Raw genomic sequence first — 62088 nt, 5'->3', positions numbered from 1 at the left:
CCTGCCTGCTGAGGGACCCTGGACCCTGCAGAAGGTGCCACCGTCCCCGCGGGCTCGGGGTGATGCAGCCCCGGGTCCCGTGAGCCCCCAGCGGGGCTGTGGCGGTTCCCTCAGGAGGGGAGGGCTGCCCAGCCAGAACCACCGGAACCACCGCCCTGGTTCAATTCCCATTTTTCCCGTCTTTTTCCCAGGACGCAGCCGGTGCCAGCCCCAGCCTCCACCTTCAAACTTGACCTGCTGCCTGCTGGAACCGCTGGCCCCGGGAACGGCGTTTCATCCCCCCGGGGAGGTTAAAGCTGCGGCTGAGGACCCTCCATTGGGGCATCGCGGGGGATCTGGTGCCCCACGGCCCCCCCAGGCTTCTCGGGTGTGAGGGGGCCGGGGGGGGGCTCACCGGGGAGGGGTATGAGAGGCTGCAGCCCCTTTGCCGAGCACTGAAATGGTTAAGATGAAACGGCCGCAGCATCATCGGCCTCGCTGGCCCTTTTAAAAGCATCTGCTTGTTGCTGTTTCCCTGTGTAAATTAAATCGATCAGCTGCGCTCTGCCCCCCTCTTCCCCCCCCCCAAATTAAGTAGAGCTTTTAATCAAGTGATTTATGTTGAATTCACAGGCTGAGATTAAACTCGCAGCCCAGGCAGCCGGCAGCGGGGGGAGCGGGGCTGGGGGTCTCCATAAATCACCGCTCTCCCCGGGACCGACTTGGCAAGGCGGCGGGGAGAGCTGGAGCTCGTGTTTACATCATCAGAAACTGCTGCTATCACAATCTTCTGCTCATTTCCTGGGGTTACCGGGAGGGCAATTAAATATGATAATAAGCAGAGCAGCTCCAGCAGCGCGGCTAGCGCGGGGCTGGGGAAGGGGTGGGCAGGCACAGCCGGGTGCCCTCTGCATCCCCCCGGGGCACGGGGGGTCCCTCCCGCAGAGCCCTGGGGACGCTGCGCTGCCCTTCGTCAAGCCGAAGCCCCGGGGGTCCGCAGGGACGGTGCTGCCCGGACGCTGGCCCCACAGCAGGGAGATGTGGATCCTCGTCTGCTCTTCCCGGTACGGCATCCTCTTCACGTGGGCAGCTGCAGGAGATGGAGACCCCCCCAGCGCCGGTGTCAGCCCCCGTCACTGGCAGAGCCAGCGCCCAGGTGGCCCCCGCGTGGAGCAGGACCCCGAGCCATCAGCCCTGAGGGTGGCAGCAAGCCCAGGGCACGGCGGCAGGAGCTTGTCCTGCAGCCCCTGTGCGGGACACCCTGGCAGGGCTCGGGGCTGCGCGGGGACCGGCGGGACCAACGCCATCCCCACCACCCAGCGCCACTGAGTCCCTGCCCAGGGGGGGCCCACGGACCCCCCCAGCGCTGCCCGGCACTGGACCCTCCCCAGCAATTGAAGTTAGGAGGTGGGTGGGACGGGGTCCCTCAGGAAAAGACCCCCAAAACAACAGGGGATATGGAGTCGCTGCCTGCCAGGAGTCCCCCGAGCAGGTGGCCGGGGGCTTTGGGCACTGGTGGCCGCCGAGCGCTCGGCCCACAACGGCGTGTTTGGCTCTCACAGCATCCTTTGTCTCTTCCACTCCTCGCCTTCCTCTTTCTCTCCTTTTAAAGCCCTCCGGCTGTGCAGGACCGAGACAATCTCTTGGCCGCGGCCCAGGACCTGGCTGCTCCGCTCGGGGCTGAGCTGGGCTTTGTCCGGCTGCCAGCCATGGCAGGAAACCTGCTTTGTGATTCCACCTTGACGGGGGATCCCACGGCCCGGATCCCGGAGCAGGGCTCAGCGGGCACCCTGGGAGCATCCCCCCACCCAGGGCCATGACACCCCTCTGCCCCACGTGTCCCACCCAGCTGTGGGGTCAGCAGGACCCAGGGGTCCGGCTCCAGCCCCCCCCCGGCCACCCACAGCTGAGCGAAGATGGAGCCAGATGTGCGCAGCTGCGGCGGAGGCAACCTGCGAGGGGGCACGGGGCTCCCCCCAAAACCCTCAGAGCTGCAGCGGCCCGGCAGAACCCGCTCTGCACCATGCGGCGGGGGATAGGACGAGCAGCCCCCCCAGAATGGTGGGCAGAGGGGTGCCGGCAGCCCCCGGCACCGCACGGTCCCACGGCCGATGGCGAGCGGAACAGGAGGGGGTTGGCAGAGGCGAAGCTGGGGCAGCTTTCCAGCCGTAAATTGCTTTTTTTGCAAGGAAATAATCCTGCCCCCCTCCCAGAGGGGCGGGGGGCTGCCAAGTGGACACCGCAGGGAGCTCAGCGGGAGCAGGGCCATGGCCGCAGCACTGGGGAGGGGGCCATGGCCGCAGCCGACATCTGCCCAGGGCTCGGGGCGGTGATCCCCAAAACCCTGGGGATGCCCGGGAGAGGAGGTCCCTTCGCCCCCCCTCTGCCAGCCCCGTCCCTGGGGCCGTGGGGGGGATCCTGGCGGGGGGGGCGGGGGGGGCCACTTGCCCACGGGGGACTGTGCCCATGCCGAGCTCTGCGGTGGCCGTCCCTGCGGTGGCCGTCGGTGCCCTGGCACGTGTCCCGGCCCCGGCGGCTCCCGAGGCGGGATGTTGGCAGGGCTCTCGGCGAGGCCCCCCTGCCGCACATCACCGCCCTGGCAGCCCCCGCACCAGCCCCTCTCACACCGCGCAGCGGCTCCGTCTCATCCAAACGAAATGTCGGTTACGAACCGGGGCGGCGGCAGGCAGCTCCCGCTCCTCTCCAAGTGCCGCCAGTGTACGGCGGGCTCAGAAAGGATCCGGCACCCTCCGCACCCCTGGGTGCTGCTTCGCTCCACGACTGGCCTCACGGCACCACTCCGGGATGGGATGATCCCAAATCCTGAGCGCAGCCTGGGCCAGGACGGTGGCGGCACCGCGGCTCAGCTCCAGCTATGGGGGGGGAGCCCTGCAGCACGGGCAGGGGACGGGCATCCCCCTGGCATCCCCCCAGCATCCCTCGGCATACCCCCAGCATCCCCCGGCATCCCTCCAGTATCCCCCCAGCATCTCCCCAGCATCCCCTGGCGTCCCTCCAGCATCCTCCCAGTATTCCCCCAGCATTCCCCAGCATCCCTCCAGCATCATCCCAGTATTCCCCCAGCATCCCCCAGCATCATCCCAGCATTCCCCCAGCATCCCCCCAGTGTCCCCGTGCCATGGCCAGGGCTCCATCTCGTGCAGCTGGGACACACGGGGGTGGGAAGACGGGCAGGGAGAGGATGGGTCCATCCCTGGCAGGCAATTTGGGGACATTGCCACCTGCGCCCCGTCCCGCTCCGCACAAGGTCTTGCTGTCGGGCCCTTGTCCTCCGTTACTTGCCGCGGGTGTAAGCCTTCGTCTCCTTTGTTACAAATTCATAACAGACAGCGAGCCTGCTAGGAATGCAACGCCCGAATACAGGAGGCTATAAATCTCAGCCTTTGTTGTGCTTGGGCCTCACTAAATCAGTGCTTTTCCCTCTGAATATTAATCTACCATAAAAGTGCTGACCCGTGCATCTTTCCCCAGCAGCTTTCTGGGGAAGCGGCTGACGCAAGGACCGGGGCTGGCTGTGACACGGGAGACGTTTCCAACCAGCATCCAGCAGAAATCCCCCGTCTCCTGGGCAAGCCGCCGCCGCCACACCGGCACGGCGTCCGCTGGCGGGATGGCGGCAGCCGCGGGTGCCGTAAAGCCCCGTCCGAGGCGGGAGCAGCGATAGCGGGGGGATGAGCGGGGGGAAGGATAAAGCGGCGGAGGAGCGGGAGCCGAGGGGAGGGCTGAAAGGTGTTTGGCACCGGCGTGGCTGGAAAAGCTCTCCCCACGCCAAAGCACACACGGCCTTGGATCTCTGCAACGTTTAATTTGCCCGATGTTGCAGAACAGAATCCAGTAATTTATGGGGCTCTGCTGGGTCCGTTTCCTCCGCTCTCGCGGCGGGGTGGGGGGGGCATGGAGCAAAACCGCTGACTCCCCCCTTTTTTGTGCCTGGGGGGTGAGGGGGGGCCCAGGAAGGCATCGGGGCTCCCGGCAGGCACGGCCGAGACTCGCACTCGTGCCACCAGCCCTGCAGCACCCGCAGCCGCCTGCCGAGGGGCTCGGGGACCGGTTTTGTGGCACAAACCCACCCAGGAAGGGCTTGCTCTGCCCAGCCTGACGGGGTGGGGGTCGAGCCAACGAACTGCGAGGGCTGGGGGGGGTGTGTGGGTGTGTGTGTGCATTTTTGGTCTGAAAATGGATTTATCCAGGGATGTGTAAGTGGCCCGAGGCTGCTCTGGGTTCATCCACCCCCGCCTGGCTCCCGTGCCCTGCTCCCCCCGGCAGGAGGGCGGGTTTGCTCACGATTTGTGCTCGTTTTCAGGCTAAACACCAAAGCCGGTGCCTCTGCCGGGGCTGGGGGTCACCGCGGGAAAACCGGGGAAGAGCAAGCCCCAGCTTCCAGATCTTTCTAAATGAAAAACACAGGAGGAAAACAGACACCAAGCGGCCCCTCGCGCGCACGCCAGCGTGGCGCGGTCACGGCAGAGCGCAGCCAGGAGCACGGGGCCGCGGGGAGCACATCAGCCTGCCTTTAGCTCGCCCTGAGCTTGCCCGCGGCCGGGCGGCCGAAGCGCGGCGCCCAGGCGATGCCGCAGGCTCCCCGCCAGCCCCTCTGCGCTCCCCATCTGCGAAACCCCTCAGCAGAAGAATGTGCCGCTCCCTGCGCGGGCCGGCTCTGCCTTCGTCCCGCCCAGGACACCCCGCCAGCCTCCTCCTCTCCTTCGCCTGAGCCCGGGCTGCGGATGGGAGCATCCCAAGGGAGCCGCTGGGAGCCGGCACAGGGCCGGTGCGCAGGGGGAGCGGGTGGGCGACGGGCACAGCTTGCTGCGAGCTTGTGGCGAGCTTGATGGGGGCTGAGCCGAGCCCCACGACTGGGTTCCCACCACGGCCCTGGGCACCAGCCACTACCCCCCATGTTAATTACTGCTAATGACCATAAAACCAGCAGAGAACAGGACTCCCCATGCTCCTTGTGCCTCGTCCGGGTAACTCGCAGCTCCTGACACCCGGGCGAAGCTGCGAGGCCGCAGAGCTGAGCGTCTCGCCTGGATCGTGGGTTACTCGGAGGAAATACGTTGTGCTTAAGCCGCTCGCGTAAGGATGGCGGCGGTGGGTGAGTTCCAGACGGCTGCGGGGCTCGGGGGATGCCCGACCCTGGCCCAAAGGCATCTCCCGAGCCACGAGGGATGCTCGGGGGCTGCCGGACCCCTTGGACGAACCTGCTGCTCCTCTCCAGGCTGGCAAAACAGCGGCCAGAGGAGCTATTATCTGATCTTTTCACCCCAAACCTGCCCAGGGGGCAGCTGAAGACCACCAGGGAGAGATCAGCCGGGTTCAGAAGTTGGAGCAGACGCAGACCTGGAACACCAGGCGGGAGGAGATGACTTCCCTCATTATCCTGTATTATGTGGTATAAGATGTTCTCCTCAGACGTATTTAAGAACTATCAGAGTGGCAGTCTTTCAAGGGAACATTACCCATTTGCAGGAAATTAAGGGTATTATCTCAGTCATTTTCAGCCTGCTTCTTGCACCGAGCCCAGAAAAGCCCCTGACAATTTGAAATTCAACTCCAAATTCTCCAAACACCCTGAAAACTTTCCAGGCTGCCAGAATAACGCGGTGCTTGTCCCCCGGCCAGCCCCGCCATCGCGCCATGCGGCGCAGAGAGCCCCGCAGTGGGGATGGGGCTACAGAGTGGTCTGGGGACGATGGGGGCTCTGCCAGAAGCCCCTGGGGAGGCAGGGCCACCCCCAGCCCCAGGGAGCCCTGTGCTGGGCGGGGGCGAGTGGGTCCCTTTAAAGCCGGAGCAGGAGGAGGGTTCCTGCCCCACAGCTGCCCCCTTGCAGCCCCCACAGCACGGCCGGTAAGTGCTCTGCTCTTGTTATTGCTGCTGCTCTCTAGGGGATGGTTTATTTTTGGCATAACTGAGGCTGTGAAATGGGCTGAGAGGGGTTTTCTCCCCGCAGGTGCTTCTGCCTCTGCCCAGGTAGCTCCGCTTGGGTTTCTCTGGGGCGGCTGCTGGTGGGCTGCTGCCGTTAACTCCCATTCCTGGCTGGAGAGAAGCTCGGTGTGGGGCCCTCGCCCCTCCGGGGGGCTGCGGGAGGGTGCTGTTCCTCGAACCCAGAGTCAGGTGTTCAGACACCCCGGATAACCCTGCTCCAGGGGCTCTCCTCCCCAAAGGCAGGTTAGAAAACAGGGTGGTGTTGATTCTACAGCTCCAGAAGCAAGGACAGAAAAAACCCCTCCTCCTCTTCCTCCTCCATGCCCCTGTCCCTCCCAAACAGCCTTATCGGGGCGGGGGGGCTGGCAGTGCCCGGGCACACAGAGCGGTAAATGTTCCTCCCTGCCACCCATGACCAGGGGGGCTCAGAGCTCCCGAGGTTTGCAGCAGAGCGTTTGGACTGGTTCAAAACCAGCTTTGCCAAGCCTGTCCCTGTTGGGTTGTTTACCCCGAGGAGCTGACGGCCTGATCCTGCTCAGCTGATGGTGCTGCTGGAAGCCAGTCCCTGTGGGGTGCAGCGTCAAGGTGTGGGGAGGGAAGATGAGCCGGTTGCTGCGGTGCGGCAGGTGCCCCCCAGGCTCACTGGCTGCACAGGGGCTGCAGGCACAGCGGTGAGGGGCTTGGCCAGCTGTTAGGAGTGGAGGATGTGTGTCTGTGTGCTGGTGATGCTTGGCGGGGGGTGTCCTGGTTTGAGGTAAAACAGAACCAATTTTCTGATTTGTAATTTTACTTTTTAGCTGGGCCCCTTCTAACTGACCAAAGCCTGAACTCAACAGCATATTGTTGAGAAATGTTCGCTGTCAGAGTGATAAGACCTGATTGTACCAAGGAACGGTGTGCACAGAGGCTCTTGCTTACACTTATTGCTATAACAACCAAGGCCAGCTAACTGCGCTGCTTGCCCCGTTAGAGGGTCGGAAGCGGAGAAGCGTAGGGGGGCCCTACCTGCAGGGAGGAGCAGCCAGGACAGGTGACCCAAAACTGCCCAACAGGGCATTCCGTCCCATCTGCACCACGCTCAGTATAAAAGCTGAGGGATCAAAGGGGCAATGCTGCTCTGGCTCGCTTTTTCTTATTATTCTATTACGAACAGGGACTCGCTTGGGGGATCTGGGGCAGGACATGGCTCCAGCTGCAGGAGCTGCGACCAGGTGGTGATGCCCACGTGTGCGCGGGAGCCTCGGGGATCCCCACGTCGACGTGCTGCCCTTGGGGGCCATGGAAGAGGCAGGATTCGGGGGAAGATCGGGTTGCAGGCAGTATGCCCCCCTGCCTGGCCTGCCTGCGTGGGGCCAGCGCGTCCGAGCGGGTTTGTGTTGCCTCTGACGGCTGGAGCGGGTCTGGACGCAAGGCCGGGGTCTGAGCTTTGAAGCTCAGCTGCTGCTGCAGGCGCGGAGAGAACGGGGACCTTTGAAGTCTGGTCGGTGCTGAAAACACTTCATTACGCTGCGCTAATGAATGGCGGATTCTGGGAATTTGAAATTCCTCAGCCGTGATGGGTGCCTGCAGACGGGCTCTGCGGAGAGGGCATTTCTGGGTAACGCTCCCTCCTGTGGCTCTTAATTGCCCCTGGAAATAAAAACAATTTCTCAACCCGACTTTGCCTTCCCTGACACAGACGTCGGCTTGTTGCTGTAGGGTTGCGTGCGAGGAGCAGGCTCTCCATGTGCTGCTCTGTTGTTACAGGGCTGCCGCCAGCTCTTTAAACGGAGAGGGGGCTCCCAACGCGCCTTGTACATGTGGCTTTTATGTGCTGCTGGGGGAGCTGGAGCTTGAACCCCGCGGGGCTGTTGGCTGGGGCTGAGCCGGGGCAGGGTACACGCACGGCTGTCCCGCTCCGAGCCGGATCGGGTGGCCCCAGGTACTGGGGGGCAGCGGGAACGGCAGGCGACATCCCAGTGCGGCCACCAGCGTGGCTGGTCTGAGTGACTTTAGTGCCGGGTGCTGGATGTCACCTGCAGCTGGAGGCAGGATCCTGGCCGAAACCCGAAGGGCTCCCAGCCCGCGCGCAACCGGACGCAAGGGTATCTGCCTGTTTTTAAAGGGTATCTGCCTGTTTTTAAAGGGTTTCTGCCTGTTTTTAAAGGGTTTCTGCCTGTTTTTAAAGGGTTTGTGTCCGTTTTTAAAGGGTTTTGCGGGTTTGTCCCACGCCGGCTGTGCCCGGCCCTGCCCGCTGGGAGCCGGGACGGACGGACGGACGGAGGGACGCGGGATGGAGCCGGGCGCGCAGGGCGGGGGGTGCCGCTCCCGGCAGCCCATTTCGGGGCTTTTCGGCCCAAGAGCTGCCCGGTGCTGCTCTCTGCCGGTGGCAGCGGCAGCGCCCGCCCTGGCCGGGCGGGTTCAGGGCTGGCCCGCGGTGGCACTGGGGCTCCCGATGTGCTGCTGGCCCAGCCCGGCCTCTGCTGAGCCGCCGGCCGCGGCCTCCAGCTCGGGGAAAGCACCGGGTGAGGTTTATTTGTGCGCGCACTAATTACGTTGTACCAGAAAAACATGTCCCTGGGTAACGGTAATGTAAACTATTGACTGCTGGCGAAGAGCGGGGCTTTGGGGAGAAACCGTCGATAGTAATGGAATTGTTGTGTGTACGTGCAGTGCGGGACAGGGATCAATTCCCGGAGATTGCGTTAGTATCAGCTGAGCCATCCATCCCATATCCCCGTGGCTCTGGAGCTCCATTGTCCAGCACCATTTGCAAACAAATTGGGGGTCCCCAACCCTGGTGCTGTGGCAGGGACCCCTTGGTTGGCAGCTCCTGCCCTTCTGCTCCTCTTGAAGCTGCACGCGTAGCTCCACAAGAGCACACACAACTCGCTGCGGCTCCTGAACGGAGACGGCAGCTTCAGCGACGGGAAGATACCTTAGTCCTGAATGCACGGCTGGGCTGGGGTTGTCTCAGCCCCCACAGCAACAACTTATTCCAGCTTATTTCACTCCCACTTCTTTCTTCTGCACTTCAGGAAACCCCATCCGCGGTTACACTGAGCTCTACCTTATCACAGACCGACTTTCCTCCCGTCTGTGACGTTCCTGCCGTGATACGGTTTGAACAAGGCTGGCTCTGCAAGCCCAGCTTGTGTGCCTTAAAACAGGGAGACTCTTCCCTTGCGCAGCTCTTCCCACCTACCTTCAGTTCAGGAATTCCATCTCACTGTTTACGTGCTTGAGCCACAACACAGAAATTACTTGCATTCTTTTACTTCTGCACACTCATCTCAGTGCTCAACGCCGGTCAGGTCTTGCACTGAATATTTATTACTCAGCTCTTTAGGCAGAGAAATGCTTTTCGAGACGAAAGCGGGTTCTGTAAATGTTCGGTCACGGTTCTGTTCAAATAACTGCAACTGTCGGTGCTATCAAGGAGCCAGGAAACAGACAAGTAGCCAAAGGCTACTCCCTCTCGGTCAGCAAAGTAACGGCTACCAGCCGCGTCTCATCCGTGCTACACAGAGGCGGGAACGACACTTGAGCAACGGGGTTATTTTATTGAAATACCATTTGTTCTCACTTACTAACCACCAATTAAATACAAATACCCGGTGTTGCGCGCTGGCTGTACTCAGAAGGCAGGGTGCGGGGACGGGGAGGAACACCGTGGGGCAGTAGCTGGGTCTGCGCTGCCAGTAAGAGCCCGGAGTCACATGTTTAAAGTGCTGATAACGCCTGACCTTGAGATGACTGGCTTTTTTTGAGTCGGATTGTTCTAAAGGCTGTCTGACCTCTAGAAAAGACATTTCATTCTACTTAGCACCAAGTCTAACTTTAATTTTACAGTAAGTATAAATATATTTAAAATCCATTATGTGAGTAACTTCTGAATATTTACATAGGACAAAGTTTAAAAAAAAAAAAACAAAACAAAAAACAAATGCTAAAAACAGCTTTTCAGTATCCCCCTGTAGAGTCTACCAAAAAACAGTCAACACTGGAGTGTGCGAAGAATCATTTTGTAAAGTACAGTACGTCTGAGAGCACTTGCTGATGCGCAGTTCTGAGCCTGATAAGGTTTAACCAAGTCTTACATCGGACTTGGGAAATGTGTGCGGGCCCCCAGATTGGTACCTCACACGGCCCAGTGCGATCCTAAAAACACAAACCTCTGCCTTCTCTAACCATGCCTGGCACCCGCTGCAGCGCTCTGAATGCAGAAGCTCCCGCAGAGGAAGCTCTTCCCGGCTCTGTGGAAGCTGTCTTCACCGCGCTGAAGTTCTTAGGTCTTTCTGAGCCGTTAAGTTCAAGCCCACCACCGAGGAGAGCGCTGGTCCTCCTTGGCTGTGCTTGTTCTCCTTGGTGCAAATGCGACCGTGAGATACAATGGCTACACGGGTCATTCTGTGCACTAGTTACTGGTTAAACCACGCTAATTAGGACCAAGAGCCTGAGCTTGTAAAGCTGCGGCGGCAGCATCAGCAGGGCAAGCTGCAAGCCCTGGCCGTGTGGGTACGTCCCTGCAGAGGGTTTCAAACTGGGCTTTGCTGGATTTCTAGCCTACTCATTCTGTGCCCTGGCCTTTATGACAATGAAAAGCTGCCTTTCCTAAGGTTTAAAAGCACAAACACCCGCCCAGTAACAGCGCAGACAGTGTCATTATTAACATATTTACAACATAAGTTAAAATGGTGGGGGTAGGGGGCCAGTACAAATGAGAAGCTGGTACCATCCAGGTAGCCTGAGCACAGCCTAGTTGCTGATAAGCTTGGAATAGACGGAGAGGCCCCTGAGGGCTACTGCCACCTTTTTGTGTAAAGCAGCCTCCTAGAAAGTTGCTCTTCCCTTTCCAGGGGGCGCAGAGATGAAAGCTCTTCTCTCCCGGCGGTGGACACTCCTGGCTGGCTCAGGCTAGACCCCGTTGGCGCCCGCCTTGCTGCTCGGAGACGCTTCCATCTTCGTCTAGGGATAGAGAAAGTCGCAGATTTTAGGCAGTGCCAATACAAACGCGTCTTGAAATTCAAGACCTTTTTTTGAAGAAGATCTATTCCCATTTACTATGGGAAGCTGCTCTGGAGACTAACAGCTGACTTTAGGAACAAAGTTCTTCAGGGCAAAGGAGCATTCTCCCGCCGGTAAAAGTCAGTCTGGACTCCCAAACTTGCCTGAAGTGGGCATCCTGGATGTATACCTAAGCAGCTAAGCTGAAAACAAATATTCACAGAAAGAAAATGAGCAAAAGGCAAGTCTCTATGGAAATACTTTTACAGATACAAAATGGCACTTAATACTGTGGTGGTTCTGACGGAAGGCTGGTCGATCCTAGTGCTCCAAAGCAGATGATTAAGGAAGAGCAGAAGGAAAGGACATCCTGGTAATTCCCCACCATGTTCTGCCACCTTCCCCAGTGGGAATCCAGTCTGTCACAAGTGGTAGTTTTGTATTTAACAGCCCTCAATGCAGTTCTCTCCACAATTTCTCCTGTCGCTCCTTGAACTTAGCGTTCACAACATCTCGTAGCACACATTTCCACAGTTTGACTATAAATTGTGTGACGAACAATCTCCTTTGGAAAGTCTAAGAATTCTGAAAAGCTTACCTCTCGTGGGGGAGGCTTAACTGACACTTCCGAGACTGGCAATTTCTCTGTTGGTTGAGATACAAATTCTTCATTCTTTAAGGAAAAAGCAGCTGTAAGTCACAGACCCCTGTCAGAAGGCAAAGCTCCAGCTAAAGCCCGTGCAGCCCCTTTTCCTTTCTGAACGAGGCTGTTCCCTGCAATGCATGTTTGTGAAAGCTGTGTGTCGGCATTTCCAGCACTTCCCCTCTGCAACCTGACAGAGCTATTTGGAAATATTTCTAGCAGTTGACACAATATTCTCCTTTAATTTCTGTTGCTGGTTTTACCAGCTTGGACTAATCTAAGGAATTCACTTTAGCCTTATGCTGAGAACCATATACTCTGGCTTTCTTACTCAAGCTATTTTGGCTCTTTTTGTCCTGGACAACTCAGCCCAAGTTCACCAGGAGAGCTGAAAACAAGTCACCTTTAACTGGCTCCTCTGAGCTAAATGTACCTGGATTGAAGTCCCTGTATTTATGCGAATGCAGCAACTTAGAAGCTTGTGAGTGCTCCTCTGCTGGGAGCCGCTAACATGGGGTTGAACAACCAGCTGTTTCCAGGAACAAGGTGTGCCACAGCAGACCTCTGTACCCTTTCATTGTCTCTTAAGTCAGAGCACGCAACTGTGAGGCTCTCGGGCAAAAACATGTACACAATGCAAGAATATACATTGCTTCTGTGCAAGGGTGTCAAACATTGGGTTCGTCTAGCTTTGGAAAGGATTGCTCACACGCTCTTCCCAAAGATTACAGCACTATACGCTCATTTTCCTACTTGTAGACTGCTTATTTTCTAACCTTCCTTCCTTGTGCGATGGGGGCAGGATCCACTAGGGTCTCTTGACCTTCAGGAACAGATGTCACCATTTGAGCAGTTTCAGCTATCTACGGAAGAACATATAGTTCAGTACAGTTGTAACTTCAGTCCACTCGGAGGACCAAGGAACAAGATTCATGTCACAGTGCTTCATTTTTATAATGTGTAATGGTTAAACTATTAACCTGAAAGTTTTATTCAAACAACTCACCTTATTTTGTGGAACCGGAACAGGTTGTGGCTTTACATCTATTAAGTACAAGGCACGGGAAAGCAGGAGCAGAGAAGGTGGAACATTCTCTTTTAAATGCAGATCCAGCCACTGTACGAAGAAAACAGAAGGAAAAGTTGTTTCATATTGGCTCTATGTCTGCACGTATTTATACAGCACTCTTTGTCCTTAAAGATCTTAAAGCTATCTTGAGTTTGACTAATACAGTTTTAAGTTACCACAATGAGGAGAAATACTTTTGAGGACTAGTGTTGGCTCTACTACAAGTCTTCGCTATTTTATGAGTTTAAAACATATTCCACCTCCCTGCTTCATCTTGCTTGTTAGCTTGCCCTGCTGCTACTTGGTTTTCTCTTTAGTCTAAGACATAATCTGGATACTTCATGCCTTAAAGCTCAGCTATGCAGGTGAGGATCCATCTAGAAACGTACATAAATTCGTAGTGAAACTGTGCCTGCCGTAACTGAACGTGCCTCTGTCCTAGGAGAAACCCTGTTAAACAAGGCCAGAGCAGAGCGTACTTGCCTGTCTGAGCTGTTCCTTCAGCTGCTCCTCCGAGAGCCCCAGTGATCGCATTCCTCTGGCTCTGCAGGCGCTCTGCAGCTCAGACACACTTAGGCCATTGACTCCTTCCTTGGCAATCATCTGAAATGAGAAGGAATGTTCCTACCTAGGCACAGAGGAAGCCAAAACCCTGATGTGCTTGATGAGCTGGAGCCCAAAGAAATGTCTGTTTAGGTAAATCTGCATAAAGTCAGATCAACACAGAGCTGAGACAGAACTGACTTTGTAGATAATTCATTCTGTCCTTGAAAGCTGACAGTCGTCCGCTACAGAGGGTGAAAAACTTTGATCCTGATTATTTTTCCCACCCCCGAGTATTGGCAATTTCACTTTTACATGTGATCCTACAGGTCTGAAGAGTTCACTCAAAGGCAGGTGACCCTGGGAACTGTCGAGGTTGCAGGCTTTAAAGCAGAACCTGTGGTTAGCTGCACGTGCCTTTCAGAACTGGTCACCTCTTAGTAGCAAGAAGTTTTCTGGTCAAAATAAGATTCTTAACACCATTTCAAATTATAGTTCCTACAAAATCGTAAAACGTAGGCTGGGACTTCTGGAGGTCCCCAGTCCAACCTCCTGTTCAAAAGAGGGTTAACTTAAAAGTTTCTTTGCACTGCTCAGCCTTTTCCATTTACGCTTTGAGCCCCTCTAGGGATGGGGATTTCACAACCTCTGTGTACCAACTCACTGATTTTACATTTTTTTTCTTATCAAGTTGGAATTTCCCTTGCTGCAACTTAACGACCATTACCTGTTGTCCTTTCACTATGCCCCTGTAAGTCTGGTTCCATTTTCTAAATAACCCCATTAGGCAGTGGAAAACAGCAAGCAGATTGTCCCTTGGCCTTCTCCAGGCTAAATAAATCCATCCACTTTATAAACTAATAGAAATTCATACTGAATTCAGTTGGTTAAAGTCTGCTGTTTCCATACACTATTTATTCCAGAATTGGAACCCCCCCTTTTTTAAAAGTTAGTATGACTCCAGAATAAAAATATAAGGGCGTTCCAAACAGTGACACTATCTGCAGTGCCACACTCATTAGGGCTCACTGAAGGCAGCAAAGGTGCAGGAAGATGAATTCTCATTCCGTTTTTTCTGGAATCTCTCCTGGGGAGAACCTGACTGCCATCAGTATTAAACTTCAGGTCTGAAGATGGAGTGTGGGCAGCGACACATCAGAGGGCAGAACTTCAGATTGCGAACGGTGTGCATTCCACCAAAGCAGCTACACCTGTGCGATTTTTAAACTTACTTCATCATCTGCCTTGATAGTTCTGAGTCTCAGCAGAAGTTGAAAGCGGAGCAGATTGTTGGTGCCAATGGGCTGCAGCTCAAGCAATTTGCAAAGAGCTACCAACTGCGGCCGTTCCAAGTGTTCCAGGGTCAGCTCGTCCTCAAAGAGCTTGGAGAAGCGTACGATCTCCTGGGTACTGGGCCGATGGCCGGTGTGACGAATCTAAACAAAGCAGAGGCATCAGGGCCAAAAGCCAGACCTAAACAGAACCACAGTTTGTGAATCCTCTTCCTCCTCTAAGGAAGAAGCCCTTCCTGTCTCACACTGCCTCTGGTGTATGGCCTCACGTATTCCTGCCTCTGGTGGGAAGAGAAAGATATAGTTAAAAGGCCAAATTGAAACAGTGTTTTTGAGTGGCCACTTCAAGGATTTCACAGGGTAAAACTTTCACTCTTGTTCCGGAATGGAAATGCTTGTCTGTAGAGAGAGCTCTGACAGATGGGGTCAAAAACTAGTGTCAGCAGGGCATTAGCTGCAGGAGGGCGTCCAGTTAACAATAACACCTGACAGGACAGCTCTGTGTTGTCAAAACTCTCTGCAATCTTCACAGAAATCCCATATTCTCTGCCCAAAACAACAGCACTAAAGCTGGTGTAAGCCTATTGCTGCCACCCCCAGCACAGCCCATTTTACCTGGTGCACGTAAGAAGAGAATTGTTTTCCTTGTCCTGTATCTGCTTTGTTCCTTTTGGCCATCTCTGCAATGGTCTCCTGCAGGAACTTCGCTAACTCCAGCTTTGCATTTAATTTCTTTTTCTGTTTTTCTTCCTTTATTTAGGAAAGAAAAAAAATTATTAGAAATTCCACTTGAAAATCAGAAGGGAGGGGATTCTGGAAAAGACATGAAATAAGATTTCAGTACTGAAAGCAAATAGGCTTTGGTTACAGTCGAAAATGAAATTGCTGTGTACTTTCCTACTGATTGCTGTACTATCTCCACATTCTGCTATCCTGCCTAGGAACGAGCTAGGAATGTCTGACCTAGACATGTGTGTGAGGCCAATACTCATTTACAGCAGCTCTTTATGCAGTTGCCCAGATGTTCTAACGAGCGGGAGTACACAGTCTACGCCTTCAGAAAGCACACAAACCTTTTTTGACTCTGTCTCAAACGTCGAGGGCAGCATTTCAGGGAACAGTTTCAAGAAGACAGGTAACAGAAATTCCATGAAGGGGACAATGACAAACACCAGGAAGGGAACCAGCCGGAAGAGATCTGCGCAAGTTCTCAGCAGCTGTACAGAGAAGAGCACAGCAGAAATTATTATTCAACCAGACACAAAAACCAATGTGTTTCAAAGAAGTGTGGAAGCTGAGCGGTTAGACTTCTTTTGCTACAGCAAGCCTCGTAATGCATCATTTTAGCCAGGTGTTCGTATGTCTGGCACTTACCCTTCGTCTCTCCCTCCTAGTGAGGACCTGACCATGTAACAGCCTCCACACCATCCTGGCAGCCACCTTAGTGTCAATCCAAAGCAAGTGGAATCCATTGTAATAATGTTTCAGTTCATCCACAATTTTTTGGCGTAAAGACTTTTTTCCCACGGGCGTCTCTATGACTTGTTTTGCTGGAGTTTTGGCAGGTTTAGTGCCCTGGTTTACAGAACTTCGGTGGGGCGGAGGTTCATCTCGGAGCTCCTGACGCAAGCAGGCGGACGTGTGAAACGTTCGCACAACTTTAGGCGGTGAGTGAGGTAGGCCAGCGCCCAACCGTGCGCAGCGCAGCGATGGCTGGTTTTCAGAGTCTCTTACGCAAGTCCAGGTTAAATGAGAATTCACTAGTTGGACAAAAGCAACTGCTGGAGAGTATGGAGGACTGGAGTGCGCAAGAAGATGGGAGCCTCTGAAACTGGAGAGGTATTTAAGCAAGTAACAGTGCATTGTGGCTAACGTACCTAGGCATTACACACAAATTAATGTTCTTAGTGCCAAATTGTGAAATCGATCTTGTGGCTGCCTCAGTATCTGAGATTCTCATCCTTCAGCAACAGGTAAAATGTTGAGAATTTGTCCTATACTAACAACTTTTCCCTAGGGGGAGAATAACTCCTGACTCCAGACTGCCTCTAGGAAGTCCTTCTACCAATTGCATCGGCTAAAACTTACCAGTTGCAAACAAAGAAAATCCAAAGCCCCTTCTCACCAAGCCTTTAGAACAGAGTTCTCTGTGTTTCCTGCCCCTTCCTCCCGCAGCAGTGTCAGCCATTAAAGACAGGCTGCACACTGAAGAGAGGCAAGTCGTTAGATAGCGCGATCTCTTTTCATAACAGAACTAAGAGCTTGCAGACTGCTATGCATTATCACAACTGTTAAAATCCCTTAGACAGATCAAACTTTGTACTTCTAAGGTTGCCCCGAGAAGCTGTGGCTGCCCCATCCCTGGAGGTGTTTAAGGCCAGGTTGGACGGGGCTTGGAGCAACCTGGGCTGGTGGGAAGTGTCCCTGCCCAGGGCAGGGGCATGGGACTGGATGGGCTTTAAGGTCCCTTCCAACCCAAACCATTCTGTGATTCTATGTTCAGCCAGGTAACCTTTTGTAGAAGTACTCTGCTTTAAAGCATTGGTATTATGCTGAACGTGCACACTACCAACATTGGAACAGCACCCGTTACAATAAATAAATGGCTAAAGAAAAGTGTTATCATGCCAGGGACCCTCCTTGCTCCCTTTGGTGCGATTACCCTCAGCCCCTTTCAATTCCAACCGAGCATAACGGGAAAACTGTGGCACAGAGCACCGATAAACATCATTCTGCATCTCACCTGGTCCTGGCTATGGCAAGGAGCACGTTACAGCCGGAGAGGGCCATGATGCCACGGAGTCATCGGCTCTGCCTGGACGCGGGCGGCAGCGGGACCCTCATCTCCGTCAACAGCGGCCGGGGAGCCTCGCGGTGCACTGGGGCCCTCCCTGCCGCGGGGCCGGGCCCTGCAGGACCCGCCGGGGCTCTGGCACATCACCGGCCCGCTGCCGGGGGTGCGAGGGGAGAGGTAAGCGGGGGCTGGCGGGGCGGCACCGGGGGATCCCCACAGCTCCCCGGGCCGGGCCCCGCCGCTCCCTCCCCGCCCGACGGCTGGGCCGCCCCGGCACCGCTGCCATCCCCCGGGCCGCTCCCGGTCCCCGCGCTCACCCCCGGCACCGCTGTCCCCCGCCCCGGCCCGATCCCGGGCCCGCTCACCCCCGGCACCGCTCCCCGCCGCGGCCCCAGTCCTCCCTCGCCGTCCCATCGCGCCCTGGCCCGCGGCGCTCTAGCCCGGCGAGCCGCGCTCTATGGTTCCCTCTCCATCACGCCATCGCGTTCCGTCACGGCCCTTTCGGCGGCAGCCAATCAGAAGGCACGACTGCGGCCCTGCCCGGAGGCCGCCCAATGGGAGCAGGGAGGGGCGGGGCCTGACCCGAGGTGCCCGCGGGGAGGGCCGCCAATGGGCTGCGAGAGCGCGGCGGCGGCGAGGGGGCGGGCCTTGAAGGGTGATGTCACGGGTCGGTGCGTGACGCCATCGTTACGCGGCGCGGCTGCGTGTGACGTCAGGGAGGGTGAGGAGGGGGCCCCGTGAGGAACCCTCGGGGCGGCCGCGGGGCCCGAGGCCTGTGGGGAGGCTGGAGGCCGGGCCTGTGCGGGGGCCCGTGGGAAGGCCTGAGGCCTGTGGGAAGGCCTGAGGCCGGGCCTCCTCACGGTGCCCGGGGCAGGCACAGGCCGCGGGGCCAGCGGGGGACAGGGGACCCCTCCTTTCTCCTACCCTTTATATTACTTGTCATTAGTTTTGCCGCAGGCTGCCCCGGCGCACCCTCAGAGGAGCTCCGCTGGTGGCGGCTGTTCACCCATGCATTTCCACCGTTTGTGTAGCGCCTGGAGCACGGGGGAGAAGCTGGGAGCCATGCACGGGGACAGGCTGCCGGCTGGAGGGCGCTCGCTGGCTCTGCCCTGTGTGACTGCTGCGTCCCGTGAAGCCTTGGTCCTGGCGAAAGGTAGGAGAACTTGTGAGGCAGGCGACTCGCACAGTGATGTCGTTTCATCAGCGGCCACGTCTGTGTTTCCTGGTGCATTTATACAGTTTTCAAAAGGGAAAAACACCATCACTATTTCAGCAGCCCACGCTATCCAGCAAAACATTGATAGTATCCCTTTATTTTGTTGTATGCAACAAAACTTTGCTTTTATGTGAAAGGTTCCCATTTAAGCGTTTGCAGTTTGTATCTATATATAGAACAGAACATATTCTGAGCAGCTGCGTGTACGGTGGGGTGTGTAAGTGTAGAGCCTCCTTTTGTGTGTTAGCGCCTGAGAACAGCTTTGCATAGTATTGGGTGTCAGCAGGAAGTTTCAAGCCCTGACGTGTTTGAGACAAATACTGTGGCTCTGCGGATCTGATGAAACACAGGCAGCTGGAGAAGCGTTCTTGGTTCAGAGACTTGGTCTCTTGAATCATCTTCTATGTTTGAGGGACTCGGAGGGAAAAAACATTTTATTGCCCATGAAGAAAAGGGTTTGTAACCCTTTCGCAACTTCACTAATGGGTTCCTAAACAGATGAATGATATTTTAAAAAGTGGGAAATAAAATTGGTAAAGATGGGTAAGAAGCGGGACAGAAAGCTCCCGAGGTCTGCCACCAGAGTGGCAGTGCCTCAGTGCATTGCTGTGTTTTCCATTGGTTGGAAAGCACGTTTCCCATTAAGGGCTGGTCTCCAAGTCTTTTAAATTCTGAAAAAAAACCACCCCACCCCACCATTAATCCAAATACTCTTTTACTGTAAACAACATTTCTGCATCGTTAATTCAGACCATGTAATAGTACAATTTAGTTCCTGTGTGCTTTATTCTGCCAGAGTTGGTTCTGCTAAACCGCATCCCCCGGGATTGCAGAGGAGGTTTTGGTTTTGTTTTCCCTTGGGAGAGGCTCTTGCTTGAGGAAGCGACAGAATAGGAAATTAAAACTAGAGGAGTAGGCAAACACAAACTGCTGTCCTCTGAACACCGCTAAGGAGGTGTCCTTTGTTCATCACGCTGGAGTGGGAGAGCTGCGGTACTGTACTGGCACTCCAGCTTTCAGGAACTTGGAAATGCAGATTTTGTCACCTGAGAGATGCATTTCCACGTGAATTTGTGAGATGGCTTCTAAGAGCCGAGTCTGTTGGATGTGATTGTTTACCTTCTTGTTTTCAAAGCTGTGATTTAAACATGCTTAGATTCTGCCTTCAAGAGTTTTTCCAGCGTGAACGAGGGCTAGACGCCCCTGTTTCAAAGGAGACTGATACAGGGATGCTCCTGCGCTGTGTTAAGCGCTGGGCCTTTAGGAAAGTCACTGAAGTGGTGAGGGGTGAGAGCCCCTCCTCGGCACTGCCCTGATGGAGAGCTGCAGCTTCTGCGAGCCCTTAGCGATGCCACCCCAGCTTTTGGGGAACGGCATCGGGCACAGGCAGTTTGTCCGGGAACAGGCATCAGTTCTGAACTGTTCTGAGACACACAGGCAGCACGATTTGGGGCACAGCTTCTGGAATCGATTAGCATGCTGCATGTAATTCTTCAGGGAGAACACAGCACCTCTTTGATTGCCCAAGAATATTGTTTTCTCTTGCATACGTCTTGGAGGTTTATTGTAAAGCGTTCGAGCGTGTGGCTTATAAGGAATGCTGGGCTCTGTTAGTAATGGAGCTGTGGTTGCTTGCTGGCTCGAACTGTGTGCGAGGATCTCCTGGAGCTGGAAATGTGGAGTCTGGTGGTGAGGTCCCGAGTGCCAGCAGAGCAACAGCCGTGCTCGTCCGAGGGCTGGGGTCCCACAGGTTCATCCGTGCAGGCTGAGTGGCAATCCTGGTGAGGATCGCTAATTACTGTGATTGTGTGTTCTTCTGGTGGCTGGGTATATCTTGTAGTCCCTGCACAGGACAAGAAAAATGGTGGGTTATCTTTCCCTTACTCCATGTTCTGTGCTGGCCATGGCATGGATCATCCAGCCTTCCTCAGGGGCTGAGAAAGGTGAAGTTGCTGTCGTGGCACTTCCCTCAGCTTTAGCTCTGCCTTTAGTTTCCCAACCAACAGACTTTTTTTTCCAGTAAAAACCATCAGGAGTGGGGGGAAAAGTAACGCGACAGAAAACTAAGCAAGAGAAAAATGGAGGAAAACCAATAATTCCTGTCAGAACTTGTCAAAAAGGAACTGGAAATGTAGTCTCATCCCTTGACTGCTGTAGGAGCATCAGGACCATATTAACCTTAATATTAAGCATTTAGAAATTGCGGGAGAGAGAGAGAAAGCCTTTTGCTAGGTCACCTCTATGTTTGGTGCCTTATTGTATCGAAGGCGGTGGAGAATCATCGCTTTTTAAATAAATTAGGGGTTTTGTCCCGCCCCCCCCCCAGGACCTCAGCCGGCGCCCGCCGCAAGGCACGACGGGAGTCGTAGTCTCGTGGGGCCCAGGGGACTACATCTCCCGTCGTGCCTTGCGGCGGGCACCGCCCCCAGCGGCCAATCAGGCCCCGAGGTGGGCGGTTCCCGCGCCTGCGCATTGCGCGGCGGCGGCGGAGGCGGAGGGCGCGGGAGCGGGGCCGGCAACCGGGCAGAGCGGCACCGAGCGCCGCCTTCCCTCCGCCGCCGCCAGCGGTCGCCCGCGCCCGCCCGCACCGCCGCCGAACGCCCTCCCCACCTTAGCCGCACCGGCGGTGGGGTGGGCGGGCGGGCGGGCCTGCCGGGGCGCGGAAATCGAGGCCGGGGCTCCATCGCGGCCTAGCTGCTGTGGGAGAAGGCGGGGAGGCCTGCCGTTACCGCCGCCCCCGCCGCCGGCCTTTTGTCTCCGCTGGGCTGGGTGGACGCGGCGGGGGCTGTTAGAATGGAACAGACTGAAGGTGAGGACGGCGGGCGGCTGTGCTGGCGGGGGCGGCCCGCCTGAGCTTAAAGGGCCCGCGGACGCCATGTTTGCTACCGGCGCTGCGGCGGCGGCGCAGCCCCCGCCGAGCGAGGGAGGAATGGAAGGGAGGACGGGAGGTGGTGGGCCCTGGGCCGTCCCGAGCCGAGCCGACACCGCGGGCAGGGCGGCCCGCCGTCCCCGTGAGGCGCGGAGCCGGGCCGCAGAGGGCCGGGGCGGGCAGGGCTCCGGGACCCGTTTGCCCGTCTCCCCAGCCGGCTGGGGCTCGGGCAGGTGGCGGCCCCCAACACCCCCTTATTCCTCGCTCCCGCAGGTAACTGGGGGCGAGCGGCCGGAGGTTCGGGGGGAGCGGGTCTCGGCGAGCCCCAAATCTGGTGGGGGGAACTTGGGGTCGGAGCCTGCAGAGCTCTTGGTGCAGAGCCGTGACCCAGCCACGCAGTTGTCAACTGCTTTTCGGGTGGAAAAGGTTTCAGTGCCTGCTTTTAAGAACTGCATATAAGTGAAGGATTTCTTGTTTCTTGGATTTTTGATTTTTTTTTGCAGTACTGTTGTATTGTACTCTACTTTGTTCTGTGTCTTACTCTGCTTTCTTTTGACTGTCAATACACTCGGCAATTCTAATACAGGTTTAAGATTTTTAATTTGTCGTTAAAAAAAATCTTAATGATAAAGTAGTTCTGTATATATATCAGCCAGCACAAAAGACAATGTAAAGTAGCCTGTAATCATAGTTGAAGAAAAAATTGTAGCCTGTTTTGATGACTGTTTATGTCTTCCAGTGGCTTGTTGTAGAGATGCATTGGGAATGTTTTGTCAGATTTTTTTTGAAAAGTTTTTTTTGTTGAACTGCTTGAAAAGATTTTGCTCGAAAAAGTGAGGATGTGCTTTATGAAGTTACAGAGTTAAGAGTAGAAGGTGATGATCAAAGACTGTATGTTTTGTTTTAGTACAACCGTGTTTTGCATTTTTCAGTTTGGTAAGTTTGCTTGAGTTTGAAGTGACTCACGTGAGATACGTTGCAGTTATTACACTGATTTTGGTATGTGAAAGCATGTCATGACTCTTCGGATATTTGCTATTGCCAAAGGTCTAACTTCTGGTTTTACGTGAATATCAATCCATGACTCTCCCTGAAGAACAAAAGTTTTTCTTCCATGTTTCCTATTTGAATCCTGAGGCTCTAAAACCAAATGAGTACTCTAAGCTCATTTTCAAGACAAACCCCTTTTCTCTTTTTTTTTTTCCTTTTGAATGCATAGCATTTTCTTTGATTCTGCCTAAGTTGTTTCTTTCTGTATCACTATGGGAAACTTGTTAAAACTGGCCTTATCAAAACCATATTAGAGACATGACTATTTCTTCTGGCATTTAAAAAAACCCAAACCACCTTTAAAAAGGTGTACAGGGAAGTAGTCAGCCTTACCACATGCTTTAAAGTTTGTGAGGAGGCCTCTGATTCACCATCAGTGTCTGCCAGAAGAGACTGCTCAGTCCAGCTGAAGTCAGTAGAAATCCACAGGCTACAGTTTTTCTATTAATAAATCTACGTGCTGTTGAAAACCTTGGCATTGTCTTAACATATGTAAATAAAACTTTCTGTGCATGGTTTCTTAAGGACGTCCAGAACAAAATGGGACAAAGCAGACTGCAAATACTGAATGCGGGAATCAATAAGAATAATTGTTTTATTTCTGTCTACAGTTTGTATAATTTGAACACCACGGGTTGCTGTTACTGTTGATAAAGGCAGCCCTCCAGGTGATTTTTGACCTGACTGTAGAAAAAGCATGGGTATGTTCAGTTCTAGTAAGGAGTTCGGTGGCAGGTGTGTATGCTGAACTTCAGCGAAAGCCAAGTTCTATGTTTCTTGTGGTTCCAGCTGGGCAGTCTTTAGGTCTTGAGAGGAGGAATGGAAACATGACAGAAGTTGATTGCATCGCTTAAAAGTCCCAGCCAACCTAGCCTGTTCCAGCTGTTTGTAAAACACCTGTAGCAGTGAACATCTGTTGAGAATCGCTGCTGCTGGATTAGACCCTTGAGATGACCAGTACCAGCATAGGTTAGATACAGGCATACACTGGAATGAAAAAGCACAGGAAAGGGCAGTAAACGTATGTGTGGTGACTCAGGTAATGAAGGAGTGGTAGGATATGAACAGGTCTTTGAATCTCTCTGATTTAGGTCTATGTGGACAGGAGCTGGTTTGTCGTTCATGCGTAAAGATGGCCTAGAACTTCTGCTTTCAAGGCTGTTGATAGAAAGTCCAGCTCAGGGTGACGAGGCAGTGACACCGTTCACTGAACACGTAAGACTGACGGGAATTATTGCTTTTTCAACTCGGTCAGTGGGCTGGTAGGACAGCTTCAGTTCTCACAGCAGATACTTTCCATCTGTGTAAAATGCCTTCCCTCTACCAAGCGCTAACCCAGATGCCTTAGGCAGGGCCACCCACGTGGTGGTTGTAAACAGCAAAGGGTAAAATTAATTCAAAAAGGTTTTGTGGAAACTCGGTTTAAAATATGTGCATGCTACACTCTTTATCAGTAGACATTGTGTCAGCTCATCGCTGTGGTGGCCGCCAGCCTCAGATGAACAGGTGTCTGTGCTGGTCTGAGCAGGTTTGCCGGCTGGTAGCAGTGGGCAGAAGGTGCGCAGAACCCTGTGGGTTTCAGTAGTTCAAGGAAAGCGCTGTCGTTTTGCACTGGCTTCTGGCTGCCTCTGGGTAGGTACAGCCGCTTTCTCAGAGTTCTGCATCCAGCAGGCTTTGGAGAGAGCCCTCCCTCCTTGTGCTGGGGAGTTTTTACCTCGGGCTCCTGTTCGGTGATGAGCAGTGGTGGGTGCTTCTGACATTTAGGAAACTTCTCTTGCGCATTGCATAGTTACCGTATCTGTTCTCACTTTTTTTGAGCTCTTCCTGATTGAGCAATAATACAGTGAATAGAAACCTGTTTGTGTATTTAATAGGTGAGTCCTACCCTGTTGCTGTATTTTGTGCAAACCTACAAAACTCTCTCTTTGGGAGGAAAAAAGCTTTCATCAATAATAAATGGGATCAGCATTGTTTAGAATTGTTTGATAATCTGTGAGGTCAGTTATTATTTAGTCTGCTGCAGCATGAAAGCGGTATTTGATAACTTTGTAGGTATCTTGTTTTCGGAGAGTGAAGTTGCAAAATACTCATGCTAGAAATGGCTTTAGATAAATGCAGTTGTTGGTGAAAAATGTGAACCCAGAGGATTTCTCTTTGAAACTGTCCCATGACTGAGCATTCGCTGTTGAAAGTGTAACTGATTTTCTTGAGTTGAGCTCAGTCAAGCTGAGAAGCTGAGGACGGGAAGTGAAACAAACTCGGTGTTAATGTAAGAAAGAGCAGTGTAAGAGCTCTACTAGGTTGGCCTAGCTTATCTTTGACTGCTTATATTTTTTATTTTATTTACTTCTGTCACTCTCCCATGAACAACACGAAAATACTTGCTCAAACAGCGTCCATGTATAGAGTCTCAGTGTCTGTAAACAGTCGCGTGTTCCTGCTCGCTCGGGAGATCCCTCAGCCGTGGGAAAGGGTAGGTACAGAATGCTGGCTACCCGGTTCTAGAGATCAAATGCTTTTTCACTCATTAGGAAATTCAGTATCATTTTTAAAGGTATCGTTGATTGCAAGTTGTTTCCCAACTGCTATAAATTATCCATTTCCTATAAATCTTGAAATAATAAATTGTGTCTTTATCTGTTGGTTGAGTTCCAATGTCGTATCAGTGCATTATCTGTTATGGGTCATACTTGGAAGCTAAATTCTACAGCTTGCAGGAGGCTGATACTGTAATTTAATAGAATAATCACTGTTGTAGTGAGAAGAATTTATTCTGAAATAGTTTTCTGCGTGTATCAGTGAAAATCACATTCACTTGTTTTAGGTAGTGTTCCTCTGCTGAGGAAGGATCGGTATGACTCCTGAGCCCGTTGGTATTTCAACGACAATGGGGTATTCTTTGCATTACAGCTTGGGAATGACTTTTATTAAGTAATTCTGCCTTAGGTTTGAACATTGAGATTCCTGTATGTTCAGGATTCATCGTTCTGTTTTATTATTTCAGTAGCTCCTGGGGCTGTCCTTTCACTGTAACGCAGCCCTGATGCCGCTTCACTGGCTGGCACCTGGGGAATGAACAAACTGATGCAGAGGTTTGGAAAGGAAGAAGGTTGGGAAAATCTGGGTGTATTAACCGCAGTGACAGCAAAAGACTCGGAAGGAAGAAGCTCTCGATGATGTCAGCTCTGTGGGAGGAGAACAACTTCTTGTGTTTTCAGCCTGTTGAGAGTAGCAATTCAGTGAAGCAATAATCCTTGCTTCTGCAGCCTGTATAGGAAAATAATGAGGCCGGTGTACAGATTGTCCCGACTCTGAAGCATAAGCTAGCATCGAGGTCTGTTTTGCACAGGTGAGCTTCAGAAAACAATTACTTAATAAATCAAAACTATTTTCTTTTACTGGTAACTCCTAAATCCAATGTAAGTAGAGTGCTTTGAAGTTCACTAATCCACAACTTATGTCACATAACAAAACGAAGTGCACTGATGACTCTTCAGTTAGTGCCTGTGGAAGCAAGTGCATCGACAGCTTTAGGAACTGTCACAGCTGGGGACTGTCTGCTGTGAAGAGTGACACAGCGAAGGCAGACTTTGACCTGGAGGGCTGTATGTGGAGGAGATAAGAGGGACCAGATACTGTTGTGCAGCTTTTGAATTCTGTTAATACCATGTCTGGATCTCATTAATACTACTTTGGTGGGACAGTTGTACCGGGGCATCAGCAGAGAACTTCTGCTTCTCAGCACTCGCAAAACTGCCTTTTGCTGCTATACCTTATTTCAGCCCTTCTGAGAAAAATAAGCTCTCCTAATAAGAGCATTCTTTGTGTGTGGGTAAGGACTTTTGCTGGCTGCGTCGATCAAGTATTGCGTCTCGCTGTAGACCCAGACAGACGTGACCATGACGAGAACCCTGTAGTGTTGTCATGGCTTAGTGCTCCAGCCTTGTGACAGCGAGTTGTTCCTATCAGGAACAGGGCTGAGGCTCATGAACAGCCTTTGCTAAATCACTCAGCAGCCTGTAGATCAACTTCTGAACGATGCTTACAGATGGAATTAGAATGAGTGAATATGAATAGCCTAATACAGTGCCTTGTAATCAGCCAGATACATGCATGTAACATCCCAGAGAATAAATAAACTTTGGTGTCCTAGTGAAACCCTGCACAAAATAGTTTGGTTTTTATCCCAGCTTTAAGTGTGGAAGCTCTTTAAAGGAAAGACAGAAAGTTGCCAGTGTAATAGAAAAGGATCTGTTCTTATTTCAAAGAGATGGCATAGGGTTATGCTTTTTAGGGCAGAATCCTTTTGCTTAGACTGTTGTACAATTTCAGTGCTTTTCAAACCAAAATGTTTGGCTGTGGGTTGTATGGACAGCTTTCTAGTGTCCTGTATGCAGCCTCACCTGATGTTGTGGCTCAATTTTAGAGAAGTCTTTAAGGAAGATTTAAGTGAATTCAACAGCAGCCTGGCAGCAGATCAGAATTTCTGTAGCGTTGTCCACAGTGACATGCCATTAAAGTGCTGCCAGAGGAATGAACTGGGTGACCGAATCATGTAACCCACAGGTCACAGTAGTAGGAGAGAAGGGTTCATGTTTTGTTTTTTTTCTTCCCTGATGCAACAGTTGAGGAACAAGTTTTCAGTCTGTACTTGGTGAGTTGTATGACCAGAGGGTGGTTATGCAGATGCACAGTTTCAAGGCAGTCTTGTGAATGTGAATATCTGTTGCTGATTTGAAAATGGGCGTTGATGGAGGCCCTAAATGTGGTGGTGTTGGCTGGATGAGGATTAGCTGTTCTGGTAGTGGCAGTGAGGTTTTTTCCTCTTAGACCATGAGATACTTGCTCGTTAGAGGAGCTGTACTGACTAGTGAAATGAGAAGTCTGCCTAGATACTTGATGTTGTAAGTAAGGTCATGGAACCCGCACCTGTGTCTTTTAAACAAATTGTTATCTTTTCCCTCTCAAGAAAGAAATTAAAAGCATTAAAATTATTTTATCACATCAGATTAGCATCTTCCAGCAGGACCCAAAACTTACAAAGTTTCCACTTTTAGACTTAAAAGCAGTAAAACTTAAGGTATAACTATTCAAATGACGTGTGACATTAGCAAAGTCATATTCTTAATGAAGTACAGAATGCTGTATAGTTTTTTGTTTTATAGAGTTTTGCTTTCTGCAATTGATTTTTTGCTTTTTAACTTTGGTGTGGCCACACCAGAAGTGTTGGGTCCTGGCATGATATCCTTTAACAGATCCCTTATTTAACATGCTGGTGCTTAGTCCTGCTAAGCTAAATGGATGGTCATCTTTCATAGTATTTGGGTAAAAGAAAGTGATTTAATTACTATTGAAAGAAAACAGCAACGTTATAAAATTGGGAAGTTGAGAGTAATTCTAAAGTTTCTTAAACTGTTTCTGCTTTGACTCTGTCTGTCCAGCAATGGATGTGCCAGGATAACTGAAGTGCTGTTGCAGCTTCTCAAGATAAGTTTGTGGGTTTTTAAATATTCAGAAAAAAACCCCAAAGTGTACCTGGTTTTAGTAAGAAATAAAAGCAGCCTAGGGTGCAGTTTCTTACTAGTGTGAGAAATCTGTTTGCTCTTCAGTTTGGCAGATGTAAAGTAACAATTAATTGGTAAATAGTACAAACAGTCCCACTTCTTCCTAGAATGGGTGGTGGTTTGGTGGTTTTGACCTTGACGGGCAGTTCTGCTGGCTCCGGGTGCCGTCCCTCATACGCTGTCCCCTCGATGGTCACATTTTTGTGGTGGTTTTGTGGCTGATGTGCAGAGAGCCGCTGGAGAGAAGAGATGGTTTTACAGCCATGAGATTGAAAAGTTACTGCAATTAGTGAATTTTGCTGCATAGCATTGTGCTATTAAGTTGTTTCTCCTAAGTCGCTTAATTACAGTGACAAATGTGCCCCTAGTTGATTGCAGGGGCAGTAAAAGTGAATACAAACATCAATGTAATCTGAGTATGAAGTCCACAAAACACAGAGCAGATTCTGGTCAAGTTTTTACTTGCTACTGTTACACCTTCAATTTCTTTTTGCAGTCTCAGAGGGGGGACCTGTTCTAGTGTTTTGAACGCTATTAGATGAGGTATTGAGATGCGTTGCATTGGGAGGGCGAGAATTTAATGTGGGCAGGGTTACATGTAGATTCTTATTATGAGAAGTGTCTGTGGGATGTGTTAAATGTCATTTAAACCCTGACCAAAATGGCACAGTAACCCTCCTTTATGCCTACACAGAGAGAGAATAAATAATACCCAGCCATGTTTACTTTGGAAGGGCTAAATTGACCTTGCTTGGAAGCAAATTTGTGTTTCTTACCTGAAGTTTAGCTCCCTGTATGTTTCTTCTTGTTGAACACGGAGATTATTTAGGTGAATGCGAAAGCCTTCTCTGAGGCAGTAGCCGAGTTTTGGAAATACAACTCTGGTTTAGTCCGATTTCAGTGTTTTTAATATGCAGTGGAAAATCGAAAGTGTGTATGACAGCTTTCTCAGCTGTAATCTAATTCTGCGAATAACCTCAGGTTTTGGAGATCTTTTGATGCTGAGGCTATTTTTCTCTCCCTCAGAACCATGTAGTGGTTAAGTGTTTAATTAAACACCCTAAGTGTTTAATATTAAAATAAGGTGGGGGGAGGTGGCAGGGAGTGAGGAGAATAACCCTCCTCACTTAGCTACTGAGAGCCAACCCATGGAAACTACTCTGCTTTTCGGTGAGAGAAGAGGTTGGGAAACCCGTCTGAGGCTGTCGTACCATCGGAACTGGTTTTCCCAGCAGCTGAGGTGGAATGACCTATTCCCTTCAAGTGTGAAAAGCTGGTGGCTTAGGTCTGCTGCTGGCCTTGGGGGCTGCTCATCTGTCTTTAATTCTAGCACAGAGGCAGGGAGGAAGAGGAGAGGTTTCTCTCTTGTTTGAGTGGTCTTTCTGGGGTTTTGCTGCCTTGTTCAGGTTGCAGTGACTGCGGTGTCAAGAGAACTTGATATCTTCTGTATGCTTGAGGGTCAGAGTCTGCTCTCTTACTGCTTTGTGTTAGAGTAATGCTTCCGAGCACCAAACTAAGAGGGCTATAGAGAGTGGTTGGAATTTTAGCCCCGTTGTTCTGACTTTGCAACACTCAGGCTCATAGTTTTTAAGCACTTGTAGGTGCCTATAACAGTTCTTTAAATGTCTTGGAAAAGGAGAAAGTGATCATGAAAAAAAGCTGTTCTGCAGAAATGTGCAAAGAGCGTCTTTTAAAGATTAAGTAATACCAGTCCTTTCTAAATCCACGAGAGAGTGGCTATTGAATGGGGAGGGGGAAATTGGTATTTAGAGCTCTTTTTCTCAAAAATTTAATTTTCTTAATTATTATATTTTGATTTACACTGACTTCTTATTTCCCTTTCCCTGCCTTTAGGCCCTATGAGAAAAAGGGAAAGCTAAGGATGCTGGAGCAGAACAATGGATTTCTCTTTCTCTTTCATGCAAGGGATCATGGGAAACACAATTCAGCAACCACCTCAACTCATTGACTCAGCCAACATCCGCCAAGAGGATGCCTTTGATGCCAGCAGTGACATTGCTGAAGATGGTGGACAAACGCCATACGAAGCTGCCCTGCAGCAAGGCTTTCAGTACCCCACGCCCACGACGGAGGACCTTCCGCCCATCACGAACGGCTACCCACCAACAATCAATATCTATGAACCTCAAGCCAAATACCAGACGTACAGTCAATATCCCAATGGTTCAGCCAATGGTTTTGGTACAGTCAGAAACTTTAGCCCCCCAGAGTATTACCAAATGGAAAACTCTAACACAAGGCCGCACGAAGTTCTGGAAAAACCTTCCCCTCCACAGCTGCCGCCTCCACCACCACCTTCAGTTTCACAGACGGTGATTCCAAAGAAGACTGGCTCACCAGAGATCAAATTAAAAATAACCAAAACTATCCAGAACGGCAGGGAATTGTTTGAGTCCTCTCTGTGTGGGGACCTTTTAAATGAAGTACAAGCGAGTGAGTATGCTAAGGCGAAACATGAAGGGAGAAAAGAGAAAAGGAAAAAAAGTAGCAAGCATGACTCTTCCCGATCGGAAGAGCGCAAGTCGCACAAAATTCCAAAATTAGAACCAGAGGAACAAAATGTAAGTGGAATGCTAGTTTCAGCCATCTGTATACCTGATATTGTTGATGGAATATGTGTCTTCGGCAGTTTCTCTTCCTTTCTTTTAGTTGTATACATACTTAAAGTCGTGAAGTTTTATTTACTGGTCAGATACTCTGTGTTAGGTTGCGAGAAACTGTATTTCTCGGACAATATAGTTCTGGTAAAAAGACTGCATATAAAAAAAAAATTGTTAGAAAAGATATTAAAAATATCTTTTTAATATTATTTAGTGTTTTAGCATGTTCAGAGTTTGCTACGCTTTGGACAGAGTTGAAGATGGAGCTTTTGGTCAAAAGTGTACACATTCCTAAAATTGCCTCTCAAAATAACGCTGGGTTATTCAGTGGAACATCGGGTTACTTGGAGTGTTCAGCACTGCAGCTTTTAATTAACTTCTGAAAGACATTCTAAATACCGTGATGATGTACAAAACCCAAGAGCTATGTAGCATTTGCAGAAGCCAGTAGAAATTAATATTCTAAACCAGTAAGTAAATTAGAAGTACCAGTTGACTCAGCAAACTTTGGGAAAATTCAATATTGGTGTCTGTTACCGTTTCTGTCAAGATTCATAATATGGTTGTATGTATCCACAGGGCGTGTGTATATATATGTGGGGGGTTTTAACGTAGATTTCAGGAAACAGAGACACAAATTACTGGTCTTTGGTACTTTCAGCCATTCTTTTTTCTTCAGTTTTATAAGCCACTTAATTACTTCTGTTTCCTTTTCTCTTGTTTATTCCTGCCAGCTCTGTGCTACCGGTTTCTGTACTTCCCAGTTTGAGGGGAATGGGTAGCAATGCGGTGGCAAGTGTCAGGAATGGGGAAGTTGCCGTGTCAGGCCAGGACAGAAATGGCCCAGCCCAGGCTGGGCTGTTACAGTACGTAGCTGAGTTTCTTTTAAGTTCCTCTGGAACCACTTGATACTCGCTGCTTTTGGTGGCTTTGGGAGAAGATCCTGCCCTGGAGGGATTGGACTGTGATCTGGTATAGCAGGTTCATATGCTTGAGGTAGTGGTGGTGTTATTTTTAATGATTTCAGGCTGATTTCACACACACAGCCCCTCACCAGGAGTATTTTCAAGTTTTATAACTGTTCTGTCTCCCTTCTGGTAAGTGGACCTCTCCCAGAGGTCGGGTTGGTGATGTATCAAGATTTTGAGCTTCTGCTACATTTGATTACTATAGTTGACTCTAATGAAGCTCAGTAAGATCTTAATCAGCATCATAATCCAAACTTGAAATAGGCTGTCCAATTAAAATACGAGTCATCTGTGACTGCATTTGTAGGTGATTTTCTTGATCTGGGAATGCCGTAGCAGCCGTGATGTGCCGTGGGCAGCCTGTTCCCGGCAGGAGTTGTGATGGGAAGGCCATGCTCTGGTGACATCTCCCTCACGCCCGCATTATACCTGCGTATAGGGGGTGGGAAGTGGGGTCTGTTCCCACGGTCAGCTCTGCTGGATGCTCTGCTGCTCGTATATTGTTCATCCACCTGTCCTTCGTTTGCTGCTGTAATCATACATTTATCCCCCAGGTTTCTCTTAAATCTCGGTGAGTTTGGTTTTTTCGGAGTTCAGCTAAAGACATGGTCTTTTATCCAGGCTTTCTGGCCTCTTCTCCAGAATTCCGTCACCCCCCCCCATCAGCCTGTCAGTTTTGCATTACCATTTTGTCCTCCTCCTTACCAGGGACTCCAGTCCTACTTCTGAAGCTGCAGCGGTGCCTGTCCCTCTATTTAACTGGTGTTACCTGGTTATCACAAGAACATAATCTTGTGTCTTTCCCAGATTGAACTAGAACTTTAACTCTCAAATTCCAAGTTCCGAGTTGTACGTGTCATCCAGAATTCAGCAGAAATCTTGGTCTTGCTTTTGTCCTTCGTTTAGCTTCCATTTCCCTTTCAGAAGGTGTTGTTGCAATAAAATCTCTTACGTTCTTCACCCTTGTTTCAGACAGCAGATCATGCTGACACGAGCAGGATTTTGCGCTAGTGGTTTTCGTTATGAGTTATCCAGTGCAGTCTCAGTTTCATCCTCCCACCGTTTGACTTTCCACTACACGATTTCATCTTCATCTACGTTCATCGTGTATGCTTTTGTCATCTTTAGCATTAACAGTGTGAGACTTGTAACTTAGGATCATCTTAATGTGAACAAACAAAACTTCTGGTACAACTTCAGTTATTTACACTTACGCTCAGCGTGGCTGTTTGAACGTAAGGTGATCTGCAGTTGTTTCCTCGTTGTGGCACTAGTCCCTGTGGAAACCTGCTGACTGGGGGGGATGTTCATATGTGAAAGGTCGATTTGAAATTAAAATGTTATGAAAACACTGTTGAACTTTAAGGTCTGAATACTTGTTTTAAGAATGAGTTACTCTGCTGGTTAGTTGTATTCTGCGAGGAGCCGTAAGCTGGCGATCTGTGTAATCAGCTTGGCTCTCCTGGCAGGGCTGAAGTTTCCACTAACGCACAGTAGCAAAAGCAAGGCAGGAGTTGTTGCCGTGCTCTCTGCTGGGCCGGGGAGGAAAGATTTCTGCCCAGCAGATAGTAATATGGTCTGTCTTAAGTGGTTTTTTTCTACGGACAGCTGTATGAGACGCTGACCTTAGTTGTTCTAGGTGATGTTTACGTGTGTGTTTCCTCATTTCTCTGAGCTGAAGCACGCAGTATTGACTAATACGGGGTCTTCATTTTCAAATGGACTAGGTATAATTTGGATTAACAGCATTATTAGTTTCTCGCTGCATGTGTCTGACTCTTTTTGCTGCTCTTTGAGTCCTTTGACTTCTCTTCTGCTCTAGTAAAAGCAAGTGTCTGTCTCATGAGATAGCTCACAGCCTGCCTCTTATCTGCTCAGCTGCTGTGTCACCACACGCCCTATCGTGGCCACTCCGCCGTGGTGTTGGCTGCTGTTCAGTGGTGATCCCTCCTCTGCCAAAACCTTTCCCTGGCCACCTCTGCCTGAACAGACTGCCTGTGTGCCTCGGCCTGCCTTAGAAATGCACCATAGTCTTTGTGGTTTTGACTATGGATCCTCCAAACACGTTTGTCAACTATATGCAATTTAACATCAATTTTATGATTTTCATATTGTATACTGAATATGATTTTTGTAATGTAGTTTTTGCAAATAACTGGTATACAGTGAGACTCATCAGTTACTGTGGATGTCCTTCATATGTTCTTCTCTATTTCTTTGAAGTTGTATATTAATTTAGTGGAAAGTTATTTGGGTTTGCTGTCCCTGAGTGTATGTTCTTCTGCCACCTGTTTCAGCAGAACATTGCTGTACGTAGGTGTGATGGTAATGTAAATAGTGTAGGGAAAAAAGGTATTTTTTGATTGTGATGTTACTATGTTTTGAATTGGGCATGAGAGTCATCGTATTAATATTTTCTAGGTTCATGGTTGCCTTTCTCTCTGTGAATTATTTTTTCTGCCTGGTTTCATTATTATGCTTTTTTTTTTGTTTTACCGTCCCCTTACCTTGTTTGTGTTTTTGTTTTCCTTTTTTCTCTTTGTTACCCATTTCCTAGAGACCAAATGAGAGGCTTAGCATGCTATCAGAAAGACCAAGAGAAGATACAGTGTTGGAGGAAACCCCGGTTAGTACATATGCTAACTAACACTTTTTGAACTTCTAGCATGTTACTCTTTGTGGACTAATTGTTACATGGTTTCTTTAATTTGTCAGATAAATCAGTTCCCATTTATTTGAAACTCTTATTAATCACTACTGCATCAAAACGTCTCTCGTACCGCTTTATTTTATCCCCAAAGTGACATTCTTAATCCACTTATAAAGCAGAATCTTTTTGGGGATGGTGGTGGTGGTGGAGGTTGCTGTTGTGTGTCTTGGTTTGTCAGTGACTATCTTGTGTAAATCGTAGCTGTGTGTAACTCCTTTCTGTCATGTTCCTAAGAAATGTTTATCTCACATTACACTATCACACATCAGGGATACCCGAGAGAAAAATAACAAGTCCCTGTGGGTAGCATGTGCATCTCTAAGTGCCCTAAATTGCCTTCTGTGGCTTTGAGCTTGCATTCTCTTTGTAGGTCCAGCAGTTCTTGCCTTCTCTTTCAACACAAGTCGCCCATGACGTCAAGTTTCAGGTTGGCGATCTGGTTTGGTCCAAGGTGGGAACATACCCGTGGTGGCCTTGCATGGTTTCATGTGATCCACAGCTTGATGTTCATACCAAAATTAATACAAGAGGTAAGGGAGGAAGATCTTTGCCAGAATATATCAAGTGTCTGTACTTGTTCCTTGATTAAAAGTGTTATCTTTGAACTCCCTTCGCAGGATGAATTCTGCTTGTGTGTATGCTGAACAAGACTATTCTTGAAATGTATAAAACTGGTACTTATTAAATTACCTCTACAGATGAGCTTGTGCAAACTGGGCTTATGCACAGATGCTCCTGCTTTTCTCAAGTCAATGTATTTATGAAAAGACCCTGATAAGTGTGAGAGTGTTCAGTGTGGGCAAGGTGTACTTATCTTCCCTTAAACGGTTCTAAATCTGGGTCCATCTTATTTCTAAACTTTAGCTAGGTACTTCCACCTGCAGGAATTGAGTGATGTGGATGAGGAAGGCGTAAGCTAAACCAGCAAAGTGATGTTGATAAAACTGCTGACTAGAATTTTTCATTTTCAGGTGCTCGTGAATACCACGTTCAGTTTTTTAGCAACCAGCCAGAGAGGGCGTGGGTGCACGAGAAGCGGGTTCGAGAGTACAAAGGACACAAACAGTATGAGCAATTATTGGCTGAGGCTGCTAAGCAAGCCAGCAACCACTCTGAGAAACAGAAGGTATGATGAATGCTAATTGTCTAGAGGGTTATCTACAGTTCCTGTGTAAGTGAAACTCTCGTGGGGCAGTTCTGAAACACTGTAGTACTTTACCCTGGAAAGGGTAGTCAGCGTTTTGCTGGCAGAAGTGTTTTTCACAAAGATGCTGAAAATATTTCTGTACCCTTATGACTTTCGTGTGAAAAGGCTGATAGTGAACCTGCTCTGTCAGTTCCTCATGATGGTAGTCATCCTGGGTATTGGAGATAATTTTACATTAGCATTAGAATATTAAATAAAAACAGTGCCTGTGTTTTCACTATTAACCCGTTCTTTGGAAAATACAGTTTTTAAAGGACACACTTCCAGCTCCTGATACTAGCGGATACGTTCTTTTCCACTGTTTTATTGGAAAGGAAATGTTAGCTACAGGAATCACTTACTGTGTGGATGGACTACTTCAGTCAGTATTTATGCTGATCTAAATATTGATGTGGAAGGAAAGGTGTTTATAGAAAAATATGGAGGATTTAAAAAGATAAATTAGGATTAATTCTGTGTCTCATAACAGAGTTACAGGCTTGAATACTGCCTGTTCTTGTCTTTAGTGAAGTTGTAACTCCGGGCAGACACTCTTAATTGTGATGGTCGTATGAACAGCTTGAGTGTCTGCTTGTACCTGGGCAGGGGATTCACTGTCCACCTTTCAAAAACACCCTCTAAAGGAACAGCGTCAATCTGCTGTCTGAGAGATTTAAAGAGCATCAGGTTTGCATTTGAAGTGCTTACATGGCAACATCTTCAGTGTAATTAGCTGCTTGTCTTTGTTCCTTAAGATCCGCAAACCAAGGCCGCAAAGAGAGCGTGCTCAGTGGGATATTGGTATTGCCCATGCTGAGAAAGCACTGAAAATGACTCGGGAAGAAAGGATAGAACAATACACCTTCATTTATATAGACAAAGAGCCAGAGGAGGTTTTGTCAAAAGCCAAAAAGACTGCTGCTTCTAAATCGGAGACCAAGAAGAACCGACGACTGAAGCCAGCTTCGAACACCCAGCCAGAACATGCCAACGTGGCAGCAGCATCACCTTCAAATGCTGAGGTGCGAAGACAAAGCCAACGGAGGCAGTCAAGTGTGGAAGAGGAGGAGCCACCTCCTGTGAAAATCGCATGGAAAACAGCTGCAGCTAGAAAATCCTTGCCAGCTTCAATAACCATGCACAACTTGGATCTTCAAAAATGTAACATGTCTCCAGTTGTTAAAATTGAACAGGTTTTTGCCCTTCAGAATGCTGCTGGGGATGGAAAACTCATCGATCAGTTTGTTTATTCCACTAAGGTATGTACTTTGCGTAGCGGCTCCTCTTTTGTTCATAAATTATCCCAAGTCTGTCTTAGTGTGGAGCTTAAACTTGCGTCCACCGAGCTTTCACGATACACATTCCTTTCATTGGAGAGATTAAACCTGACGAAAGACAGATGTGACAACAGAATCTTTTAGTGCGCTGAACTTTTCATTTCAGTGCATCCAAAAGTCTCTGGCAGTAACCATTTTGACCGGTGGCAGAGGAGCTCCCTACAGATGGTCACCTTTTTGTTCATAATACATTCAAATTAGTAAAGCTGTTTAGTTCCAGCTTCCTAGTTGAAATAATCCAGAAATTCTCTGTAAATCTTAAAATCAGTGGATTTGTGGGAAATAGATGAGATGACAAAACTGTTACTAATGTATTAAAAAGTAATAATGACATTCTGTATAACAGACTTTTAAAATGAGTTCTGCCTCCCAGCTTCCTTCAGGTGCACAGCAGCTTCTCACAGTCAGTGTAAGGAAAAGGTTTAGGACTATTTCTCTGCCTCCTTCTTCTGCCTCTCTACCTGGAGGGTATTTATTTCATCCTAAGCATTATAGAGAAGGTAATGTTTAGAAAAGTCACTGGAATATTTTTTTTTTATTTTATTTTTTTGTTCCTTGTGTGCAAGGGGAGATTGAGAGGGATGGAAAGTTCTGCAGGGAAGCAGCTCAGTAGTAGAGATCATCACGTGCATGTGTTGCTTTGAAGAGCGTTGAATGTTTCTGTTCTGTGATTTAGGAGTAGATCAATGTGCCTGTTGGCAGCAACACTTCTATGAATAGGTTAAGATAATCTTTTTCTTTTTTTTTCTTTTTAAGGGAGTTGGTAACAAAACAGAAGTAAGCGTCAAAGGACAAGAGAAACTTAATTCTTCATCAAATCAGAGAAATGAAAAAGCAGCAGTGCAAAACGCGTCCTCTCCTGAAACAACTTGTGGGTCAACAGGTAGGTGAAATTGCAGAATCCTTGTCTGAACTTCAGCAATCTAGCATTTAAATTAAAATAGCAAACCTGGCATTTTTTCATTAGTTAAAAACTGTTATTAACATCTTTGTGTTTACGTAATAATAGTAACAAGCACGGCTAATATAACACATGGTGAGCCCAGATGCTTGAGAAACACAGGATGTCTTTGTGATGGGATTCGCTGTTTGGCCTCTGAACTTTTAGCGTCTGCAACTTGCAGTATCTAAGTCAACATACGAGAAGGATGGGTGCCTTGTGGAGAGCAGATGGCAAGTTGTTTTAGAAGACAACGTAGTGGATGTGTGTTAGCAGAGTACTGTAATGCCTTTTGGCACCAAATGTAAAAAGGGATCAAAGGAAGAGAATCTGGAAGTTCAGTAAGGAATGGCTCTGAATCAGGCTGGGTGTTTTCCTAGACTTTGTTGTTGAGTTCCTGCATGACCTTTGTAAAGGATAGTGATTTTTTTTTTAAACTGCTTCAACTGACTCCATCAGCAAAATGAGCTAATGCTTGCCCTCCGAAGGCATTTTAGGGGCCCCATCACAAAGCACCAAGTTTTGAATTGTTATGTCTGAGGGAGAAGAACCACTGAAGCAAATAATGGAGCTTGAGACTGAAAAGGGGAAGCCTGAAACAAGCTATTTGAAGTTTAATTTGTAGTACAGTGGTAGAGGAAAAGAAGAAAAATAAACTAGATGAGTGCTTTCTGGACTTGGAACAGAAAAACATTTTTTTTCCTGGTTTGATTTTTGAGAAATAGCTAATTGGAATTCTTCTAAAGGGATTGAGCTTTGCCTCACCAGCAGAAATTTGTCTGCAGTGCGTCCTGTCATCATCCTCAAGAGGAGACAGATACCCTTTGGTGAAAGGATGGAGGTTCCTGAAAAGAGGCAGTTTTGAGTCATCCTAAACCAAGAGCTTTTCAAGTTCCTCTAGTCCCTATAGTGACTTCTGTTTTTCAGCCACAGATTTTGTACAGGCCGTGTAAAATCCGTTGCATGTTTGTTACTGTGCTTGTAACCGTATCTTTGGTATAGTCTCAAACATACTTGGTTTTACATTGGGTATTTAAAAGCAAATTTTGGGTTGCAGCAGAACACCTTGATTGTTTCTCTCAGTCATGGTATAGAAGCCAAAAACGATGGAAGACTTAGTACAGTACACATGCTAAAACCCCTCGTTTTTTCTTGAGAAAAAAATCTCATAACGTTGCCAAATGTCACTTCTGCTTTAACTCTCCGTCTGTTTCGTTATTTCTCCCTTTCCAAACGTAAAATTAATGAGATTCCAGGTCAAAAACCTCAGTGGGTCAACACACATGGGATCACTGTCCTCTGCAAACACGCTTCAGTTTCTGTACTTGTGTAGATTTTAGGTAGCTTTATTTTTATATATGTTGTTTTATGGCCTGTATTTGGGACTTTACAATCCAGGCTGAGTAGTCCGGATATTCTGGTGCGAGTGGGGTTTCCTCTGGTGTTCTCGACAGTGGTTCTTCTTTCCAGGTTCAGTTGCTGTAGCTGCTTCAGTTTTTTCAGAGAGTTGCTGCGTTAATTGCCTGCAGCAGGAGAGGTGGTCGCTGCTTTGTTTCTCTCACCTGGGAACTAAAGGCTTCACCTTCACAATGGCTCTTCAGACATAGGGGGGTGAGAATTCTGAGCCTCTCTTTTTTCATTTTCGTAGGTTTTTTGGATACGTAAAACTCCACCTGATAACACCCTATAGAGTGCATGAGCTTTACTTCAGTATACACTCCAAACAGTCATTTCCAAAGCCATTTCCAAAGTCCAGACAGTTATTGGTCCCCTCTCATGGAACATAACTGCGAAGTCCTTTTTTCAAATTTAAGGTCACCGGAACTTCAGAATACCTTTACGGTAAAGTATTTTACAGAATGACTCTGGGAGTCCTTATTAATAACCTGCAGTTAGATATACAGAATTCCATAATGCTGGGAAAATAATTCTGTACCTTGAAATCTGATAATAAGAGAACAACTGTGAGAATTCGTAGTGCCTCTGGTCTCCACGTACAGCTGAAACAGGATTAACCTGACCTAACCTCGCCAGTAGTGAGGGAGATTGCTGGTCTGAAACCTTTCCTGAAACTCTGCATCCAAATATGCACGAAGACGGGATAGGAGCATTGTGGAGGTGATGCACTGGATCCTTGGAGAGCAGGAAGAGGAGGAGTGCCCGTTGCATTGATCAATATTGCTGTCAACCAATATTAGATGCACTGATTCGGGAGTTCTCTGGCACAGGGCTTGCATCTTACTTCCCGTACTACAGTGGGCAGCACAGGGAGAAAATACACTATTGATTAAACGAATGTTTGGTCACGCTTCCTCAAATTCACTTTAAGCTGCTTCAGAGAATTCTGGCTGAACACAAAGGTGACCGGAGGTGGCCCCTAGCTTTAGTGCTGACATCCTTAGAGGGGTGTGTCTCTCAAAGGACAAGGCTCACTGGAACCGAAAGTTACCGTGCGCTGACATGAAGGATGTTGAGCTGAGTTACTCATTGCTATTATTAATTAGTTAATATGCTGTAAAACTTTTTTCCCTTGAAGAAAAACAGTTGCCTTTTTTCCCCTCAGAAATACAGTTGTTGAAAAAGCTGTCGTTTTACAATAGGGAAGTTTAGTAACGGAGGTATTCCTGAGCCACACAATCCGGATAAAAATGCTCATCCCATTAATCAAGATGAATCTTTTTTTTTTTTCTTTTTTTTCCTGGAGCCCTTTTGAAAGGCTTTTTTTCAGTGCCTGATGAAAGCCTGCCTGTCTCTCTAGATGTTTTATCTCCTAACAAGAAGATGCAGCGTTACAACTCCAACAGTATAACTATCTGGCACAGTAAGCTAATTCTTGATCACAAGAGTTCGCATTTTTGCTTGGAAGAATACAAAGTATTTTACACTGGTGTTGCCTTTAGGTGAAACACACAAAACTGACAAACGGGAATAATGCTTCACCACAGATAACTGTAAATCTTCAGATTTCACTCTTTTTGTCAGTACGGCTCCAAGTGCGTGCTTTGTTTCAGAAGCTGCACATGGTGCTCAGCGTTGTGTGCTCGGTGTGCCGCTTTGGGAGGTACTGCAGCATAGAAAGCTCTTCTGGTTCTGCCAACCTTAATTGTCAAAAAACCAGTAGCTCCTACATCATCTCTTGAAATGTCATAATAACCGTCATTGGTCTGAGTTTGTTTTCCATGGTAATGCTTTCAAAATCTTGTTTTTCACTTTCATTAATTACAATAACACATCGTGATCACTGCTTCTGTTTGTGCTGAGTTTTCCTTCACCTCTCGTAATCTTTAGTTGAGCGCTGAGATTTCGTATCGATGCCACGTGTCACAGCGTGGTTCTTGCTTTAGGCTTTTGTGTTTGCCAGTTCTGAGAGAAGGCTGTTCCCCGCAGAGCAGGGGACAGAACTGGCGTTTGGAGTGGAAACTTGGAAGCTGTGCCTTGCGTCTTAAATTTCTAGCTTGTTTTAGTTCAAGAAGTTGATTGTATATACTTTTCCCTAAACACCAAAGATGGACTATTTGGTTCAAAATGAACCAAAGTGAAAACTGTGCTTGAGGGGTGTGTTACAAAAATCTGTTTGCCCTAAACTGGATTCCAGCTTTTTGTGTCGCTCTGTTACTGGTGTCTTTTTCTGAAGCTGATCTCTGTCTATGGAATCAGAACGTGTTGTCTGCAACCACAGCACCAGTTGGCAAATAGCTTGGAACTGAATTTAAAAATAAAACATTCAAAAGAGGAAAAAGTCTTGGTTTCGTTACTTTATCTGTTGATTCGGTGTTGAACATCTTGCTGTACCTCAGAAATACAAGGAATTGTATAATGGAAACCTTTCTCCTTCTTCAGGTTCTGTAGAAAAGAAGCAACAGAGAAGATCGATTCGAACCCGCTCAGAGTCTGAGAAATCCACTGAAGTTGTGCCAAAGAAGAAGATCAAAAAGGAGCAGGTTGGCTTCCTCCATGTAGAGAGTTAAAATATATTGTATTCATAAATGTTGTGGCTTATATTGGTGCCTTTTTATTTTTCTCCATTTTTCCCCATCGGGTTTCGTTTTGGACTATCCTTCATGAAATCCCCTTGTCAATACCATTGCTGTGACTCTGCTACTGGCACCTTCACAGTATCAGTCAGGCTATGGAAATGGGAACTCAATGATGCAAGACTCCTAACGAACCTGCCATGTTTACCTTGAGATTTCTGTTATGAGCAAAATGATTTTGTTTCAGTCATTTCTATTTGATGGAATTGCCACCAGGTTCCTTCCTCTTGCTCTTGATTTAGCTGCTGGTTTGTATTGAGGTTTTGTTTTTCAAATGAAGTTAGAGTGATTAATCCGACCACTTTTGAAAATGGACTTTAAGAATGATTTAACTTAAAGATGAATAGTCAGACTTTTATGTTGGCAGACATCAGCAAAACAGATCTTCTGGGATATACGTTTTTTTTTTTTTCCTTAAGTAGATCTAACATGTATAGGGCATTCCTTTAATCTGGATGTCAGACAGACAAATGTTGTTGCTTTAAAAAAATTATAAAAAAAATTTGCGTGGAAATGAGTAGGAAAGTTCAGTGGGTGGACGTTAAAAACTGAATACACTTTTTTAACAAGTTTGTCAAAGTTGTTGGTTCTTTTCCTTCCATGGTTGATTTTCCCTCTTCAAGGGCCTCTCCACTTGAAACCTGAGAATTTGATATAAAATATCGCGTAGTATAGCTTTTACCAGTGAGAATTTTTTAAAAGGGACAGTCAGGCTAAAGATTTATATGGGAAGGGGAAAAATTGTTTTTATCTCTTTATTTTAATTTATTCTTTGCCCTTTATGCTTTGTTTTGCACTTCATTCACTTCAGAAACTGAAAGTGGACCCAGTTGCTTTTGTTGTCTTTTTTTTTTTTCATATTTTTCTTTTGCTGCCATAGCATTTACATCTGTGTTCAGCAGAAGGATGCTCTAACTCTGGAAAGTTTCTTGCTGAAACTTTAAAGCAACTTAAATGTTGGGCGCAAGATACCTGACGCGGTCCCTCGAGCCTCTTGTCGTGAGGTGTTGCAGCCTCCCTGTTCTCAATTGAGTTATTTTATGTTTGTAAATGTTTCTTAATTTAACAAAGGTATAAGAACCAACAATATGAACTTCATGGATCCCAGTTAGCTTGCTTGCTTATATTATCTAGCTAACTAAGACTATGAACATTAAAGTGCTTTTCTCAGGAAAAGTATATGACTAAAAATTAAACACAGATGCACTGTAATGCGCATAACCTTGAATGTATTAAGTTATATTTTAAAAAAAATCTTACTAACTTCTTACAATTATGCAACAATATTTGTTACCCAAAGTCAAGTTTTCTTGCAACTGATTCCCAAATTAGTCTGCAACAACTTGGTATAAAATTATAACTGGAACGAGTACAATTAATGGGAAAAACAAAATGTTAATGCTACTGTTACAGTGACCAGTGGAGAAATAAAAGTGATTGTTTAGATTTTATATTTGTATTACGAAATGTATCCTATACAAATCCTTCTATTGTATGTTTTTACCTATTGTACAACAAAATAAAATATTTTTTAAAAAAATTATAGAATAATCCTTAAATATTTGCTAAATGTGTTTCTACATGCATATGTAACCACATTGTAAAGAAGTAACTTGTAATTCTTAACCTCAAAACCAGGATTTTAGGCAACAACTTTCTCCTATAATTATTATACAGTCGCCAAATTCTCACGTGTTCCATGGACATTGGCAGAACAGTTTCTAAACTTGTCCTTCCCATAGCGGATCGAGAACTTTGAAGCACTTTTGCGAGACTTAGACTTGTCTGCTCCAGTGTGTCCTGACATTGAGTTTCCAGCTGGATAGAGCCCTGCGAGGCTGCGCGTCCCCTCGCCCCACGGCGCCTCGCAGCGCTCTATCCAGAGCCAGGCTCTTCCCGGGGCTCCAGCGCCTGCCTGGGGGAAGCACCTTCAGCGGCGACGCATTTAGTGTCACTGAACCCGAGTGTCAGCCCTCTCGAGAGGGGAGCTTGTGCCTACAGAGGTGTGGGGTTGTACGAAAGCGTCAGGGTTGGCTGCCCAAAGGAGCCCCGCTCCTGCCCACTGGACACGGAGAGAGCTGTCCTGTCGCCTTCGTGCCCGAGGGAAAGGTTGGGAAGGACCCTGCTAGTGACCGTGTGGCTGCCCTTCTCCCGGCACCCCGCGTAGGCAGCTAGGACTAAACCCTGCAGGACCAGAAGCTCACGCTGAGAAGGGGAGGACAGACTCCATCTGAGTTCAGAGATGCTAATGGCTTAAACTTACATGTTTGCTTCTTAATTCTAGGGAGAAAAATTCCTCTGGTTTTAACTTTGGATTTTCCTATTCAAACAGGTTGAAATGGTTCCACTGACAGCAGTGAAGACAGGATTGCAGAAAGGTGAGTTACAGACGAAACCAAACTTTATTTAAAGTTCGTGGCTCATCACACTTCAATGGTTTTTGTTCTGTGTAAACTGCAGAGGCCTTAACGCTTTCTGGTGATGAACGTAATAGATGCTGATCTTCGTTTCCCTTGTGAGGGTTTTCTGGTTTTGTCTTTTGTTGTTGTTTGTGTGTTGCTAGTCAGAAAGAGAGTGTTTGTTAATGTGCTGTAAGCACGTAACACGAGTCCTGCTTCTGGACATTTCTTAATTTAAAAAAGTGTCTTTGCTTAGCCATATTTTAAAGATGAATGCTGAAGAGGTAATCTCCTAAGGGTTTATCCTCTGTTATAGACAATTTAGTAGCATCCTCCACTGTGTCAGCACGTTCAGAAGTTTGTCCAAAGGTCTTCCTGAAGTTATTTTCAGTTAATTAGCTTTTTGGTCAGAATTAAACTAGTATCAAAGCTGCAAACTTAAAATTAGGGCTACCAAGTAAAGTACAGTTCTAGGCTGCCTCTCATCTTTCATTTTCCTTTATTAATTTTAAGCAAAAAGATGAGAACATATATTAAAACTAATTTTAGTGTGTTGTGTTAAGGTGCCAGCGAGATTTCAGATTCTTGTAAACCTTTAAAGAAAAGGAGTCGTGCCTCGACTGATGTAGAACTGACGAGCTCCGCTTACAGAGACACGTCAGACTCGGATTCGAGAGGACTTAACGATTTACAGGTAAAGGCATATTGTTTCTCACAGGGACTTGCGTGTTTATTCTGTCAGTATAACAGGCCTTGCAGTTGCATATTGCTACATATTCGAACACTGTATTTTCTAGAAAATTCGTGTCTTTCATTGTCTAAAAAGTAAAGCCTAGTCTTTTTCTTTCTAATCCCCTCCATTTTATTGATATAAAAAAAGATGCAATCTCTCTTTACAAGTTTTCCTACTTCTTTGTCTGGTGAAACATTGGGTTAGATCACTGTCAGTTTGGTTTTTTGGAAGGTTGTTAGATTCTGTGGGAATTGGGAGATGCCTCCGTGTTTTGGTGTAAAATTGAGAGGTGTCTGGAAAAAGTAAAATCGATATCTTTGTGGTTTTTTGCTCATACAGGTAAAAGGTATGTCAAGAAGGCAGCGTTCCTTGTTCCATTCTCATGAAGTTCATCAACTTTCAAGGACCCTCTTGACATATTGAATGACCTTTTAATCAGTGGTGACTTGACTATTTTTTTCCAGAATGTGGTTGTCCTTTGCAAGTGTCTTGTTTGAGTGCCTTGGATTTTTCCTCTTTGTAGGGTAGTTTTGGAAAACGCTCAGACAGCCCGTCAGCTATGGCCGATGCTGATGCCTCGGATGTGCAGTCGGTGGATTCCAGCTTATCCAGGAGAGGAACTGGAACGAATAAAAAAGACACTGTTTGTCAGGTAAATGTGGTGCTGTAAAGAAGTGAATACTAAAGGCCTTTTGTCTGTTTCTGTTAGTTTCAGCTGACAGACTTTTCAAATTACACTACTTTGTTTTAACCATGTCTCATAATTCAACATCTCAGATAAAATATCAAGGCTTTTAGGAGTTTTTGTGTTCTTGAAATGAAGCTCTCCTGCATGCTAGAAAGCTCAAAAGCTAGAAAGTGGTATCTAATCCCTGCCTGCTAGCGTAAGTAGGAAAAGTAGATGCTATTTTCTGCTTCGTTCGAAGATTGCAGATGGTCTTTCAGAATAGGGCAGAGTGAGGATTTTCCTGTATTTTTGAGAAAAAAATCCTGGAATCTTCTGGCCAGTTTCCTGGTCCATAGTAAGGGAACAGGCTGCTCTTGCTCTTCGGGTGCATGAGGAAATGAGGAGTCCAGATGGATCCTGTAGTGCCTCTCCTGTCTCTGTCCGGGCTCGCGCTGTGAGGAGAGAGAGATGCAGAAGGTGCTGGGACTGTTGTCAGCCCAGGGTCTGCCGTGGGCTGTAGGCCAGTTCCTCCTGCCTTACCTTAGCTCTGATGAGGTTTCAGTCAGTTTCTGGTCTTCGTTAACATCTGGTAGTTACTTGCATTTGAGTATGTCAGGTACCCTTTCCTTTCTGACGTGTTGTCTGTTTGCTCAAGATCTGCGAGAGCTCTGGCGAGTCTCTGGTGTCCTGCGAGGGCGAGTGTTGCAGCGTCTTTCATCTGGAATGTCTCGGCCTGAAGGCGATGCCCGAGGAGAAGTTCATCTGCACCGAGTGTAAAAACGGTGAGTGTGTTCCTGCGTCTGAAAACCAGGGAGGGATTTCGCACTCTGTTGCGGAGCCGTGTTCTGGTCAGAGCAACCTGAGATGGTGAGTTCCCAGGTTGTGGGAACGCGTTTGGGTTATTCTAGTACTTTTTTAACCTCTGAGGCCAGATTCTCATTTTCCCACCTAGCAAGTACCAGGTAAGAAAGAAAAGTAATAAACTGTTTAGGGGTTTACTCAGAATAAGGGGCTTTTATGTTAATGGCAATTATAGAATCATTACGGATTATAGTAACCAAGTTACCTGTTAGAAGGGAAGAAGCCTGTGTTGCTCAAACCAGTGTAACTGTTCGCTTCGGAATTTTTTTTTAACAACTTCTGTATCTCAAAGAATTGGCCGTTACAGTTGGGCTTCCTTATTCCTTCTTTTACAAGGAGAACATACGTGCTTTTCGTGCAAACTTCCCGGCAAAGATGTGAAGCGCTGTTCGGTCAACACGTGCGGTAAATTTTATCACGAGGCCTGTGTTCGCAAGTTTGCCACCGCTCTCTTCGAGTCGCGAGGATTCCGTTGCCCGCAGCATTGCTGTACCGCCTGCTCCATGGATAAGGATATTCATAAAGCAAGCAAAGGTGAGAGTAGAGCTGGCTTTGAACAGCGGGAGGAAGCTCAACTGCGTCATCAGAATAACAATTGCTAGAACTCTACCCTCTGTAATGCAGTGTGCAGCAAGGAACAAGGGTTTCCTTCTTAACGAGGTCATTAACTTAAATTTCTGGTGGGTGGGAGAACAGCTATCGCCCGAGACTGCTGTCTGAGGATGCCTGGATCCGCAACACTTGAGTCATCTTTTGTGCTGGGTTTAATGGGAGCCGAGGGTTAGTAGTGCAAGGCCAAGGAAAGGGTCTTTTAAAAGACAGTTAGTAGTGGCCTTTAGAACAATTATTTTTCAAGAAAAAAAAGAATCCTTTTAGAAATTAACTGAATTATTCAAACAAAACAAGCAGACTCTAGAATGATTTAAACCATGTGTTTTTTCTTAACAGAGTTTTAAAGTGAAAGTTAAGAGTTAACTTTTGTGAAAATTTTTTTTAAGATGTAAATGTTTCTTTTAAATCTAGTACTCTGATCGGAGTAAAGACCAGCCTTGCATCTGTCTGTGGTGTCTTCTACCATATCCTGACTGCAGGGTGACATGGTGCATTTTTCTGCATTTATATTGAACAGGTCGCATGGTGAGATGTTTCAGATGCCCCATTGCCTATCACTCAGGAGATGGCTGTATTGCTGCAGGAAGCTTGTTTGTGTCATCCCACATTCTCATCTGTAGTAACCATTCCAAAAGGAATCACTCCTCATCAGCTGTAAATGTAGGCTTTTGTTTCGTTTGTGCAAGAGGTGAGCACACTTGTTTTTTCCCCTGTTTTATAGTTCTGTGGTCACTTGTGCAGTTTAGTGATAAAAATTATGTATTTCGTAAAGAAAAACTCCCTTAGGGCTCTCTGGGGTTTAAATGCTGCCTGTGATTATTTTATTTAATTTTTTTTTGGTCAACAGTTCTCATGAGAATTATTTTGGTCCATAATATTTGATACTCAGAAGCAGCCACAGGTACTTGTGTTGCCGGTAGGAAAAAGCGGATGCTGAGCCCCCGGTTCCAGCCACTGCAAGCTGAGAATGGAGGCTCTGGTATTATGCAGTCTATTACACAGAAGGGGATTCTTTCCCACTCACAAACTTAAAACTGTTTAAATTTTTAAGGGTAAAAGGTAGGATTTACTCATGAACTAGAAAAATTCATTTTAATTTATGACTGCCATCACATTTGAGAACTTTGGTACAAAAACATTTACAATACCATATAAGGGAGTTTCTTGCTGGAGTTTTCCATATGCCAGAGTTCTTTTTGGTGGTAGGTAGAGCAGTTCCATCACATCGTCAGCACTTTGGTTTTATGTTTCTTGACTCAGTTGTCCGGAGTCAGGCTGGACCCAGGACCAGATACAGGCTTATGACAGAAGAGTTCCTGTGATATCCCCTGGTTTGAGTGTCAGATGAGAAATGTCTCTGGGCAAGGCCCAACGGTGGCCTTGGTCTGCCCCTGTGAGCATTAGTGTGACGAGTTCTGTATGGCAGGATATGTCTTGTCCTCCTGCTCTGCTCCTACGGGAGGTAGGTCGTAGGATCTTAGTAGCCATTAGAGAACCGCGCTGATGGCCATGTCGCTGATCTCAGTCAGGAAAGCTGTGTTTGTACTAAGATGTGAATGGAAAGCACCGGCAGGCTTCTGCCATTGGGTTTGTCTTCAACATTTTGTTTTCTAACAGTTTCAAAACACTATTAAGCTGTAATATCAAAATACATCGCATGATCCAAACCAGCTAAATGAATTTCTTTGAAGTTGTACTTTATTAACCCTGTGGCCAGCTACTACAGATGCTTGAAGCTGACTTAAGATCCAAATATCGTAGAAGAGCCTACTTTAGATTATAAATCTGCAGTAGTTTGTTACACATACACAGGAAGGTGAAACTCCTTGGGAATTTTCTCTCCAAGTTTTGGCTACTTTATGATGCAGAGGTGTAAAATAGAGGCCTCCTACTTGTCTTGGGTAGAACATATGTAAAAGCTTTATGAAAAGGAATACCTGCTCTTTGGCATCCATCTTACCTGTATGGCACAGAAATCAGAATTTAGGAGTAGGACTCCAGAACTGAATTACAGGAAGGGACTCTTATGCTTGCTGAAGATGCAGAGCTGCATTTATTTGCATTCAACATTGTTTTAGTAATTCTGTTTATACCTGAATCTGGCTTCATCAGAGTTGAAACTACAGAAGTCTGTATTTTCTTCTGGCAAAATAAGTGACCTCTGAAGCCCAGCGGGTGGGATTTCCTCTCCTGTACGTTCACTGAGTCTTAGTTTTGAGAACTTGAAAAGTTACAAACCGCTACCGCTGACTGAATCCTCTGTGTTCTACAGCAACCATGTACTTGTTCTTCTAGAAAATTTCTGTGGGGTTTGTTTCTGCTGGGCGTAGCTGGAATCAGGAGCCAGTGTGCTTCACCAGAGAGAGCTTGTGCGAGGTTTACATTTAGCAAACTGCCCCGGCGGGGTCGAATTGAGTCCTTCTAGTCATACGTGGCAGTGGGAGGGACGTGAGGCCAGGGCAGCATCTGCAGCAGGAGCACGCAGGGTCCCACTCAGAGAGAACCGGGGAGCTGAATGCTGTAGAAATCCTCGGGCATCTGTACGTGAGAACTGTTACTTCATTAGTTTTAGTTGGTATCGGAAGGAGAAACTTTGTAGAGATGCAAAACATGACTGAAGTGAGAAAATGTAGTTTTGAAACAATCTATAAAATATACAAACTTGCTTATAATGAGGTTCTTGAAATACAGTATATTTTAAGACTTCTTAATCACCTTCCTGAAATGTCCTTCATTAAGCGTGTTATAGTTCACATAATTGCACACGTAGGTCACGCTCGTGTTGTGAATCCCCCCGAGGACGTGCTTCCCAGGTAGGCTGACGCCGTTCTCCTCACAGCAGGGTTTTAGGCTCCCCCGTTCGACGACAGCTCCCCAGCACTCGGCTCTGCCGGTCCCACACGGGACGGAGCTGGTGGCTGTCTCGGCAGCTCATCTCTCCTGCTGCTTTGGGTTGCAGTTGCTCTATTTGTCCCGTGACTCACTGGCCGAATGCTTCTGATCTGTAGCAACGGGGCACTCACTGGGGCTGCCCGCCTCTCTGCAGCAACGGGGAAAACTCTTCTTGGTGGAGAAGGATCCAGAAATGCAAATGCATCGTTTGAAATAAAAGCATATAGGAGACCGGAGTGCGTGACTGCTCCAAAGAGCTGCATTTGGAAGCTGCGGGAGGGCAGGGCTGGTGGAGCTTTACTTAAAAACAAATGGCGTAGGACAGGGCTTTCATCCTTCTTTGGTGCCTTGCAGAATCACGGACCCCCCTTCTTGTTGTTTCCAACACACTAAACACTTTGATAGATAAGATCTTAGAGACAGATTTGTAGTAAAGTGGGATGGTGAGTTCTTGTATCCAACATCTGCTTTTTCAGTTTGTAGCCCCAACTAACAGCCTGACCTTTGATTTGATGCGGTGACCGTCACCCCCCTGCTCTTCGAATTAGCTTGCCTTTGCCATTTGGGAGGGAGGGTGGTTCACACAGATATAAAATCGGTTGCTTTTCCTGTGCTTTTCTCTAAATGCACAAATTAAGGGTAAAAGCACGACTGAAATTCCACATAGAAGCAGCTTATTCATCATAGGTTTTTCCAGTTACATTTTGATTTAGTCTCTCAAACACATAACCTCTTTCTTAGCGAAGAAACTTCCTGTCAGACTTTTCTTTTTCCTTCATTTTATCTTTTTTTCATTCACACATAAATGCATTAGAGGTGTTCATTTGGTTTATTTTATTTTCTCCTTTATGGAATCATGGGTAGTTTCATTGCAACTCATCTCTTTCTGTTTGTTTCGTATAGGGCTGGTAGTGCAGGATCATTCAGACCCCCTGTTCAGTTCATATGCCTATAAGTCCCACTACCTTCTGAATGAATCAAATCGTGCTGAGTTGATGAAATTACCTATGATTCCTCCTCCTTCGTCAGCTTCCAAAAAGAAATGTGAGAAAGGTAACCAAAATAGTTTCTTTCTCTTTAATTTACTTTCGCTTTTTCTATTATTTCTCTCTCTTTAAATCAAACGAGAAATGTCTGCTTGTCAAGCACCACTTATTGCTTTTCAGTGAACTTCACTCATTGATTATTGTGAGCGTGTGTTCATGTTGTTGGCAATTTTTTTTATTACAAAAGGGCTTAAAATAATTACTGTCACTAAATTCTCCTTGAAAGAGGTTAAATCACTTTGTATCTGGCCGAGGCTAGTCCAGCTTCAGGGCAGCTGTTCGCACAGGGATGTGGAGAGGAGGCGAATCGAGCTTGATATTGTTGCAGTTCAGTGTCACCAGCTGCTTAAATTGATTTTATACATGGAGGCGGAGGGGGGTGTTCTGTTTCAGACCTTCTAGGTAGCTTACGCAGAGCCAGCGAGAAGAAAGGATGTTTCAGGTTACCACAGGTGGGTCCTGTGTCCATCCGAGGGGGAAGGCAGCGAGGTTCTGCCCGCGTTTGTGTCCCTTTGTCCCTGGGGCTGTGTCTCCCCGCCAGCCTGGGCAGCCGCGCTCCCTGCGGGACGTGCTGCGCGCGGGGGCTGCTGGAGCTGCCCTCCGTCCCCCGCAAAAACACCCGCACCTCCGGGCAGAGCGAGAGAGCGTTTTCTTCTGGCATGGGTGGTGCTGCAGCATCTCACTGTACCTTATGGGGAGGTAACCGTTGTCTGCATAAAATACTCAGATGTAATATTTTATTCCCCACAGAAATTTGATTTTCCGAGAGTGTTCAGAACCGGTGCCCAATTAACCGTTCTAAAGTTAGGTTATTTTGAACGTTGCTAGATTGATGGCTTTCCGTAGTTCCTGTAATTCCTGAAAACAAAAATTATTTTGAGCCCTCCGCTTAGCTTGAGCAATATCTTACTAATGCATCCTGAGAGCGAAGTCTTGGTTTGTTTTCTTGCTTAGCACTGAAAGTTTTGTGTTTTGATTTTGTTTGATTTTTTTTTTTTTTTTTTTTGCATCTCTTGGCATTTTATCATGTTGGATAATGTTTCAGTAATTTACACTGGGTCTGTATTTCCTCTGAAGTAACATTTGCAAAAAAATATTTTAAAAGTGAAAATTTTATTATGGGTTTGGGGAGCTCTGGAAAATCCATATGGATGGATTTTACGGTTTTTAGCAGAGGAAATACAGTATTGGTCATGCAACCGATTTGTTTAAGGAATGCTTACTGTGATATGCAACAATCAATTAATGCAATGACATTTTTGAAAGTCTATAGGTGGACAAGATTTTCTGATAAATGTTTGAAAGTTACTATTCACACTTCTTTTGATATTATGTGCTTGAAAATTGCTTTAAATACTCTCGAGTCTCTACCAGATTATCCATCTGGGACACAAAAACTTGTTGTTTATTAAAAAAAATCATATATCTATAAAAATGTGTATTTGTATTTCCTATACTTACATATATAAAATACTACAATATGTATAGTGCATCAAGTCTTATTGTATGAGCTGCTTTGTTCGCTGAGGGTGGCTTAGAGATGTGCTGTGCCTCTCCGCATTCAATCCATCTGCCAGAATGCAAGCCAGCCAAAACAACTTTTGTCCAAATAAGCGTAAACCACTGCGCTAAGATTTCCTTTGTGCGCAAAAGGAACTTATGGGATGGGGACAACTTGTGTGGTGTCTCATTCTGCATTACGGCTTGTGCTCATACCGGTAAACAACTTCTTTGTGGAATAAACAGACTTATTACGATTCTTTTACAACATTCTTGGTACAGAAAAGCATTGATCGACCTATAGGCTGTGGGGGGTGTTAATGCACACTAACTGATTGCTGAGGGATTCAGTCATAACAATGTGGATTGAAAAAGTGTTTCTTAAAAGTTTGGTTATTTGTCATTGTTTTGGGCATGCCCAAAGAAATAACCCGAGGGTTTGGCCGTGCCCAAAGAAATAAGCGCTAACAGCACCGCTTCCAGAGGCACTGCTTCCTTTGGGAATGTTCCCTCTCCTGCCAACGTCCCTCAAGTTTAAAAATCACTCAGCTGCTTGTTTGTGTGTCTTTGGTGCAGTTACGAGTCACAACTTGCACATCAGATGGCTGATTGCGCTGCACGGTCTTTTTTAACCAACATTGTTAAATTTGACTCGATCCCTCTCTCTTGCCATTCTCTTCTGTGAGGCAAATGAGAATGTAGAATGGATGAGTAAAATGAGTGTCAGTTGTGATGCCCAGGGGGAAGCAAGTCCGTCCTTCTATAAACCAAGCAGGGTTTCTTTGTTTAAAGGTGGAAAACTGTTATGCTGTGAATCCTGCCCAGCTTCCTTTCACCCCGAGTGTCTCAACATAGAAATGCCTGAAGGATGCTGGAATTGCAATGACTGTAAAGCTGGCAAGAAGCTGCGTTACAAGCAGATCGTTTGGGTCAAGCTTGGAAATTACAGGCAAGTTGGCTATTTTTGTTTTTTAATGCTTTGGGTGTTTTTAATGTACTATAGAATTACAGGAAAATAATTTCAAGCAGCTCAGTCTTCATAAACAAGAACTAGGAATACAATAATACATCTACTTTGTGTCAGACATCGATGTCGCCCTTTAAATTAAATTCTCCTGCTTTTTCCAGGCGATGATGGAAACTTGATTGCATTTACATGTGCTCTCTAGAGCGTGATAGGGATATGGAAAACCAGGGGCTGTCTTATAGAACCGAGATGTCCTAGCTTGTGTTTGCTGTTAGTCACCTGCAGGAATACAAGCCTTTACAGCTGATCTTACAAGTCCACTCTTGTGCCACGTATGTTCTTACAAAGCTTTTCTGAAATCTGGAATAAGAACTTTTCCTGTGTTTTGCGTGGTGCTTCCCAGGTATCGCTAAGGGGAGCCTTGGTTGTATAAGGAAGGAGTTAATTTCTCTAAGAAAGGAACACTGCCTTTCATTTCTCAATCTGGTTAGGCAGACTCGGAAGCTAAGGCTGTAGTTCAAGAAACTTACGTTCTTCTTTTTCTTTTTTTTCCTACTTTTCAGGTGGTGGCCAGCAGAGATCTGCAATCCCAGGTCTGTGCCTCTCAACATACAGGGCCTCAAACATGATATCGGGGACTTCCCAGTATTTTTCTTTGGTTCACATGACTACTATTGGGTACACCAGGGCAGAGTTTTCCCTTATGTTGAAGGAGATAAAAGCTTTGCTGAGGGGCAAACTAGTATTAACAAGACCTTCAAGAAAGGTAAAATCAAACAAAGTTTATAGTGGTTTATGAAAAAATTCCACGTGTTTGTGTCTCCATCACCACTTAACCTGCATGGGAATATTATGTGACTAGTGTTCTGTGTTCATGTAAAATTGCAAACATTATATAGATTCCTTGACTGCAGATAAAAATATGTTTCTTTAAGTGCCTACTCATTGTGTATCGTTGTGGGCAAGTTCAGTTCTTCCACAAACTGGGAAACGTTGAGATGGAGCGTGGGCTCTGCTGCATGGGATCATTGTTCAGTATCTCCATACCTACTGAAAAGTACCTGACGATAGATTCATGATATACTGCGATAACTCATTTTTAGCTTGTGTTTTTGCCTATAGAGTTCTATTCCTAGCCTTTGAAAAGATAAATTAAATACATACATGTATATATTTGATTAATAGCACCTTGGTGCTAATGGTTTTTATTTTGAACTCCCTTGCACAGCACTTGAAGAAGCAGCAAAGCGCTTCCAGGAGCTGAAAGCACAAAGAGAAAGCAAAGAGGCATTAGAAATTGAAAGGAATTCAAGGAAACCTCCACCTTATAAACACATTAAAGTGAGTTGGCTTCTTTATTTTCCTGTTCTTATTCTGTGCATGAGTAAGCTGTGTATTTAAACCAATATTTGCAACAATTCAAGTTTAAGGAAATTCAAATCAATCATCTGGCTGCTCTCTTCAAGAATCTTTTGTTCTCTCTTGTAGTACCATAAAACATTCTTTTAGCAGAGTATTTGTGAAAGAGGGTTAACGCTTGAAGAACAGTTTTACCTAAGGTAGAATTTTGCTGCCTGCAAGCTCATGTCACGGGTCTTAGATCCGTGCTGGCCATTACAACTTACTGAACTTCGTTAAAGGCTGAACTCCGTATCAGTGGGAGTAGCGACTGCTCATCCTCCCGCAGTCGAGCTCTTGCCAGCAGTTTTGGGGACACAGGGGCCTGGTGTTCCTCTAATGGTTTTTGGTTTAATTGGAAGAAATGCTAGTGATGAACTTGATAAACTTTGTGTGCTTTGAGTTCCTGAACTTTACTGGGGAGAGACCCATGCTGTAGTGAACGGAGTCATGAGTTTTACTGTTCTTCACTAAAATTGGTTACTAGTGGCTTCTCTGAAGAGGGTGTCCCCAGTAAGGTTGGCAGCTGAGTGGTGACAGATGCCACGTGCATGCGTCTGCTTCTGAATTGCAGGAAGTGTCTCTTTTGTGAAGGCTTTGTGAGCCTTCAAAAGGGTCTAGAAGAAATATAATGACGTAATCGTTATTTTCTTGCCTTCTCGTGTCAGTTGATGATTGGCCTCCAGTAAAGCTGCTGCCTTTGTGTCCTTTGTGCATTGTCATCTTCATTTATTCTTTTTTTTTTTTCCTTCGTTCCGCAGTCCAACAAGGTGATAGGGAAGGTTCAGATTCAGGTGGCTGATCTGTCGGAAATCCCTCGCTGTAACTGCAAGCCATCGGATGAGAACCCCTGCGGGCTGGAGTCGGAGTGTCTCAACAGGATGCTGCAGTACGAGTGCCACCCCCAGGTGTGCCCGGCGGGAGAGCGCTGTCAGAACCAGTGCTTCACCAAAAGACTCTACCCCGACGCTGAGATCATAAAAACGGATCGACGTGGATGGGGTCTCAGGACAAAAAGGAGCATTAAAAAGGTAGATTTACAAAGGACAGAGGTCGTGGTAGCCATCGGCATAGTTTTATGTGAAATGTGAATACAGCAACAGCGCGTGGCTCTCCTGCCTTTTTATTTTGAATGGGCGTATTGCTTAGACGACAAATCCTGGTGCACATAGGCACATCTTGCCTACTTGATGGTTAAAATGTAATGCTTTTTGTGATGATTAGAGCATATTTTTATAGGAAATGCTTTTTTTCTGTGCTGCTTCCCTTTATCATCATGAGAAGTAGTAAGCACGGATTTTTTCTTTCTGTTTGCCTTTACTTTGCAGGGCGAATTTGTGAACGAGTACGTTGGTGAGCTAATTGACGAAGAGGAGTGCAGGCTGCGGATCAAACGTGCACATGAAAACAGTGTAACCAATTTTTATATGTTAACTGTAACCAAGGTAAATATTATGCCTTGTTCAATATACACTGTTTATGGTTGAAAGTGGGGGCAAAATGCCGGCAGAAGCATCCTTCCAGGCTTGGTGTACGCTCAGGGAAGGGTCTGTGTTTCTCTTAATGGAATGGTGAAGAGCTGAAAGAGAAAGGCTGTGTCTCGGGTTGTGCGCTCTCTGCCTGTTTCAGTTCTGCTAGCACAAATATTCAGACACTTCTTCATAAAATTAACTCTGCAGGGAAAACTTACCACTTAACTAACTTAAAATAAACATATTTATTGCTGCTTTAACCATTAGTAGTCACTTGTCAGCAGAAAACCATTTTTTGTGTGTAAGTACTAAATACGTCTTTGTGTTCTTATTTGAAGGACCGGATAATAGACGCTGGCCCAAAGGGGAATTATTCTCGTTTTATGAACCACAGTTGTAATCCAAACTGTGAAACGCAGAAATGGACAGTGAATGGTGACATTAGAGTCGGACTATTTGCTCTTTGTGATATTCCTGCAGGTAGGAAGATGGCACTGTTTTGCATGTGTACTTTTGTCTTGAAAGGGCTAAGTTCCTAACTTGGCCACGTTTTGGGTTTTTTTTCCTGAAGTTCCTTAATACCAGTGCCGTTTATAGGAACTTTGTCATTCATTGGAGTGGAGACAAATGTCGGTTCTGGTTTCAGCAGGGATTTTATAGTCAGAAATAGTTTGAAGCTGAAAGCTCCTGTTAGAGCGAACTATGGGGTTTGCTGCGAAGTGCAGTGTTAACTCCGTGTCGTGTAAACGCTTACCATATGCTTTCACCAATGTTTATTTGGTGTGTTATCTTTCCCTGGTAAGTGCTTTACCTGATCCGTCGTTTTACCTGGCTCTGTGTGATAGTACAGCTGCTGCTTTCAAAGTCTGGGAAATCAATGCACCATTCCAGGCTTGCCCTTTTAAAAGCTGCTGCTGCTGGGTCTCAGAGCGTGAAGAGAGAAATGCTATTGAAGTGTCACTGTCACGACCCTGTCTGTCCTCTGTGTCTGTGTGGGTCAACTGTTTTTCTTTAAATTTTAGGAATGGAGTTAACGTTTAATTATAACTTGGATTGCCTGGGCAATGGCAGGACCGAATGTCATTGTGGAGCAGAAAACTGCAGTGGTTTCCTAGGAGTGCGTCCAAAGGTACATGGATGACAATTGAAGCTTCTCTTCCCAAATCCAGAGATCTAGTGAGAGTGGGGCAGAGGGGTGTTTCTTTTATTTAACTCTTTACTTTAGTCTGTGTAATGCTTTGCACCCTTGAAAGTCTCTAAGGCTTTTACAGTTATGCACTGTAGTGCTGTTGTGTCTAGGGTGAAGTTCATTACAAACTGTGCTAATTCAGATACACGGGAATGGGTATTTCTGGCTTTTATAGCTTAAAAGCTTTTTGAGTGCATTTAATTTGAGCATAGTTCGTGCAAATAATAACCCAAAGTTGATGAGATTAATTGTAATGCAAGGGGTTTATAAAGTGACTGTATGCTATGATCTTTGTAATTGCTAGACAGCATTTGCAACGGCAAATGAAGAGAAGGTGAAGAATGCAAAACTAAAGCAGAAGAAGCGGAAAATAAAAACAGAACAGAAGCAGATGCATGAAGACAACTGTTTCCAGTGTGGAGATGGGGGAGAACTAGTCATGTGTGATAAAAAGGACTGTCCCAAAGCGTACCACCTCCTATGCCTTAACCTGACTCAGCCACCTTTTGGTAAGAGCAGTCGTGTGGCTGCCTGTTCATCTTTTCTTCCTGCAGCAAGACAGTGTTTGAGCTGAAATGCAGTCTATTCGTTTACATTAAATGCAGCACGTTTGCTTTTGTAACACCGCTCACTTCTAGCAGTACATCAGGTGGCAGTGTTCCTCAATGAGAACCGAAGGACAGAGAGGCATGGTAATGCTTTCCAATGTTCTTCTTGTTGCAGCTCTTTCTTTCCTCTTACTTGGATTGAAATACAAGCATCATCTTGGTGTCCCAAGGTCACCAACCGCAAATCAAATGACAGTTCAAACACTGACATAGGAAGCACGATGTGCAGGGCTCGATTAATCAGTAAATATGTTTAAATTATCTACCAAATCCTGATGGCATGTATCTTCCATTTGACTTTTTTCACGTTAAGCTTTTTGAAGCTAGGGCTCAAATTATTCAGCAGTATGACATCTTAATCCGATTGCAGGATTTTGTAAAAGTCCTTATCTCTTTAATCTTCCTGATTCCAAAGACTTCAGTGAAAATAATTGGAAGTCCAGTTTAGTCTATGATTAAATTAACCAAAAGGCTGCCATGAATGCAGTTCGATCTGTCACGTGTCTTTTCAGCATATTAGAAACATGGAAGTTATCTTCAAAATAGCTTATTTGCTGGCACCAGCAGCAATTTTGGTTAGGTAACTAACTTGGTTAGTAACCCAGCCAAAAGGGACTTCAGCGCAGCTCGGGCACAGCAGCGAGAATCATTGGCTTTTCCCTGTTGGCGATGTTCAGTGTGCCTCTGCAGCCTGAGGGCTCAGCACACGGTCACACGAGTACGTGCCTGAATGGTTTGGGGGATCTGGGGCGTTTTGTGCTCAAACATTTTGATTCAAACAACTTGTTCTTCTCTGAGCCGTTTCTCGCTTACTTTTCAAAACTAATGCATTCAGTCTTCTACATCAAAGTACACTGCCATTGAACTAAATCTTAATTTGGAGATACCCGTCTGAGCGAGTGCTGTGTCCAGATCAATGAGAGGTGCCCACAAATCAGAAAAATGTACAAAACAAACTCTGCATCTTGCAAGGACATTTGGTGCCTTGACGCCAAAGGAGGCTGATCTAACTATTTTAAGCTCCGGTTATGCAGGCAGCAATGTTTTCAGCCAAGTGAGGCCCAAAAAATGCAAAATGACTAAGAACTGTTTCCAGTCAGATTCTCGTAAATGAGAAGCAGAAGTAGCGACTACAGTAAGAGCTGATTTTTCTGAACTTTCTTTGCACTCATCTGAACAATTGCAACAAGGAGTAGGGGTTAAAGGCCAGTGCTGTCCCCGAAATGCACTAATTTCAGCTTCCTGTCTCTCTCTCCTCCCTTCCCCTCCCATCCCCAGGAAAGTGGGAATGTCCGTGGCATCAGTGTGACGTCTGTAGCAATCCTGCAGTTTCCTTCTGTGAGTTTTGCCCTCATTCCTTCTGCAAAGATCACGAGAAGGGAGCCCTGGTGGCATCAGCGTTGGATGGCCGTCTCTGCTGCTCCGCACATGACCCCAAATCTCCCGTGGCACCTGAGTACTGGAGCAAGATAAAGTGCAAATTGGAACCACAGAATCCTGTAGAAGAAGCAAAGGAGTGAATTTGGTTAAAAACAAACAAGGGAGGGGCGAAGAGGGGCAAACGGGCGATGAACTTGAAGAGACTGCTACGACACATTCAGTCTTTGTCATCGGAGCCGTCGTGTGCGAACTGGGAACGGGACCATTTAATCTTAGCAAGCAGAAGCAGGCAGTGGTGTTTGTTTTTTATTGTTTGGTCTTTCTTTTACCCTTGAATGTGCTACAGCAGCTCTTACTGTCGGAAACCAGAAACGTCTTGGCCTTCAAAGAAAAATGTAGACCTTTTGACAGTGAAAAGAATATTCTGTTTAAAATATGTTCTTTGAGTGTAGAAAGCAAAGCATAGCAACATATTTATTTATTTAATTTTTAAAGGGTGTTGAAGATCTGTTTCTGATCAGTCAACGTGTCTTTAAAAACAGAATAGCAAAGCCAACATAACTTTTATGTCTAGTTTATGAAAAGAATAAAGCCTCCCCGCTCTGTGTAACACTGAGATGCCATAAGGACAGATGTGGGTTTCGGACCAGGTGACCCCGAAATGCCTCCATTCCAGTACTGATTTTTAAAGGCATTTTGAGAAGGTAGGTTATGTATCATGTTAACGTATGAATATTAATGTAAGGCGTTTCCTATGAGAAATCAGGTGTATGACTTCTTGGAAGTGCTTGTAACACGAGATCTGGTATTGTTTAAGGAGGGCAGAAATCCTAGTTCCTTGCTCGAGAGCTGTAATCCACATTTGCAGGCAGGTGGAAATTCAGAAAGAGCTTAATTGCACAGTGGTCATTCCTTTATCCCACCGCATGTGGAAAACCTTTGTAGTTAGGAGAGCTGCCCGGCTCGGGCCCGTACTGCAGCTCACTCAGATGGCAGCGGGAGCTCTGCCATTGAGTTCTTTAGGTGGAGGATTGTTCTGTGCCTGTGTATTTGTCACCTGCCAAGTCTGCGCTTGTTTTATGGCAATTATATGACTGGGATTCTTTGTTGCCACCTTCTCAGACTCCCGTTAGCTTCAAAAGAAATTTGAGCGTTGAAGGAATCCGACCCATGTGCATATTTGTTTTGATTGAATGCTTAGATTTTTTTGCTGAGAGAGATCTTCTAACTTTAATCTTCGTTGTTAATGGAGCTAAGAAAAATCTCAGCACTTCTGCAATGAACAGGGTATTTTCTGTGTCTGGGGAATGGGGCCGTATTCACAGCAGCCAGCTTCAGCCTCATGAGACGGTTCTCTCTTGGATTTCTTCTGTTCGTCAGCAGAGAGACGGGCTCCTTCAGTGAGGCTTTTGAAGTGGCTTAGGCAGGCTCCTGCTCCAGACTTTCTTTCGAAAACCTGTCCTCCTCCATTCCTGTGCAAGGAGCCTGGGGGTTCCAGTTTCCCCAGGCTGAAGTTAGGCTGTGCTGAGCCGCCTCCCCTGGCCCTGCGTCTTACACTCTGCCTCTCCCCCTGCCCTGGTGCAGTTAGAGTGTACTTTTGACTTGTACGCTGAAATTAGCTGACTTCCTGCTGGCTTTTTGCTAATGGCTATTGAAAACAGTCACGAATGAACATAATTAATATCAAGTGTCACTGGCATCTGGCTAAATTAAGTCTTTGAATTAAGAATTAAGAACCTTGTCTCTGAAAAACTGCTCACATAAACCTACGGGAACGTGGTGACTTCTCAGTTCAAGAAAATAGTAGGCTGAAAAAGTACACGTGGGATTTTAGAACACGTCTTGCCTCTGGCTGGTGTCCTCAAATTTATGTACGGGGGGAATTTTTTTGCGTGCAATTGTACAATTACAAAATACACTACAATCTCTTTAAGCAGCCGCTGTGCCATGGAACTGATCTGGCAGTTCATCTTGCGAACGCCTGCAGACGCCTTTCCTCCAGACTCAGGACGGCTCTGTGGGTCTCCTGGGTCGCTGCGTGGTACAGGGGGCTCCTGGGATCTCTAAAGCACTTCATCTCGTGGTCCGTACTGCAGTGAATGTCTGAAACACTACTCTTGCTTGAAAGCAGTGCTGTATTTTGGTATTTTTTACAAAAAAAAATTTACAAAAAGGATTTTATTTTTCTTAACATTTTGTGTGATAAATGTCTCTTTTTAAGCTCTTACTGGGGGTGTTGAACCTTTTCAGAAATTCCAAACGTAGCTCTTGCTACCGTGTCTGTAAGGCCCGATGTGTTTACTTTATATTATTTATTAGGCTTGGTGATGTTCAAATGATTTTCTCTGCGAGCGGTCTGAATTTTGCAGAACTGCCGCGGTGCGAGTGCACCTCCCTGCTTTTCCATGCGGTGTCCATGGGACGCGCTGGTGGGAGGGGACGGTGTGGCAGCACCGGGACCCTCACCAGGGAGCAGGCGAGGGCCACCACCCTCGGTCACCGCACGGGACCTGCTGCTGGGACGTGCCGGGGCGCCGAGTGTCACAGAACACGTGGAGGTTCAAAGAAGGTGTAAAAACTTGTAAAATGCTGTGAATTGAGGCCTGCTGCTACTCCT

The 62088-nt window shown here is 47.0% G+C and overlaps 2 protein-coding genes across 10 annotated transcripts; one reads left to right on the top strand and one right to left on the bottom strand.

Annotated features, from left to right (window-relative positions):
- Nucleotides 1-9447: 9447 nt before the first annotated feature.
- On the bottom strand, nucleotides 9448-17749 carry LETM2 (leucine zipper and EF-hand containing transmembrane protein 2). Of its 4 annotated transcripts, none has more exons than XM_074563852.1 (11): nucleotides 17618-17749; nucleotides 17202-17406; nucleotides 15833-16289; nucleotides 15532-15675; nucleotides 15074-15208; nucleotides 14399-14602; nucleotides 13107-13226; nucleotides 12561-12671; nucleotides 12331-12417; nucleotides 11510-11584; nucleotides 9448-10872 (listed from the first exon to the last, which is right to left on the bottom strand). In XM_074563852.1, exons 2-11 carry the CDS (start codon nucleotides 17246-17248, stop codon nucleotides 10822-10824), a joined length of 1431 nt encoding a protein of 476 aa, XP_074419953.1. In that variant the 5' UTR covers nucleotides 17249-17406; nucleotides 17618-17749; the 3' UTR covers nucleotides 9448-10821. The 4 variants fall into 4 exon arrangements, with proteins under 4 accessions (XP_074419953.1, XP_074419954.1, XP_074419955.1 ...); XM_074563853.1 differs by having other exon boundaries at nucleotides 17202-17387; nucleotides 17643-17744; XM_074563854.1 differs by having other exon boundaries at nucleotides 17202-17387; nucleotides 17627-17689.
- A 3206-nt stretch (nucleotides 17750-20955) lies between these two features.
- NSD3 (nuclear receptor binding SET domain protein 3) lies at nucleotides 20956-61636 on the top strand. Of its 6 annotated transcripts, XR_012584303.1 has the most exons (25): nucleotides 20956-21277; nucleotides 29806-30533; nucleotides 34098-34166; nucleotides 34621-34780; nucleotides 35222-35376; nucleotides 36192-36695; nucleotides 37530-37656; nucleotides 41554-41654; nucleotides 44080-44125; nucleotides 44710-44840; nucleotides 45403-45531; nucleotides 46202-46328; nucleotides 46744-46941; nucleotides 47537-47707; nucleotides 50815-50964; nucleotides 53250-53406; nucleotides 53988-54190; nucleotides 54653-54765; nucleotides 55584-55853; nucleotides 56151-56267; nucleotides 56633-56774; nucleotides 57317-57423; nucleotides 57788-57992; nucleotides 59370-60175; nucleotides 61409-61636. XR_012584303.1 is itself a non-coding variant. In XM_074563847.1 (24 exons), the coding sequence occupies exons 2-24, from the start codon at nucleotides 29850-29852 to the stop codon at nucleotides 59609-59611; spliced, it is 4308 nt and encodes a 1435-aa protein (XP_074419948.1). In that variant the 5' UTR covers nucleotides 20956-21277; nucleotides 29806-29849; the 3' UTR covers nucleotides 59612-61636. The 6 variants fall into 6 exon arrangements, 4 of the variants coding, with proteins under 4 accessions (XP_074419948.1, XP_074419951.1, XP_074419950.1 ...); XM_074563847.1 differs by having other exon boundaries at nucleotides 59370-61636; XM_074563849.1 differs by lacking the exon at nucleotides 20956-21277 and adding an exon at nucleotides 21502-21610 and having other exon boundaries at nucleotides 59370-61636.
- Nucleotides 61637-62088: the final 452 nt, after the last annotated feature.

This window comes from Larus michahellis, chromosome 20, assembly GCF_964199755.1.
Source record: "Larus michahellis chromosome 20, bLarMic1.1, whole genome shotgun sequence".
Classification (NCBI taxonomy): Eukaryota; Metazoa; Chordata; class Aves; order Charadriiformes; family Laridae; genus Larus; species Larus michahellis.
This window is presented reverse-complemented; position numbering and strand designations above follow the sequence as displayed.

Bases quoted from the DNA above. Each gene is read 5' to 3' on its own strand.
- NSD3 (XM_074563847.1), top strand. From the start codon at position 29,850: ATGGATTTCTCTTTCTCTTTCATGCAAGGGATCATGGGAAACACAATT. The intron at 30,534-34,097 runs GTAAGTGGAATG...CCCATTTCCTAG, and splicing joins TAGAACCAGAGGAACAAAAT to AGACCAAATGAGAGGCTTAG. The intron at 41,655-44,079 runs GTTGGCTTCCTC...CTATTCAAACAG, and splicing joins AGAAGATCAAAAAGGAGCAG to GTTGAAATGGTTCCACTGAC.
- LETM2 (XM_074563851.1), bottom strand. From the start codon at position 17,248: ATGGCCCTCTCCGGCTGTAACGTGCTCCTTGCCATAGCCAGGACCAG. The intron at 13,227-14,398 runs GTAAGTTTAAAA...TTCTCATTTCAG, and splicing joins CTATCAAGGCAGATGATGAA to ATGATTGCCAAGGAAGGAGT. The intron at 11,585-12,330 runs GTTAGAAAATAA...TTTTCCTTAAAG, and splicing joins CCATCGCACAAGGAAGGAAG to AATGAAGAATTTGTATCTCA.